The sequence below is a fragment of the Haliotis cracherodii genome, unplaced genomic scaffold (genome assembly GCF_022045235.1).
Source record: "Haliotis cracherodii isolate W230 unplaced genomic scaffold, xgHalCrac1.p SCAF_5, whole genome shotgun sequence".
Classification (NCBI taxonomy): Eukaryota; Metazoa; Mollusca; class Gastropoda; order Lepetellida; family Haliotidae; genus Haliotis; species Haliotis cracherodii.
In genome coordinates this window covers 30,131,962-30,204,050 of record NW_027266308.1, presented here as the reverse complement: position 1 = coordinate 30,204,050, position 72,089 = coordinate 30,131,962, and the positions used below count along the sequence as shown (strand labels likewise).

At 40.3% G+C, this 72,089-nt stretch overlaps 2 long non-coding RNA genes across 2 annotated transcripts in view; one reads left to right on the top strand and one right to left on the bottom strand.

The window, feature by feature from the left end:
• Window positions 1-20,224: 20,224 nt before the first annotated feature.
• Window positions 20,225-59,754, bottom strand: LOC139442776 (uncharacterized). The gene is made up of 3 exons (XR_011651701.1): window positions 58,528-59,754; window positions 31,418-31,520; window positions 20,225-24,125 (listed from the first exon to the last, which is right to left on the bottom strand). It is a non-coding gene; the product is annotated as an uncharacterized lncRNA (long non-coding RNA).
• Window positions 59,755-69,294: 9,540 nt separating this feature from the next.
• The window catches only part of LOC139443452 (uncharacterized), a 2,884-nt gene continuing 89 nt past the window's right edge, over window positions 69,295-72,089 (top strand). Inside the window, exons 1-3 of the long non-coding RNA XR_011651731.1 lie at window positions 69,295-69,376; window positions 70,334-70,530; window position 72,089. The exon at window position 72,089 is cut by the window's right edge and continues 89 nt beyond it. This is a non-coding gene — a long non-coding RNA (uncharacterized lncRNA). The remainder of the gene's footprint in view (window positions 69,377-70,333; window positions 70,531-72,088) is intronic.

Genomic DNA, 72,089 nt, shown 5'->3' with positions numbered 1-72,089 from the left:
GATGTATCTTCCATCCGTCCTTCATATCTATTCCTTCTCTGTATCACATATCTTCCATCTGTCCTTCACATATCTTACATCTGCCCTTCACATATCTTCCATCTGTTCTTCACATATCTTCCATCTGTCCTTCACTTATCTTCCATCTGTCCTTCACATATCTTCCATCTGTCCTTCATATCTATTCCTTCTCTGTATCACATATCTTACATATGTTCTTCACATATCTTCCATCTGTCCTTCATATATCTTACATCTGTCCTTCACATATCTTCCAGTTTTCTACGATGTATCTTCCATACGTCCTTCATATCTATTCCTTCTCTGTATCACATATCTTACATCTGTTCTTCACGTATCTTCCATCTGTCCTTCACATATCTTCCATCTGTCCTTCACATATCTTCCATCTGTCCTTCACATATCTTCCATTTTTCTACGATGTATCTTCCATCCGTCCTTCATATCTATTCCTTCTCTGTATCACATATCTTCCATCTGTCCTTCACTTATCTTCCATCTGTCCCACACACATCTTCCATCTGTCCTTCACATGTCTTCCATCTGTCCTGCACATATCTTCCATCTGTCCTTCACATATCTTACATCTGTCCTTCACATATCTTCCATCTGTCCTTCACATGTCTTCCATCTGTCCCACACACATCTTCCATCTGTCCTTCACATATCTTCCATCCGTCCTTCATATCTATTCCTTCTCTTTAGCACATATCTTCCATCTGCCCTTCACATATCTTCCATCTGCCCTTGACATATCTTCCATCTGTCCTGCACATATCTTCCATTTTTCTACGATGTATCTTCCATCCGTCCTTCATATCTATTCCTTCTCTGTATTCTTCTGTTCTTCACATATCTTACATTTGTTCTTCACATATCTTCCATCTGTCCATCACATATCTTACACCTGTTCTTCACATGTCTTCCATCTGTTCTTCATATATCTTACATCTGTCCTTCACATATCTTCCATCTGTCCTTCACATATCTTCCATTTTTTTACGATGTATCTTCTATCCGTCCTTCATATCTATTCCTTCTCTGTATCACATATCTTCCATCTGTCCTTCACATATCTTACATCTGTTCTTCACATATCTTCCATCTGTTCTTCACATATCTTACATCTGTTCTTCACATATCTTCCATCTGTCCTTCACATATCTTCCATCTGTCCCACACATATCTTCCATCTGTCCTTCACATATCTTCCATCCGCCCTTCATATCTATTTCTCCCCTATATCACATGTCTTCCATTTGTCCTTCACACATCTTCCATCTTTCTACGATGTATCTTCCATCCGTCCTTCATATCTATTCCTTCTCTGTATCGAATTTATTACATCTGTTCTTCACATATCTTACATCTGTCCTGCACATATCTTCCATTTTTCTACAATGTATATTCCATCTGTCCTTTATATCTATTCCTGTTCTGTATCACATATCTTCCATCTGTCCTTCACATATCTTCCATTTTTCTACGATGTATATTCCATCTGTCCTTTATATCTATTCCTGTTCTGTATCACATATCTTCCATCTGTCCTTCACATATCTTACATCTGCCCTTCACATATCTTCCATCTGTCCTTCCCACATCTTCCATTTTTTCTACGATATATCTTCCATCCGTCCTTCATATCTATTCCTTCTCTGTATCACATATCTTACATCTGTCCTTCACATATCTTCCATCTGTCCTGCACAGTTTTTTCTTCTTTCTATCACCTTCTTTCCTTCTTTTTATCACATTTCTTCCATCTCTTCTTCACATATCTTACATCTGTCCTTCACATATCTTCCATTTTTCTACGATGTATCTTCCATCCGTCCTTCATATCTATTCCTTCTCTGTATCACATATCTTACATCTATCCTTCACATATCTTCCATCTGTCCATCATATATCTTCCATCTGTCCTTCAGATATCTTACATCTGTCCCACACATATATTCCATCTGTCCTGCACAGTTTTTTCCTTCTTTCTATCACCTTTCTTCCTTCTTTTTATCACATTTCTTCCATCTCTTCTTCACATATCTTCCATCTGTTCTCCACATTTCTTTCTTCTGTCCTTCACATGTCTTTCATCTTTCTACAATGTATCTTCCATCCGTCCTTCATATCTATTCCTTCTTTGTATCATATATCTTCCATCTGTCCTTCACATATCTTCCATCTGTCCTTCACATATCTTCCATTTTTCTACGATGTATCTTCAATCCGTCCTTCACATCTTTCACTTCTCTGTCTCACATATCTTCCATCTGTCCTTCACATATCGTACATCTGCCCTTCACATATCTTCCATCTGTTCTTCACTTATCTTCCATCTGTCCTTCACATGTCTTCCATCTGTCCCACACATATCTTCCATCTGTCCTTCACATATCTTCCATCCGTCGTTCATATCTATTCCTTCTCTGTATCACATATCTTCCATCTGTCCTTCACATATTTTACATCTGCCCTTCACATATCTTCAATCTGTCCTTCACACATCTTCCATCTTTCTACGATGTATCTTCCATCCGTCCTTCATATCTATTCCTTCTCTGTATCACATATCTTCCATCTGTGCTTCACATAGCTTCCATCTGTCCTGCACACATCTTCCATCTTTCTACGATGTATCTTCCATCCGTCCTTCATATCTATTCCTTCTCTGTATCACATATCTTCCATCTCTTTTTCACATATCTTCCATCTGTCCTTCACATATCTTCCATCTGTCCTGCACACATCTTCCATTTTTCTACGATGTATCTTCCATCCGTCCTTCATATCTATTCCTTCTCTGTATCACATATCTTCCATCTGTCCTTCACATATCTTCCATCTGTTCTTCACATATCTTCTATTTTTCTACGATGTATCTTCCATCCGTCCTTCATATCTATTCCTTCTCTGTATAACATATCTTCCATCTGTCCTTCACATATCGTACATCTGCCCTTCACATATCTTCCATCTGTTCTTCACTTATCTTCCATCTGTCCTTCACATGTCTTCCATCTGTCCTTCACATATCTTACATCTGCCCTTCACATATCTTCCATCTGTCCTTCACACATCTTCCATCCGTCCTTCATATCTATTCCTTCTCTGTATCACATATCTTCCATCTGTCCTTCACATGTCTTCCATCTGTCCTTCACATATCTTCCATCTGTCCTGCACATATCTTCCATCTGCCCTTCACATATCTTCAATCTGTCCTTCACATATCTTCCATTTTTCTACGATGTATCTTCCATCCGTCCTTCATATCTATTCCTTCTCTGTAGCCCATATCTTCCATCTGTCCCACACATATCTTCCATCTGTCCTTCATATCTATTCCTTCTCTGTATCACATATCTTCCATCTGTACTTCATATGTCTTCCATGTGTCCCACACATATCTTCCATCTGTTCTTCACATGTCTTCCATCTGTCCTTCACATATCTTCCATTTTTCTACGATGTATCTTCCATCCGTCCTTCATATCTATTCCTTCTCTGTAGCCCATATCTTCCATCTGTCCCACACATATCTTCCATCCGTCCTTCATATCTATTCCTTCTCTGTATCACATATCTTCCATCTGTCCTTCACATATCTTACATCTGTCCTTCAGATATCTTCCATCTTTCTACGATGTATCTTCCATCCGTCCTTCATATCTATTCCTTCTCTGTATCACATATCTTACATCTGTCCTTCACATATCTTCCATTTTTCTACGATGTATCTTCCATCCGTCCTTCATATCTATTCCTTCTCTGTAGCCCATATCTTCCATCTGTCCCACACATATCTTCCATCTGTCCTTCATATCTATTCCTTCTCTGTATCACATATCTTCCATCTGTCCTTCACATATTTTACATCTGCCCTTCACATATCTTCAATCTGTCCTTCACACATCTTCCATCTTTCTACGATGTATCTTCCATCCGTCCTTCATATCTATTCCTTCTCTGTATCACATATCTTCCATCTGTGCTTCACATAGCTTCCATCTGTCCTGCACACATCTTCCATCTTTCTACGATGTATCTTCCATCCGTCCTTCATATCTATTCCTTCTCTGTATCACATATCTTCCATCTCTTTTTCACATATCTTCCATCTGTCCTTCACATATCTTCCATCTGTCCTGCACACATCTTCCATTTTTCTACGATGTATCTTCCATCCGTCCTTCATATCTATTCCTTCTCTGTATCACATATCTTCCATCTGTCCTTCACATATCTTCCATCTGTTCTTCACATATCTTCTATTTTTCTACGATGTATCTTCCATCCGTCCTTCATATCTATTCCTTCTCTGTATAACATATCTTCCATCTGTCCTTCACATATCTTACATCTGCCCTTCACATATCTTCCATCTGTCCTTCACACATCTTCCATCCGTCCTTCATATCTATTCCTTCTCTGTATCACATATCTTCCATCTGTCCTTCACATGTCTTCCATCTGTCCTTCACATATCTTCCATCTGTCCTGCACATATCTTCCATCTGCCCTTCACATATCTTCAATCTGTCCTTCACATATCTTCCATTTTTCTACGATGTATCTTCCATCCGTCCTTCATATCTATTCCTTCTCTGTAGCCCATATCTTCCATCTGTCCCACACATATCTTCCATCTGTCCTTCATATCTATTCCTTCTCTGTATCACATATCTTCCATCTGTACTTCATATGTCTTCCATGTGTCCCACACATATCTTCCATCTGTTCTTCACATGTCTTCCATCTGTCCTTCACATATCTTCCATTTTTCTACGATGTATCTTCCATCCGTCCTTCATATCTATTCCTTCTCTGTAGCCCATATCTTCCATCTGTCCCACACATATCTTCCATCCGTCCTTCATATCTATTCCTTCTCTGTATCACATATCTTCCATCTGTCCTTCACATATCTTACATCTGTCCTTCAGATATCTTCCATCTTTCTACGATGTATCTTCCATCCGTCCTTCATATCTATTCCTTCTCTGTATCACATATCTTACATCTGTCCTTCACATATCTTCCATTTTTCTACGATGTATCTTCCATCCGTCCTTCATATCTATTCCTTCTCTGTAGCCCATATCTTCCATCTGTCCCACACATATCTTCCATCTGTCCTTCATATCTATTCCTTCTCTGTATCACATATCTTCCATCTGTACTTCATATGTCTTCCATGTGTCCCACACATATCTTCCATCTGTTCTTCACATGTCTTCCATCTGTCCTTTACATATCTTCCATTTTTCTACGATGTATCTTCCATCCGTCCTTCATATCTATTCCTTCTCTGTAGCCCATATCTTCCATCTGTCCCACACATATCTTCCATCCGTCCTTCATATCTATTCCTTCTCTGTATCACATATCTTCCATCTGTCCTTCACATATCTTACATCTGTCCTTCAGATATCTTCCATCTTTCTACGATGTATCTTCCATCCGTCCTTCATATCTATTCCTTCTCTGTATCACATACCTTACATCTGACCTTCACATATCTTCCATCTGTCCTGCACATATCTTCCATTTTTCTACGATGTATCTTCCATCTTTCCTTCATATCTATTCCTTCTCTGTATCACATATCTTCCATCTGTCCTTCACATATCTTCCATCCGTCCTTCACACATCTTCCATCTTTCTACAATGTATCTTCCATCCGTCCTTCATATCTATTCCTTCTCTGTATCACATATCTTCCATCTGTACTTCACATGTCTTCCATGTGTCCCACACATATCTTCCATCTGTCCTTCACATATCTTCCATCCGTCCTTCATATCTATTCCTTCTCTGTATCACATATCTTCCATCTGTCCTTCACATATCTGACATCTGTCCTTCACACATCTTCCATCTTTCTACGATGTATCTTCCATCCGTCCTTCATATCTATTCCTTCTCTGTATTACATATCTTACATCTGTTCTTCACGTATCTTCCATCTGTCCTTCACATATCTTCCATCTGTCCTTCACATATCTTACATCTGCCCTTCACATATCTTCCATCTGTCTTGCACACATCTTCCATCTTTCTACGATGTATCTTCCATCCGTCCTTCATATCTATTCCTTCTCTGTATCACATATCTTACATCTGTCCTTCACATATATTACATCTGTTCTTCACATATCTTCCATCTGTCCTTCACATATCTTCCATTTTTCTACGATGTATCTTCCATCCGTCCTTCATATCTATTCCTTCTCTGTATAACATATCTTACATCTGTCCTTCACATATCTTCCATCTGCCCTTCACATATCTTCCATCTGTCCTTCACATATCTTCAATTTTTCTACGATGTATCTTCCATCCATCCTTCATATCTATTCCTTCTCTGTATCACATATCTTCCTTCTGTCCTTCACATATGTTCCATCTGTCCCACACACATCTTCCATCTGTCCTTCACATATCTTCCATCCGTCCTTCATATCTATTCCTTCTCTGTATCACATATCTTCCATCTGTCCTTCACATGTCTTCCATCTGTCCTTCACATATCTTCCATCTGTCCTGCACATATCTTCCATCTGCCCTTCACATATCTTCCATCTGTCCTTCACATGTTTTCAATCTGTCCTTCACATATCTTCCATTTTTCTACGATGTATCTTCCATCCGTCCTTCATATCTATTCCTTCTCTGTAGCCCATATCTTCCATCTCTCGCACACATATCTTCCATCTGTCCTTCATATCTATTCCTTCTCTGTATCACATATCTTCCATCTGTACTTCATATGTCTTCCATGTGTCCCACACATATCTTCCATCTGTTCTTCACATGTCTTCCATCTGTCCTTCACATATCTTCCATTTTTCTACGATGTATCTTCCATCCGTCCTTCATATCTATTCCTTCTCTGTAGCCCATATCTTCCATCTGTTCCACACATATCTTCCATCCGTCCTTCATATCTATTCCTTCTCTGTAACACATATCTTCCATCTGTCCTTCACATATCTTACATCTGTCCTTCAGATATCTTCCATCTTTCTACGATGTATCTTCCATCCTTCCTTCATATCTATTCCTTCTCTGTATCACATATCTTACATCTGTCCTTCACATATCTTCCATCTGTCCTGCACATATCTTCCATTTTTCTACGATGTATCTTCCATCTTTCCTTCATATCTATTCTTTCTCTGTATCACATATCTTCCATCTGTCCTTCACATATCTTCCATCCGTCCTTCACACATCTTCCATCTTTCTACAATGTATCTTCCATCCGTCCTTCATATCTATTCCTTCTCTGTATCACATATCTTCCATCTGTGCTTCACATGTCTTCCATGTGTCCCACACATATCTTCCATCTGTCCTTCACATATCTTCCATCCGTCCTTCATATCTATTCCTTCTCTGTATCACATATCTTCCATCTGTCCTTCACATATCTTACATCTGTCCTTCACACATCTTCCATCTTTCTACGATGTATCTTCCATCCGTCCTTCATATCTATTCCTTCTCTGTATCACATATCTTACATCTGTTCTTCACGTATCTTCCATCTGTCCTTCACATATCTTCCATCTGTCCTTCACATATCTTACATCTGCCCTTCACATATCTTCCATCTGTCTTGCACACATCTTCCATCTTTCTATGATGTATCTTCCATCCGTCCTTCATATCTATTCCTTCTCTGTATCACATATCTTACATCTGTCCTTCACATATATTACATCTGTTCTTCACATATCTTCCATCTGTCCTTCACGTATCTTCAATTTTTCTACGATGTATCTTCAATCCGTCCTTCATATCTATTCCTTCTCTGTATCACATATCTTCTATCTGTCCTTCACATATCTTCCATCTGTCCTTCACATATCTTCCATCTGTCCTTCACATATCTTCCATTTTTCTACGATGTATCTTCCATCTGTCCTTCATATCTATTCCTTCTCTGTATCAGATATCTTACATCTGTCCCTCACATATCTTCCATCCGTCCTTCACACATCTTCCATCTTTCTACAATGTATCTTCCATCCGTCCTTCATATCTATTCTTTCTCTGTATCACATATCTTCCAGCTGTCCTTCACATGTCTTCCATCTGTCCTGCACATATCTTCCATCTGTCCTGCACATATCTTACATCTGCCCTTCACATATCTTCCATCTGTCCTTCACATATCTTCCATCTGTCCTTCACATATCTTCCATTTTTCTACGATGTATCTTCCATCCGTCCTTCATATCGATTCCTTCTCTGTATCACATATCTTCCATCTGTCCTTCACATGTCTTCCATCCGTCCTTCACATATCTTCCATCTGTCCTTCACATATCTTCCATCCGTCGTTCATATCTATTCCTTCTCTGTATCACATATCTTCCATCTGTCCTTCACATATCTGCCATCTGTCCTTCACATATCTTCCATCTGTCCTTCACACATCTTACATCTTTCTACGATGTATCTTCCATCTGTCCTTCATATCTATTCCTTCTCTGTAACACATATCTTACATCTGTCCTTCACATATCTTACATCTGTCCTTCACATATCTTCCATCTGTCCTGCACACATCTTCCATCTTTCTACGATGTATCTTCCATCCGTCCTTCATATCTTTTCTTTCTCTGTATCACATATCTTCCATCCTTTTTTCACATATCTTACATCTGTTCTTCACATATCTTCCATTTGTCCTTCACATGTCTTCCATTTGTCCTTCACATATCTTCCATCTGTCCTTCACATATCTTCCATCTGTCCCACACATATCTTCCATCTGTCCTTCACATATCTTCCATCTGTCCTTTACATATCTTCCATCTGTCCTTCACATGTCTTCCATCTGTCCTTCACATATCTTCCATCTGTCCTTCACGTGTCTTCCATCTGTCCTTCACATATGTTTCATCTATCTTTCACATCTATTTTACCTCTGTATTACATGTCACCAATCTGTCCTTCACTCTCGACATGTGTGCGCCTCCTCTTTCGCATCTATTCTTATGTTTACTGTGTCCTTACCCGACCTTCTATCTTTTAAAAACACCCTTGTCCTTCTCTTCTCTTATATTTCTGGTGTCCCCCGCCGTGATATTGCTGGAATATTGCTAAAAGCGGTGTATAAACAAACTCACCCACTCACTGACTCTCTTCTCTTATAATTCGATCCCTGGTCGAATCATACCTAAAGACGTTAAAAGATGGTACTTGTTGTTACCCTGTCTGGCGCTCAGCATTAAGGGGCTAAAACAAGGACTTGTAGGCTGGGAGTCAGTATACTATGTCTGAGTGGGGTATTCATTTCACACTGCGGTTTGGTGTCTCAGTGAGCTAACACTATAAATCGGCATCAGACCGGACTAGTAGAAGCAGACACACGCACGCACGCACGCACGCACGCACGCACACACGTGCATGCGCGCCGCTACATAAGTGCAATAATCTTGGACGCGACGTTAAACCCCATTTCACCTCACCTCACCTACTCCTCTCTCAGTGTTCCTGTTCCTTTTCCGATTTTCCTTTTCACCTCTCATTCTTCTCTCTCTTTTCCTATTTCTTACTCTCAACACCTCTCTTCCCATTCTCCTACCATACAATCATCGGGCATTTCACGATGATGCCCGATATATTCTCATGTAAACATGTAAACTTTACTTATATAGGACATACAAGTAGGTAATCCTTAAGATGCAAATACAATATAGTAGCAGCGGTAGTTCATAGAAGGAAAAGGATGGATAAGCAATTGAGATTTTACAAATGTTTAGAAGTTTCTTCTTCACGAAATGGCATGTTAATCATCTAAGACCTGTTAGGGATCACACAGCAAACAAACAATGCTAATGCATATTTGTATGTGTTTGCGTAACGCAGTACTTTAAGAGCGGTTTACCAGGAGGTAGATTAAGGCATTTGAAATACTCGTTTAGCAATCTGAGTTTATGTTTGTAAACTTTGAGAGCATCAAAACTGCTCCCTAAAGTTCTCAAAGTTTGTTGAGATCACGATAAACGACTTCATCATAAGACTATGGCGTCACTAGTCCTCATTGCACATGCTCCCGTCACTATCAAACATGGAAATATTCCTGTACAAACATTGATGTAACGTTTCTGTGCTATAAGTATGCCCGTCTACTCCGGGAGACCCGAGCTCCGAGGGGGTCCGAGGTCGCTCTTTGATGATAACACGCCGAGTAAGTGCGGATTGAACACCTAACCATCTGCGTTAATTCGAACCGCAGTGCAAATTGAATCCGTTTTTTTTATAATCGTGTGATTAGAGTAAATAAACTTATTCATAATATTATAACATGCAAACAATTTATTTTCACAAATGTCATTCCCTGAGTAAGTTATTTTAAGCGGTTTAACATCATGGTGGCAAGGATGCACACGGACAGACTCGTTCACTGAGAATATGTCCGACTGGCATTTCTATACGCCCACGCAAATCTATAAAAGGCAAATGTGACATGTTCGTTTGATTCAGTAGTATGGTATAATGTCATTAAGCGAAACATATTAATATTTATACATGTAAAAAATGTGATAATGGATTATAATTTCATTTAATATAATATAATATAATACGGCCTTAAAAGAATACTCTGGTTGTGCAAAAAATGAGTAAACTGTTCTGTATACGTTATTTCAAGGTTCTGAAATAATAAAGATTTAAATGAGAACTATTCAACCTGTCTGTTGGTTATAACAGTAACAAATGCAGCTAAGTGTACATTGTGTGTTTTATTTTGTAACGCAGTTGACGGTCCTCTATAAGTGGTAAAAGTGTCGTGTAATCGGAGATGGTGGCAATGGCGAGTTTCCTTTCTGTCTTTCCAACTTGACTTTCCAACATCACCTTCCTGATAACCGAACATTCGGGGCTAACGAACGTCGTATAACCAACTGTGTCACAGGACTCTACACAGCTTGCTATCCGCGTGCTGTTTAGTGTGTGTAAAAAGCAGGTAAAACCGACCCGATACTCAGTAACAGTTGAAGAAAAGCACATTAAGTTGTATGTAGTGAAATCCAAATTGTCAGAAAACCATGCTTTTGTGTGCCTCTCCACAATGCTAACGCTACATTTTCTAGACGTCCAGAATTTATCAGTTCCATAATTTGAACCATTCTGAACGGTTCTGAATTAACAGGATCTCAATTGTTCCTCTCTATTTTCCACAATAGTTACATGAATTAACCACCGGAAAAAAATCTTGACCAGTTGAAAAAAATGATTTGATCACGAAAATACATTTACACCCTTACAGTGGGCGATGGAGTAGCCGAGTGGTTTCGCTCCTCACGCCGATGACTGGGTTCGTGTCCCCATATGAGTACAATTCTTGAAGCCCATTTCTGGTGTCCCCCGATGTGGTATTGCTGGAAAATCACTAAAAGCGGTTTAAAACCATCCTAACTCGCTCAATACATCCTTGTACATTTGCCGTACATTATGTTGTCTGTGAGAGGGCTGCGTGAAAAATGAGATTTTGCAGTACATGGTTAGATCCTACGCGCATTGACCGCCTCCGTGGTCTAGTGGTAGAGCGTCCGCCCGGAGAGCGGAAGATCCGGGGCTCGATCGCTATATAAGTGCAATAATCTTGGACGCGACGTTAAACCCCATTTCACCTCACCTCACCACCAACGCGCATTCCTTTCTGTGACAGTGTACTCATGTCCAGTCAGCCGTCTCCCATCTGTTATGTTGATTGCCAAGTGCACGTATAAAAAAAATGCAATAATTCAAGAATTCGAAATGTCATCTGAGCGCTTCTTCTCTGTAAGCTTACCATATGATATATCACAGCCGTGAAGCGAACACACCCGGCGCTAAAACCATGCCATATACACAACTAGCATTTATTCATGCTACGCATTTCAAACAATTTTGGATTTGTTTAAATACTTGTCTCCTTTACATGACATTGATACGGATCGGGTTGGCCGGCTAGTTGACCTGGTTGTGTGTCATCCTACCTCGACGGCGTGTGACATTTCTCATAATATCAATCGCTATTTGTCTGATTTTTCTCGATGCCGTCGTATAGTTGGAATATTTCTGAGTGGTGCAGTGGATAGAATAATATAATGCTAAATGCAAGTATGTAAAGACTTTAATAACTGATAATATTAGTGTGTGTACCAGTTTTCAAATGCAGGTGTTATTAAGTGAATAGATGAGTGAGTATTTCAGTCACCTCGCCATGGAACAGCTTGATGTGGGAGAAAGTGTGTTTGAGGAAAGAGCCGTTTACTACGAACAGGGGTATGATGTTTTCAAACAAAGAATCATAATCAGAGAGTTTCTTGGATTCTGGCGCGTCAAAGGGAGGCAACTGTGTAAGAGGAAGTTCGGCGTCAAAAACAACTGTCCCATCCGTGCCCCCAATCTTAATGTCTACAATTTGCCATATTATTGTGGATGTTTAGGTAGTGGTGACTACCAGCGTAAAACTTCTCTGACCTGCCGCCTGACTGAAGTAGTGTTTGATCGTACCCCAAATGCGTTGATTGCTGTTTAAACTATCAACCATTAGGTTGTCTACCAAGGTTGGAAAAACATCGGTGATAGTAAAACTGATAACGCTGACTTCAGCATCAGACCTCCTCTTCCCCCTCCCTATTCCTCTTCCTACTGGAGTCTCGACAAGTAGAATGCTATTTTCGATTTACCATAATATCAGCTTGAAAACGATATCACGCCTTCATCCTGCTGGATATTGATAACCGAGAAAAACCTTTTTCTAGAACATTAATTACAGAAATGGATTCTAAGAAACGGATGTTTTACACGCTTATCGGAAATAAATTGAAATTCCGTCGCTCTCAAATTAGTAACACCTTCAACGGGCTTAAAAATAACAATCGACACATATCAACAGGAGAATAAAATGGATAAGATCCAATGATTTTTTCAAAACTAGTTAAACAATGAATTTAACGTTACATTAATATATTCTACCAGTTATTCTTTTTACCTGTGTGCTCTTTACTTGGCGTTTTCTGAAACTACCCTAATTTAACAAATTTCCAATGATGAGGGTGTCGATGATTTTACACATAACAATTTCCATGCTTCTCGCTATTTACCGAGTGAGACCTGTGAAGATATGGGTAGGAATAGGTCTTCAGCAACCTATGCTTGTCGTAAGAGGCGACTAGCGGGATCGGGTGGTCAGGCTCGCTGACTTGGTTAATGCATGTAATCCCCATTGCGTATATCGATGCTCATGATATCAATCACTGAATTATCTGGTCCAGACTCGATTATTTACAGACCGCCGTCATATAGCTGGAATACGGCTGCTTAGTACACTAAACAAGTTTGAGGTATAAGGAAAGGCTAACATATAACGAGTCTGTGGTTGAACTGTTGTGGTTTAAACCATGTTACGGTGCTTTATAAAAATAGACAATACTGCTGTGGTTTTACGATATTTGACTGAACATCTTTTAACATGGTGCTCGAGCATTCGTGACCAACTCGTGTTATTTCGGGACAAGCCGAATAGTGACTCGGGCCCCTCTTGTGGCCATTTTTGCGACTGGGTTCCGTCTAAGCGCAAACGGGCATAGCTAAAAGAATTGTCAACTCGCTGCGTAATGATTCACGTATATTTCCCTAATTTCATATATATTCCAGTTACTATTTAAAACACATCGGGACTTACGGTATTTATACAGTATGATTCAACATATCTAACTGTATCTAGGATATATTTTTAGATGCAAGACATTTTTTTAAATCAAAATTATTCCTTAGGGATTCTTTGACCGTAGTACTTGAAGTCATACGCGCATTCTGATTGGTTTGTCGTATTTTCGCTTGTGACATTCGGCGATAGTGGGACCAGTCTTCTTGCAGGTTACGGAAAGGGGCGAGTGGTGACGAATGGGTGCTCGTGCGGGCCAGTCATCGCCACAAATTCGAGTTTTGACCCTATGATAGTTGGTTCGAATCCCAGATTCACTCTGATTATGTTTCTAGGTTTTTCAGCACCATACCCATGCTCCCGTGTTCCCTAACACACGGACCCGTGAAGATATGGGGTAGAATAGGTCTTCAGCAACCCATGCTTGCCGTAAAAGGCGACTATGCTTGTCGTAAAAGGCGACTAACGGGGTCGGGTGGTCAGGCTCGCTGACTTGGTTGATGCATGTCATCGATCCCAATTGCGTGGATCGATGCTCATGATATCAATCACTGGATTGTCTGGTCCAGACTCGATTATTTACAGACCGCCGTCATAAAGCTGGAATATTGCTGAGTGCGGCGTTAAACGACAAACAAACCAACCAACCCCTCACACACGTCTAGGACCTGCATTACTTCGTGATTTCCTCCCACATGAAGCTGTGATATAACTGATCAATAAGTGTTCAAAGCAGCGCTGGTGATGGTCTGTTATTATTGTCCACTAGGTTTTCCTGATTAAAACGGACAATAAAATATTTAGCGGTTATTTGTGCATATGCGTATTCATTGTATTGCGTTTATTAACTATCCATAGCCTCGCGTGGTACCAATGTAAACTATTAATGTTCCAATTGTTCATAGATGCCTGGACATCTCCCGGGGGTGATCGCAATGTGTCGATTTTTAGATCAATATGCTTCGTTGTACATATTTGTGTCATCAGAAACCTTTGCTAACAAAAAGGTGAGAATTAACGGGTTGTGTTGGCAAATAGGCTGGTCTTATCAGCAACCTGCTCAACACGAGAAAGTGCCTATCCCTATTTTAATTAAAAATGCAAAGCGATATTATAGATTGTTTTAACTCCTTTTCACTTGAAACCGTTAAGACATTTTAATGTATGAACAAGAATATTCATATTCTGTTTACTGATATGTCTCAACGCATAGGAATATAAATTTTCATTATTCTTTATGATTATTGTAGGCCGCCTGTTTTTTTATTACTTTGTGAGAAAAAAAATTAACAGTTCGTGTCACGGGTTCTTTTGCAGATGCTTATTTTAGCATGGTAAAAATAATATGAAAATCTGTTATTAAACACGAGATAACGAACTTGACACTCCCACTGCACGCGAGCACCTGTTGAAGAAGGCTTTTGTATGAAGCCATACATAGAAAAGGACATCTGTTCGGTGTATATATAGGTATTGCTTGTATTACAAACACCTGTCACTTTATCTGTTGTATGGTGTGATTGCATAGCAAACAGAGAGTTCCGGTAGAAATTAAGTCGTGAGTGAGTGAGCTAGTGAGCTGGATTTCCCGTCGCTTTAATAATTCATTAGTATAGCCCATCGTTAATCTGCTCAAACTAATTCTCGGTTAAATCCACCTGGATCGTTATGTCAGTAAGGATTTAGCCTGCCTTCGTTAGTCTGAATAATGTTAGTCTTACCCCGTATTACTTAGTCTGCATAAGGGTGGTGTTTATCAGGGATAGTCTCCCCTACGTTAGTCTTACTCCGTATTAATTAGTCTGCATAAGGGTGGTGTTTATCAGGGATAGTCTCCCCACCGTTAGTCTGAATAATGTTAGTCTTACCCCGTATTAATTAGTCTGCATAAGGATGGTGTTTATCAGGGATAGTCTCCCCACCGTTAGTCTGAATAATGTTAGTCTTACCCCGTATTAATTAGTCTGCATAAGGATGGTGTTTATCAGGGATAGTCTCCCCACCGTTAGTCTGAATAATGTTAGTCTTACCCCGTATTAATTAGTCTGCATAAGGATGGTGTTTATCAGGGATAGTCTCCCTTACGGTAGTCTTACCCCGTTTTAATTAGTCTGCATAAGGATGGTGTTTATCATGGATAGTCTCCCCAACGTTAATCTGAATAATGTTGGTTTTACCCCCGTTAGTCTGAATAGTGTTGGGTTTAGCCCCGTTAGTCTGAATAATGTTACTTTTCCAGTGTTTGTCTAACCCGTTAGTCTGATTCTTAGTCTACGTTCCGTTAGTCGTGATAGTGTTGGTCTGACCCCGTGTTCTGTGAGTACATGTGTATATATTAAAACAATATTTGAAAAATGCATTAGATTATCGCTTCTTTACATCTGTTGTAGCGCAATAGCTCTCACTTGTGTACATATCTGAACATCAATATATATTTATATATATATATATATTTATATATCTATCCTATATGTAAGGGGGCACGGGTGGCCCAGTCGTCTAAGGCGCCGCGATTCGCTCTGCAGAGTTGCGTCCCGTGGACACGCCAGAAACCTATGATTGTGGGTTCGAATCCCGGTTCGCCCCTATTATGTTTCTAGGTTTGTCAGCACCATACCCGTGCTCGTGGGTTTCACCGAAGTGATAAACGTCTGAGACCTGCATTACTTCGGACTTTCCTCCCACATTAAGCTGACACGCCGCGATATAACTGGAATACTGTTAAAAGCGGCGTTAAACACAACTCACTCACTCACTATTTATGTAAATACACGCACCATGCATTTGCTTCGAGAAATATCAGAGATATTGTAAATCTTCGACTGTAAATTCTGAGGAATAAAGAAATTAATCCCCATTCATAACGTTTTACCCCATTAATCTGAAACCGTCAGCCTTACCTCGTTCTTCACCAGTCGGTATAACAAACATCTTGCTTGAACCATATTACAGTGAAACTAAACACGACACAGTCGTATAAACGTCCAAAGAGAGAACGTACATCAAACAAAATGTATTAACGATTGTTAGCTAAAGTATTACATGTTCTGGGACTAAGCGGATTAGAGAACACGCTCTTGTGTCTATCATAACTTGTGAAATGTCTACCGCCATGAACATGACGATAAACACATCCTTGTTCCGGTCTTTTTTGGATTCAAAGTATGAGGTTCTTGGAACTGAATATTTACTGCGCTATTTAAATACATGTATACAAAACAAGGAAAACTTGTGCCACGATTCCGTGTTCTATCAAGTCTATAAACGTATTATTATTAAAAAAAAATTATTATTACAAATCTACTGCTGCAATGTTTGAGGCGAAAGAGATTAAACCAGGAACTATTTTCACAATCACATGGGGGCGGTCGGGTAGCCTAGTGGTTAAAGCGTTCGCTCGTCACGCCGAAGACCCGGGTTCGATTCCCGACATGGGTACAATGTCTGAAGCCCATTTCTGGTGTCCCCCGCCGTGACATTGCTGGAATATTGCTAAAAGCGGCGTAAAACCATACTCACTCACTCATCTTTCCGGAAAGAAGTCACACGCACGCATGCAACGCACGTCGCTACATAAGTGCAGTAATCTTGTACGTGACGTTAAACCCAATTTCGCCTCACCCCTTATGTCTTGAGCAATGAACTGGGGCGGTGGGTTAAAGAGTTTGATCGTCACAATGTCTGTAAAGCCCATATATAGTGTCCCCCGCCGTGATGTTGCTGGAATATTGCTAACAGCGGCGTAAACCATACTCACCCACCCTCATAAACTGAATAAAGACTTATGGATTTCAACTTATTTACTCTCTGATTCTAAAAAGAAAATGCTCATACCACAGCTTCTAATATACCCTTTAACATATTCTCCATGAACTACCAATTTCAAAATGCCTATCACAGACCTTTTCCCATACCAATGTAATATTGTCAACAACGTTGGTGCTTGCCAATACTTCCGCTTGATATGTTCCAGGGGTGGACACCGTCGCAACGCCCCCTTTTCCATGACACGACACATACACTATTACATACTTAACGTTTTTCTGATCATTAATTTACTCACTTCCTGAGCTCGCGTTCTACCCCCTGAGTCTTACACATTTCAGGAATCCTCGACATGTGAAACACTATCCCCATTTTAAGTGTTTATATACTAGCAACCCTAATCGTCAGTTCTCAACATAGCATGTTTGTTTGGGAAATAAAGCCACACATATTTTCCCTTCTCAGTTAAAACCGCCCGAGGTTTAGACGAGTGGTGCTCCAGCATATGCTTTGAGACGGGATCACTCGACTTTCGGAGGATAGATTTGCAAAAACAAGCTAAATTTGAGTCGCCCTGAATTTATTACGTCATACCAGGACGGACGTTGTTGTAGTGCTCATGGTGTTAGTGCTGATGTTGAATACATTCATCGTAAAATGGGTGTCCTCGTGAGGATGCGGGGCGGAAGAGGTCCCCCTACTCCAAGGATCGAAATGTGTCACTTTTCTGATTGTGGACCGCCGTGTCCCTATGGTGTGGGTTGTTGCTGATGTTATCGATCACTGGTTTGCCCTGTCTAGACACGATTATTTACCTTGGAGGCCGTCGTGCTCTCATGTTCAAATCGCATTTAAATAAATTATTGAAGATCGTAATGTATCTAGTTTCGTAAGGTGTTGATATTGTTCTGTCGTGTTGGAGGGCAATGGTGCTCTTTCACAACGTGAGGTCAGGTTTAATGAATGTTTCTGGGTTCATGTGTCGTGGCCTTGACATTCACTCACGACGGGTATACGTAGTTCCGGTTGGGCCAGTTAGCACTAGTTGTTATTCTTGTAAATTTACTGTTATTCGCGCGTCTAAGATTCAGTGAAACTGCCTGTTCCAATATATTTAAACTGGATTGTGTATGACTTTCAAGTAGAATTAGGACTAAGACATATTAATTTGGCAACCGAGAGGGAAAGGGGTAAAACTGGTAGCGTTAAGGTGATGAGGTTAAATGTGGTTATATGTGACATTGAAGATTATTGCACGTACACAGCAACGCGCATGCGTGTGTGTGTGTGTGTGTGTGTGTGTGTGCGTGCCTGCGTGCGTGCCTGCGTGCGTGTGTGTGTGTGTGTGTGTGTGTGTGTGTGTGTGTGTGTGTGTGTGTGTGTGGTGCTTGTACTAGTCAGGAATAATACCGGTTCCATATATAATGCTGGCCCATTGAGATACCAGTTTAACATGAATACCCACTCAGACACAGTATACTGACGCCCAGCCGACCAGTCCTTGTTTCAGCCCCTAAATGCCGAGCACCAAGCAAAGTTTTACAACATTTATGATCTTTTAACGTCTTTTGGGTCGCGGTCGGGGTTCGGACCCCGGACCCCCGAGGCAGCCGATACTGGTAGGAATACAGATATGCATATCTTCCTCTTTACATATTCACACATCGGCAAGTGGAATTATATGCATCCATAACTTCTGTATTAAAACATTAACAACGCGACCTAAGAAAATAAAATATCTTTACATCTCCGATATGGTTCCGCGTGGTGCACGAGCAATGCACTAATATCTTTTTTTCGTCTTTGACACTTTTCCTGACACGTTTTAATAGACGCACAGACCTTCCTGGTGTTCCACCCTCCCTTATAATTAACATTTTCCAACTCCACCCCCGCGTTATGGAACGTTGAAGATGACCTTGGAATGTAATGACGAACAAACCAGCAGCATGAACAGTTTTCAGGGCATGTTTTTTTTCAAATATTGAAATTTATGTAAGCCGTCTTGTTTCAGAAAACACGTCGTTTATCAGGCAGGGCTGACTCTCTTAATTATATTCTGTATTCATGCAGGGAGGGTTTTTGCCGTGTCGACTTAAAACGTTATAATAACACGCGCTGCTCCAGTTGAGTCTCGCCATGGGGTGCAACGCAGCCATAGATAAATTGCTTCATGCCACATTTGTAAAAGCATCTGTGCTATCTTCCAGTGAACAGTTAACGTACTGAGGGTTACAGATCTTTACATGCGAGTCTGAGGGTGAAATATATGTTCCGCCAAACACTGTCTTGTAAGCCGTAGCTGAATAGCCTAACATGCGTAACAATTTTGATTGCATGTTTGTGGGCTGTTGGCGAAGTGTAAACGTGGGAACATTGTCTGTAAATCAAAATCACCTGCAAGACATTTCTGATTTCGGATTTGGAACTTAATTGGGCCTAAATCAGCAGAAACACGGTGAACGCCCGTACTTCAGTTTGAATAGAATTTAACGTTTCAGATAGTCAAGGCACTCGTTGACACAGATCAGCTCTGGATCTGCTAGTGGTATTTTATCGCTTGTCATACAGCAGTTAAAAGGCCGAACATTTCATCATCATCATCAGCAGCAGCAGCAGCGGCAGCAGCATTATCATCGTTATCATGATCATCGTCATCATCATCATCGTCATCATCATCATCATCATCATCACGCGTCAGTGAGTAAAGAGTTATCTGATTTATCAAGGCGATTGCGAGAAAAGATAAAAAACAATGAGATAGAAAATTAACTGTCCTTTAATTTCCTTATAAGAAAGACTTTGTACATCCACATTAGCACGAGACACTCTGTCAATCTTCGTCATATAGAGTTTATAAGAAGTACAGAACGCAGTTATCTCCCCTTGAATGACTTCAGACTAAGTTGTCTTGAATATCGTATGAACAAAACAATACCATGATATGCGAGACAGCATTTTCTGCAGACAGATAAAAGCTATAGATTGTATATCTATGAGATATTTTGTAATATTATTGGACAACTGACAGTGAGCGCCGAAGGTCGTATCGAAGGGAGATAACTCGCACGACAGGTATATTTTCATTCACGAGTGAACAATTATATCAGTTTAAATCATCTTTTCCCTGCCTCTGATTAAAAGAAAAGCATCAGTATAGTTAAGCGGTCAGACAGTAGCACATATGTATGTCTGAATACACCATCTGTCAGATCCAGCATCAACAAAGATACATTTCTGTTGAAAGGTGTTAAAATTGACAGATGGTCGTATTGGAGTTTACAAATCCCTAAAGTAACCATGTAAGCAATAGGCACAACTGTTTTGATAAACCCAGAACCAAAGGTAGGCCTTAAACCTATGTATAAATTTATATTTTCCGTTTTGATAAAGTATACTCTGTGAACCGCAACCAATAGGAAATGTTGTTGGTAAAGAGAAACAGAAGCATTCGACTACAAACCGAGCGCTTTTACAATTCAAAACCCACAGCCCGCTTCCACTATCGGTAACGTCTCAGCAATATCATGGCAATTTTTGAGTGAGTGAGTTGGATTTTTCGCCGCTTTTAGCAATATTCCAGCAATATCCAGGCGGGGGACACCAGAAATGGGCTTCACACATTGTACCCATTTTGGGAATTAAACCCGGGTCTTCAGCGTGACGAGCGAACGCTTTAACCACTAGGCTAACACACCGCCCTGGCAATTTATTAACCTCTCCACAATGAAGAACCACACCCTAAACGACGGCAGGGTAATACATACACACCGTGAGTAGGTGATTTTGTATCAACCTTATCAATTAGTTATTAATTCGTTATCATTTTTTTCATATACAAAGATAGATTAGCATGGTATAAATTAAAAAAATGCGCTGGTATATTTCGAATGCATTTAATCTCTCATCCAATCAGCTGTGTCGTTACGCCTTTTTCTACAGTGGCACAGTGCTTCATTTTGACACCCATTCAGTAAAGCTACTTAATTACCTCTAAAATGTCAGTCCCATATCGTAATCATATATGAGCCTCAGCCAAAGTGTTAAGATGGCTTAAGAAAACGTATTCCGCGAAGTAAACGGCATATCAGTGTCGCAAAATCGCAAATGATATGCAACTAGTAAACAATTCGATCCGATTTCAATTTACGGCAAAGAAATGCAATGCCAGCTTTCACAATTTTGCCAATTTGGGTGGATAAAGCTATCGTTTCTCGCACGTGCCTCTGTAGTGTATTGCGCGAGATTTTGACACAAATTGCTTTATAGGGGAAGATGGATACACTGGACGTTACAAGAAGACGGGACACCATTTAACAAGCAAATTACGTCATAAAAAAATCAACTTCTTTTTGCTCAAGGCAAATAATCTGAATATATTAAAAAAAAACAATACACCAACAAATATAACATAGTACTTTTTACAGCCCAGGTACGAATACACTGTTGAAAAACAAACAAACGCCCTCTTGATCGCGACCAGGGCGCGAATATTTCGCGTCTCGGTCGCGAACGTGGAAACGTTTGTGTTTCTACTAGTAATCATTACAAATATCCCAAGTTGCGACCGAGGTGCGAAAGTGACGTGCCCCAGCCGCAAACGACAGGGTAGTATGTGCATGTTGATAACATATTTTTATAGTTGTAGGTCCCTTAATTCATCGTTGAGCTAATAATACGTGTGCATGGAGAAGGGAAGGGAAATTTAAAGAGGGGTGTCAATGTTATTAAAATCTACAAAAATAACTTTGAGGCATATAACTCACATTTGGTTCTCTTGTACTTCAGCCATTTTCAGTCCTCTACCCAGTCTATATATTGCCATTTGTAAATATTGTAGCGTAAATTATTATTTCACTAACTTTCACAACAATACATTACAATAACCCCTTAAGTGCCACAACCATCTTTTGCGAAACTATCCATCTTGTGCAGAGACTACAGGAAAGGAGCGCACGCGAACAAAACAAACTTTGCTTTTCACTTCAGTTTGCTTTTGATGACGTTAGACTGGAGGAAACTTGTGCGTGTTGAAATATATGTACTTTGAAGTTGCACATTGCTTAATACAAAAAGACGACTTTACATGGTACTTTCTTTTGCAAACTGAACATATTTTTATAATATCTGTTTATTCGTGGGCGCTCCGTTCCTTTGAAATGATTCTACTTAACAATGCGAGCGTATTCAGTTCAGATTGTTTCCGTCCCCTTGTCGTAATCATAATACTCAAGAACCAAATATACATACAAGTCGAAGGTCAAACCAGCACTAAAGCCTGAGGCAAATCTAGCTGTTGTCTCACCAAAGGTGAGAGGTCGTGTGATGAGAAAGGTATCGCTCAAAAAGTCACATTGACCCTAGAAGGTCATGTAAAAGAGTCCAGGTCAAGGTCAGGTCATTATGACAGTCAGCTTCACCTAAAGGTCGACATTTAGACCAGTGATGTAATTACATCATAAAGATCTGACATCATTAAGATAAAAGACGATGTAGGGTCTCGGCTTCCAAGAGCGAACCTCCTGATGCTGTCATGATTCTGTCTTTAAAAAGTAACAGATTTCAATAGTAACAATATGACCACTGTCTCTCATCCGTGAATACCAACAATGTCCCATGTTATGAAATCCTTAAAAAGACTACGGGACATTTTCTGATAGTCTTTAGACAAACCGAGTCACGTGTGCTCACAACCGTACCCGTTACCCGTAACCACGTGACAAACATCACGTGATAAATTGGGGCGGGTCAACATGTTAAATGGTCCGCCCAAGTTCATCCAGCAGGTGACGTCAAAGCACCCAATTATCAGCTCTCCGGGACGAGATTCACGCAGTGTGTCGGAGCTCGTTAAGGTCTCAAACAAACCGAAGTTGAATTGATGATTTTGCCCAACTTAGCACAATATATATACCACGTCAGTCTGAGGACACCATAGTTCGTTCTCCTTTCGACATCCTCCTTCTCTACACGTGTTCTCCGGGTATACATGCACGTGCAGATCGCGTCCCACATTCCACCATTGCAGAAACACTCCTTATCAGACATACAGAAATTATATGAAGACTGGTCCGTCAGTTTCTTGATTTACAGCAAATTAAATAAGACAGGATGCACGAAAATCACGTGGTTGGAAGAGCGAGGATCGGGAGGGAATCAGACGACACCATATCACGTGAGCCAAGTGGCGGGAAATTTATTGGTGAAAATATGGCTGCTTCTAGATTGAAAGGGGTTTTCACTCCAGTCAGACCACCGTTCCTCCCAAAACATGACCGTTTTGCAGCCTGAAGAATAAAGGGCGGGGATCGAGAAGGGAGAGACTTATATGAGGAAAATACTGTAACAGCAGCAAGCGTTCCCAAACCGTGGCGAGACTGAAGCTGCAATTACCATACTTCAAAGGAAGGCCCTCACATCCTTGATACGTCGCTTTAAAGATACCCATCACCAAGACGCTAAGAACGGAGTCCTGCTGGTGACGGCGCGCCACCTATCAGTTGTAGGTTTTAGCCGGAAGATGGCAGCCTGGTCTGGTCCAGCTGGTTGCCAGGGACAACAAGCCGGCTGGCAGAAGACAGCAAGGAGCGAGTGAGGCGAATGACAGGCTATGGCGCCACAATTGATGCCAACCAATAGTCGTCTGCGTTTTCCGTTCGGTCACCTGGAAAGAGATTCAAAACATATAACAGTCGAAAAGCTTTGAAGTCGTAAATGAGAGCTCGTTACTGGGCGTTTGCAAGAAGCGTGTGATTGGTTGGAACGTAAGGTAGCACCACATGGTGTATATTTCTGTATGAGCTTTGATTTGGGTACAAAGAACACCTAGCAATCAAAAGGGATACGTTCAGCTCGTAATCACGCTTTCAGACATTGTTTTGTCTACTTTAGGGGCAGCTTGACCACTAAATCCCAGATTGGAGCCATCAGAACCACGCCAATTTGTTTGTGTTCGTATCATGTATCCGGACTGAAACTTCTAAGGAGGTTCTTACAAAACCAGACGATAGCATAGAGCAAGCTCGGTGACCATAATTAAGCTAAGCGTTGTTTTTGAAACGAAATACAATGGCGAATTAGATGAATTGTTTCACCCCACCACGCCATGAGCCTAAACACGATTTAGATGAAACGCTGTTTTTATACAACTATATTCATTATGTAGATCTTTTAAACTCGACATGAAATTTTCCATTTGGGCATACACCCAAGGGATTCAAATTCCCAAATCAAACAGTTTGACTTTAGTTTAGAACAGCAAATTTCATCGGGTCTAGTAACGCATATGCAGCCAAAACAAAAACACAAAGACATAGGATACATCCGTGTCTCACACCACACCCTTGGCAAAGCGTACCCAGCCCCCTCTTAACAAATAACATTCGTTGTGCAACAGTGGTAAACGTATACAAAACCAAACATACGTAGTGACTCCCAATAACTAAAGCTACTTGCTAACTTGTTCAACACAGGGAACCTCCATGATTAGCAAGGTCATACCAGCTTTGGATACTGGGGTTAGCACGTGCATCACGTGGAAATAATTACAGGTGGATATCTAATTATCTAGGTCTGACGTCATCTTTAACTACCTGAGCTACACACAGGGATAAATAGCTAAAGAATAGGGACAACGTATGTATTCAAAGGCATAGAATAAAAAGTTAACAATATTTTTGTTTATTCTCAGGAATATTTTTCTGGATGACTGCCGTGGTTTATGGGTGTTGTAGTCGCACCAGTGTTTAGTGTGGTATTGTACATTCATGTACAATGACTTAGAAAATTAGAAATTAGTTGTTTGACGTTAATGAAGCAGATTATTTTAATCACCCTTTGCCGTGTATGAATGAATATCTCGGCCCGATTTGTTAGAACACATTTATGAGAACTCGGTTCTTTTCATGATCAAACTATATAGATACAAACAACATACGGTCAAACACAGTTGTGTCGAAGTTGACGCGACCTATGTAAATAATTCGAGTTATCCGAAATTCGATACAACCGTAAATGGTGAATAAAGAAAGAATACCAGGACCAAGCTTTTTCTTCGAGATAACCGTGAGTTGGACACAACGGTGAGTGACTGTATCAAAGAATCTAGCTATCTGACCGTCTCGTCGCCTTCTTGTAAAGACCCAGACAAGATGTACGGATATCATGACATCATGTTGTGTGATGTGACGTCACCTCCTAATGATAGATTTGCCATATGTTACATAATAAAGATATCATAAGTTACATGTGTTAATGGTAGGTTTACGAGATACATAAGCCGGATTTTCGTGTTCACAGCTCAATCTTCGGTATTGTGGTGCACAAACCCATTCAGATCCCGTTCTCTCCGTTACTGACACGTAACGAATACAGCTTCTTTCTATTCTTACATATCCAGGGCACACTACTTAATACATTACACATTGCATTGAATTATTAATAAGTGTGCTTACTGCAGTGGGTATAACAATAATGGTTGTTACGATAACATCAGTCGCGTCTGTGAATTATTTATATATATACTATAATCTACCTCCTACTGCTGTAGCTATAATAATAACTCGTACAGATATATTTAAATAAATGTCTTTATGAAAGTAGACGTCGCAAGTCAAAAGGTTATGTTCGTTACATTACGGGACCCATGAATATCCAGGTTAGAACTTGTCATCAACAGCCTTTGCTTGTCGTAAGAAGCGACTAACGGGATCGGGTGGTCAGGCGTAGATCGATGCTCATGATGTCAATCACTGGATTGTCTGGTCCAGACTCGAATGCCCTGTCGGTTTTTGTACCGATTATAAATTTCACAACTATGATAATCAAAGATTATTTTGGGCGTTTTATCCGCAAGGGGCAGATAAACTGAAGGCACGACGCTATATGTTCTGGTTATGATATCTATCAGAAACTTGCCTTATTTCTATTTTCCATCGTGTACCCAACGTGTCTCATTTTCAGTTACTGTATCATTAAGCAATTCAGACTCAAATTACAGCGGATAGGAAAAGGTGGAAGGATGATGACTTCATGAACGATATAAAAATACTTCGACTTTTACATACACTTCATGTCGGGTCTCCATCAACAAATCCGATCACCATTACTTCACATTCCCGCGCGTCTGGACAACTAGTTAACCATAGTGCCGATAGTCTAGACCCTCATTAATCCAGAGTCACTGTCATAAAATACAATTACATTTAACCAGTATCAAGTTTATACTCTATTGTGTAATATAAACGTCAACACCAGAGACTTATCAATCGAGACAGATTCTGTTGGGCGTAAAGGGCGAAATAGCGGTAACAATTATAAGAATAGATCGCTGAACCTTACAAATCCGGATTTCCTGCTATAAGGCACAGCATTTGTGGGCACAACGTGTTCAGAACCGACTCGATACTGTATCATCCTAGACATTGAAGAACCTCATTAATCCGGACAGGTTTATTATCTGATCCTCTGTGTTAACGATATCCCGGTTTAAATTCATTGAAAACACAACATGTTTCTGAACGCTGCAGTCAGCAATACACCAGCTATATGACGGCGGTCTGTAAATAATCGAGTCCCGACAAGACAATCCAGTGACTGGCATCATGAGCATCCATTTAGGGATGCGATGACATGCATCAATCAAGTCAGCAAGCCTGACCATCCGACCCCGTTAGTCGCCTCTGAGGACAAGCGAGGGTTGCTGAAGACCAATTCTAACCAGTATCTTCGCGGGGGATAACATACTATGGATACAGTTTACATACGAACTTAATATTACTTTCTTAACATCTAATCGTCCATGTTTAACACAGTAGCTTCGCGATAATCGAAAAAAAGTGAACATCAAAATAATTGAATTTGGAGGTCTTAAACCAGCGTTTCCTGAGCCCGCACGCCAGTCTGACCGCTACCTCCAACCAAGCTGTAATTTGGCTAAATAACTGCCGTCGCCCGGATGTCGCTGATTGCCCTCGACGGCGCTGACCGCTTTGTCTGTGGTCTTGCTGTTTATTTTTCGAGTGGAGATGTATTTCGCTATTACTTTGTAATGTTCCCCACATGCGGCACTGTTTGAAGTATCAAACATAAACGGAAAGCGGATATTTGCTCTGTTTGTGATCACTAAATCCAGACCAAACCAACCGCCACTACCGCCCACTATGGGTCATACCGATGTGTGTCCATGCGTTATTGCGGTAAACACAATTGATAAACACTCCATTTCCCCATTATCATAATTTACCAAAGTTTTTAGACTTTTCTTCAACGGCACTGTTGGCCTGTCGTTCGGCGTGTCGCATTTGTTCTCGAGTGAGGGAAGGTTTTCTGAGAAAACAGAAAAGCATTTGAGAGGCATTTGAGTCAGCAAGCTCAAAGTGCCGGAATGCGTTGATCAATTTAGAAACACACTCAAATATAGAGTCTTTAAGCCTCACGACACTAAAGCAACATTTGTTTTTAAATTGATTTCGTATGTTTGGCAAATGTCAGATGAGATGTGTATTGAGGAAACCATTTTTTCTGGAAATTATCACAGCCTCTGAAAAACTGGGCATTGATCAAAATATATAAATACTTACGTTTCATTTGGGGAAATAATAATCTTTAAAACATCAACTTATTTTGTGTCCTTCACAAAATGTGCACATTGCACTTAAAACCCGATAATCTACGTCTCGCATTTTTGAAAGCGAAGGCATTGTTTTCCAGCAAATCCTACAACAAAGACGGACAAAAGAAAATCATAAGTAGTGCCATTGCTCGCAGATTTAAAGTCTTTGGCTAGAAATTGCTGGACCCATTTAGCAAATTCAGTTTAAAAGGAAGTTTGTTTTCTGCGTAAACATGTGTAAAGTTTGGGAGCCACGTGCTTAAATAGCTGCTTTTCTCTGTGTTCTGTTTCATGGCACCAATGGCCTATATAAAACTATGTGCATGCACGACACCTAGCATGATATTGGAATGTCTGGCTGACTATTTCCATGTTGAACGCGTTGTGTGGACTTAGTTCTAATTCCTAATGATGTTTATCCTAACAGCGATTTTTTTATCTTGGGATTTAGGCTTTTGGTGTCAAAGCGTTCGCTCGTCATTGCGACATCCAACGTCCGATACACTTTGCGGATGAATAGATGTGCTTAAGGACATAAAAAGCACTGAACAGCTATTTCACGGTGGCCTCATAGCGGGCGTGCGGAGAATTCTATTGTGGGACCGTATATACAGACAAGTGAAGGTCTTGATGATCGGGCCCCGGTCCAAGAAGCGACTGTCATAAGTCAATGTTAAAGTATGGGACTTGCGAGCGTCTTAGCACTAAGATGCCTTAGCCGAGCGGGGCTACTCAATGGTTCTAGTACTATATACTAATCAATAAAACTAAGGGATCATGCATATTTTTGGGGATTGTTTTGTATAAGACTGAGCACGCAATTATATATACATATCCCACAAAATATTGATGACCCCTATATTTGCAGTATATTATGGAGAGTGAGGGAGCTCGCGAGGCGCATTACTGTGTTCGAATCTTAACAAGACTGTTTTGAGTGAACACAAGCTGTGATGCCCCGCCTACCTACGCTTTGATTCAAACCTGTATTAAGCTTACTCCCTTTAATACTGCGTTATGAAAACAGAGAACGCTACGCAACAGTTAACCATGACCTACCATTAAAAAATGAGATTTACAGGCGCCTGGTTTCACGACCCATGCATGTTTAAACTGGTTACATTGTTTGTATGCGACTCAATTATTGCGCATATTTTAAACCGGCGGACCCTCGCAAAACAACATTACTTACGTGCATATCCTCAATAATATAAACAAAACACAACAATTTCAAAATGTTTCCGATTCTAACCTTTTTCTTACAGCCATTAAAACATAGTTTTGCGTTGTAATTATTTATCGATAAATATACACGTACAAATGTGTGTGTTTAGGGCGCGAACTAACGTCCTCCAGACTCTATAGTCACCAAAGAATATTTGTGAAATTGTTTTAAGAATATTTGTTAAATTGTTTTATACGCCACATAGACGCGAAAGGGTTTAGTCTCGTCTTTCGCTATCCGGTGGCATTGTCCGAGGTTGTTTCTCTGCGATGGCCAAATTGTGTTGCTTTCTAGCACTTGTTTTCATACCCATTGCCACCAACGATGTAACAATACGTTGCGAATTTCCTTAGCCTTGATAGGAAGAGGCTGGTTCATACTGGAATCATCCCAGCGACGGGCCAAGGGAGGGGGATGTCGGGAAGGCCGGAGGGGGATGTCGGGAAGACCGGAGGGGGAGGGGGGAGTATTAGGAGCGGGAACTCACGGCGGACAGACAAAACACTGTAAACTAGCAACATGTGTAGACAAATAACGCCAATAGTTCCCAGGTGACGCGAACAGAGATGGTCATTAGTCGGTCAGCTGACAAAATGACAACATATGAACTTAATAAAAAACGTATGAAAAAAGGGGAAAAGAAAACGCGTTCACATATTTGACTGTTGTTAGATTTTACGTTTCAATAATTCAAGTTCTTAGGAAAACAAAAGGGACAATTGAATTCTGGACCGAATGCTCACATAATATGCAACTCGATCCAAGCTCCTTGGAATTGGCAAGTTTAGTTCTGATCGGGGTCCATTTCACAAACATTTTAACATCATCTTAATTCTCATAGAGTAACAAAGATTGTGTGCAACAAGGCCTTGATAGGTATAATGTTTGTTTGTTTGTTGTTTTACGTCGCACTCAGCAATATTCCAGCTATATGACAACGTAAATAATCGAGTTCGGACCAGACAATCCAGTGATTGACATCATGAGCATCGATCCACGCAATTGGGATCGATGACATGCATCAACCAAGTCGCCTTTTACGACAACCAAAGTCGCCTTTTACGACAACCATAGTCGCCTTTTACGGCAAGCATGGGTTGATGAAGACCGATTCTACCCCGGATCTTCACTTGTCGATCGGTACAATGAGGATCTGACGAGGCGTCGTCAAGTGTTACCCTTGGGATGTAGAAGTCGAATCCCCAAAACGTCCTTCTTTTTGTTGTAATTGGATCTCTGAACTATTGCCATCTCTTACTTGTCTTGAACCAAATGAACCACAGAAGCCATTACCAGCATCTCAGATATCAGTGCCTCCACGCTTCAATGAACTAAAAGGTCTCAATTTTATTGCGGTAGCTAGCATTTCTCATCCCGGAGTCAACGAACCTTAAACCTGAACGTACTTTGTAAGCAATTATGTGAAATAAATAGGCAGTCCGTGGTTCACGTCGCCGGGTTCAACTTTACTCAGATGTCTTCAAAGTACATTACATTTAGGCTACCTATGCCCTGTCGATACGTATTGGCAGCCATAACTATAGTATGAAATAGAAAGAATGAAGAATCAAAATATAATTTCAAACTCCCATCCCTGCTGTACACTCAAAGCCACCTTGGATGTTTTTTGTTTATCATTCTAATGAAAATACATTTGTCATAAGTAACTTTGTAATGATAACCGACGTGAGTGATCACAACGCGTGGAGCGATCTTAGCGCTAAGACGATTGTATCTTCCGAACTTTAACATAGATATAACGTCAACGGTAGGATCACTTTGTGGATCATCTTGCACAAAGTGATCTTAGTACTAAGACTACTCGATATATATTAAAGAATTACAATTGTCGTGACGATAATATCGCATTGTGGAACGTGGCCCCATTCAACACCTCAACTTGAGCACTACGACTACCATAAGTCCTGTGCTGTAACCAAGACTTACGATTGTCGTAGTACTAATATCGCATTGTGGAACGTGGCCCCCATTCAACATCTCAACTTGAGCACTACGACTAACATAATTCCTGTGCTGTAACCAAGACTTACGATTGTCGTAGTACTAATATCGCATTGTGGAACGAGGACCTGTTGTTTGAAGCCATGACGTCACTCACCCAAGTGTTGCTTCAGTCGAACATGATAGAATTGGTGAGAAGGCTGAGAATATACTCCTGGTCAATCATTTCACAGCGGAGACCCGTGTAGCCCATCGGGCACCTGTAACAGATTGCAGTATTATTAGGTTATTGCCATGTTTGATGTTACCCATCGGGCAACTGTAACAGAACTGTAACATTATCAGTTTATTGTCATACTTGAACGTTACCTATCGGCCACCTGTAACAGATTGTAACATTATCAGTTCACTAGCATATTTGAATATTTTCCATCGGGCACCTGTAACAGAATTGTAACAATATCATATGTTTAAATGTGACCCATCGGGCACCTGTAACAGAATTGTAACAATATCATATGTTTAAATGTGACCAATCGGGCACCTGTAACAGAATTGAAACATTTTTAGTTTATTGCCATATTTGAATGTTACTTATCGGCCACTTATAACCGATTGCATTAGTTTATTGTCGCATGTATTAATATCTACATTAATACCTACAATTTATACCTATATTAATATCTACAATCGGACAATTGTAACAAAACGCAACATCACCAGCTATTCATCAATTTTATGTGATTCGAACAATTCAGAATGGCACAAATAACAGAAGTTGCATTTTCATATTTATGTTACAGCAATCGGGTATCAGTAAGTGTGAGTGAGTGAGTGAGTGTGGTTTTACGCCGCTTTTAGCAATATTCCGGAAATATCACGGCGGGGGAAACCATAAATGGGCTTCACACATTGTACCCATGTCGGGAATCGAACCCAGGTCTTCGGCGTGAAGAGCGAACGCTTTAACCACTCGGCTACCCGACCACCCACCAGTAAGTGGAGTCGTGCTATTACCTAAATCAATATTACGTTACCGATGTTACACCTGTAACAGGCTGTCCTCATATTTGTATGCTGCACACCAGATCGTTGCTCACAATATCAACCACCGGATTGTCTGGTCCAGACTCGATTATTTACAGACTGATGTCATATAGCTGGAATTGTCCTGAGTGCGTTGTTAAACAACAAACAAACAATCAATACAAATATTCGCGTAAGTAACCTTTCCCTGTTAGAGTTCATTATGCATGATTTGAAGACGTTACTGAGAGTGAACATTATCATTTATTCCCTTACATTTGAATGTAAGGATTGCAGAACTGCGCCAGGACAATCATTTCACTGAAACTAAAGTACTTGGCAAAAGAAGACATACAACGATGTATGAAGGTGGCTAAAGAACAAACAAGAAATGATTATTCGACAGTGATGTATTTGATACAGGTATCGTCGCTGTGTTTTTACCTTAAATGAGCCGTGTTTCTGCAACTGTTTTCAACCTACTTTTGTGATTTTTTGATCAAATCCAATTTTTAAGTGTATACGTTCATTTGCTTCGTAGTTTATTACGTGGATATGCGTGACTAGAAATACCATTGTTAACCTACTGCATTATTGAATTTCATATGCATATGTGTAACCAACCTGGTTCCTATAAGAGAATGCATGGTTATAGCGTTGTAGTGTCGTTCGATTGTTCTTCGTAGTAAGAGTAATAATGCGTAACGTCATATGTAATCTGATCTTTAGACACATCATAAAATATTGACGTGATAACCCGTAGGTCAACGGTACCATTATGTAGGAGACATTTATTTATATAGCTATCAATGGAACTTCGGGTCGATCATCGCAGAGAACAATACTGAAAGAACTTCAATTAGAACTACGAGCTCAGCTCTTGTCAACACAGCAGTCATTCATTAGTCAAATCGACTGCCTCACTAGTATAGTGTTAGAGCGTCCGCCCGGAGAGCGGAAGGTCCGGGGTTCGATCCCTGGGCGCGTTATACCAAAAGACGTTAAAAGATGGCATTAAGGGCTTAAACAAGGACCAGTCGGCTCGGTATACTGTGTCTGAGTGGGTGTTTCATGTTAGACTGCGGCATGGTATCTCAGTGGGTGCATAAATCGGCATCAGTCCGGACTAGTACAAGTAGCCAGGAACATACACGTGGGGTCTCAACGTCTTAACTGATGTAGGTCGCCGACGTTTACCACTTTGGAGAACATCTAGCCATCGTGCCCTTACTTAACAAAGAAAGATTGAAACAAAAACACACTGCATTAACATTCAAAGGCACATCCACACGGTTACCACAATACTCCGTCACTTCTAAGGCAGAAACGTACGTTTCCTTAAAAGTTGTTTCAAGAGCGATAAGTGTATCATATTCCTTATGTGCTTAAGAGCATGGTTATTTTCGTTTATCTGAAATTCATTTCTTTTATGTTTGTCTTGAAGACAGAGGTTATCTCGAATAACTGATAATGTTTATCGACCAAGTCAGTGATACTGGAAATATTTCATTTGTGGTATTAACTATTAAGTACCTAATGCTGAACAAATGCTCCTGATAATACATTCAGTGGAATCGGTCCGGACTCTGTTAATATGGAACCCTTGCCTTCCAGACCAATATTGCTGTTAATTGTACACACAAACAAAGCGCATCACGTCGTGTACATGTTTCGCTATTTTTGTTTCAACCGGACAAGTTCACGTGAATTCTAACTGTTCGGATTAATCGAGTTTCGTTGTACACGGAACCGGATCAGGGGTTGAAGTATCTCCTGAAAGTTTTACAGATCTTAAAATCTGAATAACATCAAGAATAATCATATCACGTGGATGGATTTTTATAAATCCAGCTTTTGCAGGGAGACATACTGATCTATAGGATTGTGTGAGTGAGTGTGTTGTTTTGATAGTCGATCCTAACAATCTCAGCCTTACACAGGAGGAACGTCACAACTGATGCAGGTCGCCGACGTTCACCACTTTGGGGGAATTTGTCATCGTGGGAATCGTGTCGACAGACAAAGAATTTAACTCCAAACCCTGCGGTGCTTCAAATTTCAGATTTTCAAATAAATATAAAGCGACGAAATCATTTCCATAATAGTATATAATCTTTACACTGTGCGATTCCGACTGTATCATTAGCATGTTTTTGAATCGCTATCAACTATTGAGGACAACAGGTGTTCGCGAAAAGGTGAGGCGGCACACGTCACAAACACAAGCAAAGGCAAATCAAATGTTATCATGAAACAAACACGAGTAATATGGTACAAGACAAAATAAGGGATTGCATCGGACATCTTTTCATGTAAGTAATATCAGTAATTAAAGTACATAGTACTAAATGCAAGGGCTTACAGTTGGTGTGCTGACTATTTGGGTAGATATGAATGTATTGGAAGCTCATATGTATTTATTAACATAAATAAAGACATGATCATGGTCTCCATGGCGTTATGATATTTGTTGACTGGTGAATAAAGAACTCTGCCCAAACCGAGGATCGTGAATTTATGGATTTGTCCGTCAATACATTCACATCAATACGCGCAAAGTGCAGATATCGAGACATGTAGAAGGGAGTGCTCGAGTTGGAAGATCTGACAACCCTTAAGCACTGAAGGTAATATTATTTATTGAGGAACATCAATGTATTGTAGTAACTTTAACACAGCATCTTAGGCGACATGATGGTGCAGCTCGATCATTATATACCTGTCTTCGCCATGCCTGTGGTTTTGACACAGAGGTCCATCCACGGTACGACCCGGAATATGTAGAGGGCGACATGGAAAATGATCAATGCAAAAATCTTTGGAATAGGCCCGCTTACAGACTCAGACGTATCCAGGCCACTAAACCTTATCTTGTCCTTTTTGATAAATCACATGAAATCATTTATATCATTGAATTTTCTCTCCCTTCTGACACTAACGTGATTGGCAAGATTGAGGAAAAACATGGTAAACATGCGGACCTCGTTTTCGAAATGCATCCAAAGTTCCAAGTTGTCCGACTCCCCATTGTTCTCGGTGCCCTTGGGTTTGGTGCCTCCCAATCTGTTGACTGATTGGGAGAGTACCCGGGTTTTCTACCAGGAATACCGTCCTTCTGACAATCTGGGTAATGCAGAAGGCTGCAGTATGGGGGAGTCTTCACATTCTCCGAAAAGTTCTGGATGAGTTCGACTAGGCAGCGCTTCCTGGGAGAAGTCCCATTTGCTGTCTGGGCTGCGTGTAGAGGGGCCAAGGGCCCTGAGCTGATGATGAGCCTAACCAGCCTAACTGTGCCTGGATCACCCAAACCGTCTTTGCTGCATTTTAAATTTTAATCTGTAAATCCTGAAAAACGATTGACTCCCAAATTAGTAAATATTTGATTGGATGTAACGGCGATGCTGATGAACAAATAACTACTTGTAGCGAGTTGCTTCTGTGGATTAAAACATGGTCCACTAGAACACGTGTCCAGTCAGAAAGACTGTATCACCTCACACACATTAAACAGACGTACTGACTCACTGTTTTAAGTTGTTTAACATCGCACTCATCAATATTCCAAATGTTTGACTCCAGTCTGAACATAATCGAGTCTAGACCAGACAATTCAGTGATTGACATCGTGAGCTGACGAACTACACAATTCGGACACGAGGACAAGCACCAACCAAGTCACCTAGCCATCCCCTTTGTTGCCTCTGAAGACAAGAATTGGTTGCCGAAGACCCTGACCCTGACCCTCTTGAGTAGGGAGCTCATTGAGAGGGAGGTCAGTAATGCATTGAGTTGAGGTAGGTGAGCAGGTGCAGGTGAAGAAAGATGGGTAAACTGCATGTGCTTATGGAAACATAGATGACATTCGTCTCCAAAATATATTCATTATCTCAGTAGAGCAGTCAGCAGTCGGGTTCTTAGCAGGAATAGGCCGGAGAACCGACATGAAAGATTGATTGATATTCCATCATCCGATACTCTTAAGATACGTCAAAGCTTATATCCTAATATTCAAAACAGCAAAGTGCATATGTCCCCACAATCGCGACCGGGACGCGAACATTTCGCATCAACGACGCGGCAGTCGGAACGTGTGGTTTAAATTGTAGTGAAATGATTTTCGCGATCGAGGGAAAATTGTTTTTCACGGCAGTGTATTGTACATGTTTTTTAAATATGGTGATAATTTAACAACATGTTCCCGTGTTCTGTGGTAGACCAAGCCATGTTCAAATTGCGTTACAGCAACTCCTGTACAAATACACGCTTATCATGCCACCATCACCGCGTCGTTGACCCTCCAAGACCCCTGTTTCAAGATCCTTGAAATTGCCATTATTGGTTTGTTTTCCCATGCGAAAGTTCCACAATTCTACATTGAAAATTGCAAGCATTCTCTACATCTTCATATTGTCCAAAAAACATATCCTGAACCACGAGGTGCAGTGCATGTAGTTGAAACTGCAATGCATGTAACCCATCCCGAGTTCTTGGAAAAAACAACAACTGTCGACCATTTTTTTAAGATGCACCCTCCAAGTCGATTATTCCCCATCCTTACATCGTTTGTCTCCATCCTCCATGTTTTTCTTCTCAGCATGCTTAACCTCTTTCACCCTTTAGAACCCCATTAACCTCCCATCATCACGTCTGAACCCCATCTCAACCACACCAGTCAGCCACATATTTCTCCCAATGTAAGCTATTCCAATAATGACTTATCTTGCAGAATGACTACTTTGCTGAGCAAACATCATTTCAATAATTCACCAGAATGGAAGCAGAAGGTATGTGTCTTCTGTGAAGGACTGTAACAGACTAGGGCGATAATATAATGCAACACGAAGGGGTAGTGGTCTAGGTATGCCAGCCTGCCTCGCCACGCTATGCGACTGGCTTGTTTAGATCACAACAACATGTAAAGAAAGGTAAAGCATTTATCATAATTATTGGCAAATATTTCCCAGGAAATAACAAAAGCAACTACTGCTGGACACGCTAGATTTGGGTTATCATTTCCCCCACTAGAGGGCGCTCGAGCAGTGGGAGATAGAGAATGTAATGCGAAGTCCGGACTGTGAGAAATGCTGAGGTTCTCTCTACAAATGTTACTCCGCACGGCGCTACATGTGACATCGTTCAACCTCGTTGTAAAGACTTTCGGATGTCAAGCCAGCTCCAGCTTTTGGATTTCTATTACAAAACAGGAGCTCATGAAGGAATTTAGCAGGAATTTGTTAAGGAACTCACTACAGCAGAATTAATGTCCCTTGACAAACTAAAAGCTCTGTCCTGTTGTCAGATGGGGTTTCTGTAGAGATGAATATCTACATCTATGTTGTTCTCAAGGCCCGAGGCGGGTCTATAAATCAGGACTCTTTGTCAGTGATTTCAATTTTCTTTGTTAGAAACATATTTGAAAGTCTTTAATAAATTTGGCATATTTTCCTACTGTTTATGAAGCAATTTTCGGCCGTCAAATAACAGTTATGTCGCGGCGGTTTTTTTGCAATTCTACATATGAATTTTGAACTCATTGTAGCAGTGTTGAAATGCATTCTTTGAAAGCCGATTGGTAATGAACTTGCCATTAATATTTGTGCTGTTTTTGTTGACGGAGAAAAGCGATGCATGGGACCTGTCTTGGAGGAAAATGAAGCATTCAAGCTGCATTTAATAATCGTTAGTTTACAGTGAATTCGGAAGTCCCCAACACTACAGTTGTCAATATGAAAACGGTGAGAACAATTATCCAAACATTAAACCACAGTAATCACGCTATGGTCTTGGTTGTGCAATGTTTCTGCATGCACTATAACACATAGCACAGTTTTGCCTTGAACTATGATTGAACACTATCACACAATACCACAGATCTAATGACATGTCACGTGGTGACATCGCGCACTGACGTAACAACACACTTAAATCACCATGACGGTGACGTCTATTCAAGACAGCCGAATTGGAACTGACGTATAATCAACAAGAGAGCATGATCGACTTGTAATTCCACACCTCAGAGACGACCCTGGATTACGGGTACCCTGGTGGATACACGCAATTCAGAATGCGAGACAGACGAAGTTTCGTATTTATAATTCATTCAAACGTTAAGCTGTGTCTTCCGTTTCTCAGATAGGAAAACGCTTTTAAGCATAACCATCTGCACATCACGTAATGATATATTCACGCCAGTAGCTAGTGACATTAGCTTTAACGGTTGAGGAACAAATACAACACATGTACTAGACATAACTGATCAATGGTTTGAAACGGGTAAACCCAGCGACATTCAAGGATGATAATGATGAACATTTTAACGAGATATGACCTTGTCATAAATCAATGACCAAGATCGAGGACGCGTTTATCGATCTTGGAATCTGTCACCGATCGGATGGCAATTCTCTGGTGACCACATAATACTTGTGCATAATACGTGCATAACATGTCGGATGCTGTCATTTTGGTAGTATGTGTTATAAAATGTCATGTGTCGAACCGAGACATTGTTTGTACACTATTAGGACACCCTGAAACTGTTAATAGTAATATACTGGACCTTTGAGTTTGCAAACAAAGGCAAATAGGATCGTCCTTATTTAAAATTGCTTTGACCGCCAAATGGCCCGAGTATATTCCCCTCTAAAAGGGAATCGATTGCATATGTAGTCCAAAGTATCCTCGTGTGTTGAGTAACATATCCTGGTCAATAAAAAGGTAAACATTATTATAACATAATTTATTTAACATACGGCTTAACGAGCGTTCTTGGGGAACGTTCTCGACAAGTTACATGCTTGTACGTATTAAAGATTTAAAGCCGCGTGTGATTTAAGTTGTGGAACAGGTTACCAGAAACACGAGGTGGCCGAATATGGAATCCGGGAGCGGGGGTGGCACAGTCGTCTAAGGCGCCGCAATTTGCTGTTCATAGATGCGTTTCTTGGGCATTTAAGAAACCTCGTGGGTTCGAATCCCGGTTCGCCCGATTAGATTTCTTGGTTTGTCAGCACCATACCCATGCTCGTTCGTTTCCTCAAAGTGGTAAATACCCGCATCACTTTTGCCCTTTCTCCCACATTATGCTGCCACGAGGTGATGTAACCGGAATACTGTCACAACCAACTCACTCACTCACTGCGTTGAATCCAATAAATCCTCAAAAGGACAGGGATTAACGTTTCGGACTTTAACATGTATACCGGGATACCTGTATTCAGTAAAACCCACTGGCGTATCTTCGTGCACATTATCCTTTCGACATCAGTTGCAACGAGCCATGATGTTTAGTCAACCCTTCCTTTTTGACCTAAGTGAGTAGGCAAGGTCTAAACCGTGTTTTAAAGTTTATGATCACGACTTTCGGATCCTGGCTCGGCTAAGGGATATGAACATCTAGCCTTCGTTCCATTACTTAAAGGGGAAGTGTACACGCAAAAATCACTTTCTTTCTTTTTCTAAACAAAACTCAATTTTAGAATTAGTTAGTATCTGTGTTTGAAAATATACACTCATTTTTTTTCACAGTGAAAGTAGGAAGCTCACAACAGTACGAAAGTGATATGCCGTTATGAGGCCTTCGTTTTACGAGCAAAATAGGCCTGAGTTATCCCCCTTGGATTATGACGTAATTGGTGCCAATTCAACTGGGTGCCTGTCTATTCTCAACGCAAAAGATATCAAGGACCAGTTTGCGGTAAAACAACATGGTCTACGACACACTCCGGCGCAGTGGTGACTCAGCATAACACAATTCTGGCTGGCATCTGAGATGCTAGAATCACAAAACTGTACCTACACCACGTGAAGCGGCTCTAACAAAGCATGATGACGTCATAATGTTTATCAATTGGCACCAATGACGTCATATTGCAAGGGACATAAGCCATGGTGTTTTTGTTATGGAAATAGAACACTTGGTAAATGTGAAAAATATAAATCGTTTTAGTGCAATAAATATGTTAATTAAATATGATGTTTTTATATTTTTGTCTATGACACTTCTATGTTAACACTTTTAATGTGGAAAAAGTACAAGAAAAAATGGTTCATTTCCGTGTGAACTTGCCCTTTAACAAAGAAAGAATTGAAATAAAAACACACTGCATTACATCCAAAGACATCCACAAGGCTAACACAGTACACCGTCACTTCTGAAGCAGAAACGTACGTTTCCTTAAAGGTTGTTTCAAGAACGATGCGTGTATCATATTCCTTATGTGCTTAAGAGCATGGTTATCTCAATTATCTGAAATTCATATCTTTTATGTTTGTCTTGAAGACAGAGGTTATCTCCAATAACTGATAATGTTTATCGACCAAGTCAGTGATACTGGAAAATTCATTTGTCGTATCAGAGACCATATAATAGATAATAATAATTATCTATTATATGGTCTCTGCTCGTATTAATTATTAAGTTCCTAATGCTCCTGATAATACATTCAGTTAAATCGGTCCGGACCCTGTTAATATGGAACCCTTGCCGTCCAGACCAATATTGCTGTTAATTGTACACACAATCAAAGCGCATCATGTCGTGTACATGTTTCGCTATTTTTGTTTCAACCGGACAAGTTCACGTGTAAATGTACTGTCCGGACTAAACGAGTTTCTTTGTACACGGAACAGGATCAAGGTTGAAATATCTCCTGAAAGTATTACAGATCTTAAAACCTGAATAACATCAAGAATAATAATATCAGGTGGAGAATTATTTGGTAAATTCAGCCTTTGCATGTGAGTGAGTGTATTGGGTTGATCGTCGATCTCACGTAACAAGGATATGCCTCCCTGTGATCGAGTGAGTGAGTATGGTTTTTTGTCGATTTTACCAATATTCCAGCAATATCACGACATGATCGATATTTCATATACGAATACGACACCATCCTTGGATTCTTGGCCAGAACAAGCCCCTACCAACTACCTGTAGTAAGAGATGACTAAATGAATGGAGTGGCCAGGCTCGGTGACTTGGGGGATTACCTGTCATCATACCCCGACACCGTGTATCTTTTATGATAATGTCAGTCACTGGATTGTCTGCTCCAAACTCAATTATGCACCGGCTGCCGTCATATTTGTTTAATTCATAGACGACAACAAATAAAGCCTAAAAACGTAAAATAATCAATCTCATTAAAATCAGACCTTAGGGCTCGCTACCGCTAAACAAAGATACCAGTAGAGGTCACGTCAGAACGACCTTTCATCCGACCAATCTGAGCGTCGCTTACCAGATCATGAAAGTGACAGTCGGAATGTGATTTCTAATCATGCATCCTCGAAAACTTTAACACGGGGTATTCCGAAACGATAGTTACGGGTTTAACGACTGAATCCATACAATCTAGACCATCTATTAGCCATTCCAGAATGTTCTTTTGTTCAGGTTTCAAATTTTTAATCGAGAATTTGTCAAAATATGTTTCGATGCGTTGACGCCAATTTCAAAATAGTGCCCTAAAGCACGAGAAAGCTCGGTCAAAGTTCGCGCAAGGTCGGTCTGACGTGACCCGCAATGGGATGTCCACAGATCTTTGTTTAGCGGCAGCGAGAACTAAGATCTGATTTTAATGAGATTTGTAAAATAATGGACCGTTTTTTTTGTGGTCGTGGCGAACTTATTTTCCTGAAAGTGTGCGAATTATAGAGACCGAGAGCGACTCTACTAAACTTTTCTGTTCCGGTGAAATTTTACCACGTATGTAAAGCTTCAATGGGATAAGAAGTTCCGTTACGTACAATCTCGGAATAAAAACATATCTCAAGAATGTTTGTGCCAGTCTCTAGTTCTTCTAATATACAAACAAGTACAATCAGCAAGGTGGAATCAACACCTTGTTTTTCTCAAATGTTTTTTCAAACATAGTTCTGTATTTCCTCCACACGGACGCTAACTGAACAGAGATAATGCTGGCATACCTTATACTTTGCTAATCATATACAAAGATAGCGTCGGGCGCAAAGATGACATTAATAAACATATCTGTAAAAACATCTATATGTTCACGCTCTCGTAAACACGTGGGCTGAAGTGTACAAAGTTGTTAATTATATGTACATTTTAATGCCCGTGCAATAAACATGTGTTCACAAAACATCCGCTCTTGTCATCAAACACGATAGCTGTGTAGATAAGAAGTAATGAACGGATTTTAGCATGTTTTACAGAATTTTTAAAACGTCTTTCGTTTCAATAATTGACAGCTATGCTATGTACATTTCATTCAGTCCATCGTCCCATGTCACGCATCTTCCCGAGGTAAGGGAGTTAACTGACTATACATCCAGTTTCCAACCTTGCCGAACTATGCTGGAATTTTATGGCTCGATCGTAGCGCAACCAATGGCTATTTACGAGTTACGTCCCTTCTATGTCCCTCCTATTGACCAATAAGATTCCACCTCTCATATCACATGCATTTGCTTTAAAAATGGCGTCGCCAAGGAAAGACGATCTGATCGATAATCAATACTGGTACCTATATTGTAATATAATGGGTCTTACTTCGCGAAGTGCGTCAAATCACGTGAGCACCTTTATTACAAATATGGAAAGTGTTGGAAAATATCTGTTGACGCTAAGTACACATGCTTTACGAACCGGATGAAGATGCATGTCACGCAGTTAACGATCAATTATTGATACCGTTGTTCCAATGAAAACCTGCTACTATCACATGAGCAACTAATAAACAGCCGGGGAAAAACAAAATATACATTTACGTTTGATGGTGTCTTAAATGAAATAAACACCATGGTTATTAGATGATAACGTATTTAATACGGGTATCATTGCTGGGTTTTGGACCTTCAGTTTCCAGTGTTTTGGCGACTGTTTTCTGCCTAGTTATGTTTTGATAACGTTTGTATATCTTTCAGGTCAGATTCAAATTTCAAGTGTACACTTTCTTTTGTCCGGCAGTTTGCAATACTTCGTATGATCTACTGCTGCTTCTACAACTACTGCTACAGTTACTACAAGTACCACTATTACTGCTACAGTTACTACAAGTATTGCTACTGCTACAGTTACTACAAGTACTACTACTGCTACAGTTACTACAAGTACTACTACTGATGCAGTTACTACAATTACTACTGCTACAGTTACTACAAGTACTCCTACTGCTACAGTTACTACAAGTACTACTACTGCTGCAGTTACTACATGTACTACTACTGCAGTTACTACAAGTACTACTACTGCTACAGTTACTACAAGTACTACTACTGCTGCAGTTACTACAAGTACTACTATTGGTGTTACTACCTGTACTACTACTGTTACAGTTACTACAGGTACTATTACTGCTGCAGTTACTACATGTACTACTACTACTACTGCTACAGTTACTACAAGTACTACTACTGCTACAGTTACTGCAAGCACTACTGCTACAGTTACTTCAAGTTCTACTACTAATGCTACAGTTACTACAAGTACTCCTACTGCTACAGTTACTACAAGTACTACTACTGCTACAGTTACTACAAATAATATTACTGCTGCAGTTACTACAAGTACTACTATTGCTACAGTTACTATAATTACTACTACTGCTACAGTTACTACAAGTACTACTGCTACTACTGCTGCAGTTACTACAGGTACTGCTACTGCTGCTACTATCACTACTACTACCGCTGCTACTACAACTTCTACTACTACTCGCTGTATGGCTAGAATAATGCCGATGCGACGTTTAATTGTAATTAACTAACTCTACTACTACTGCTACAGTTACTACAAGTACTACTACTACTACTACTGTTGTTGTTATTACAACTTCTACTGCTACTGCAGTTACTACAAGTACTACTACTGCTGCTGTTCCTACAAGCACTACTACTTCTGCAGTTACTCCAAGTAACACTACTGCTGCTACAGTTTCTACAAGAACTACTACTACTGCTGCTGCTACTACTACTGTTGCTGCTGCTACCGCTACGTCTACTACAGTTACTACAAGTACTAATACCACTACTGCTGCTACTATTACTATGGAGCCATGGCTGCTGCCACTGCTACCATTGTTCCAGAACGATCTACCTTTAGAAAGAAGATACTATTATTCATGGCCTTTGGAGTACAGTAAACCGTACCGATACCAGCATGGATTAGAAAATAGTTTACGGCAAATTACGACACTATTGCGAGACTTAAGGGAATATGTATGACATAAACACAGCCCGAGATATCGACCACCCAGGTAGTAAATGAAATCTGAGACACACAAAGTTAATACATACTGAATCTAAGGAAACAGACCAGCGAGACTCAATATGTTTATCATAGATTTTGAAACAGGACAATGACCTATTTGATATGATCTCACGTAAGCCATGTTTGTAGTAGGATATTAAGAAAATTGGCTTTGATCACACGAGTGAAAATATTTTACAGCTAATTACGAAAGAGCGTCGCTACTCCCCAAACAGAAGATGAAAGACACTTAATCTGTGTTTGCCATGCCGGTTGTGGCCTCCATTATGCATACACGAATATATCCTTAATTTATTTACCGCGTTAGAATTGTATCATATTTTAGAGTCCGGTTTTAGAATGCTTTTATAAACTCAATATCCGTATGATTTTCCATGAAACGTATTTAACGCTCCGACACTCTTAACATTGTTAGTACGACTTCCAGATCCAATGAATCAGACTGCTCATGTAAATAATCGAGTCTGAACCAGCTAATCAAGTGATTGATATCATGAGCACTGATCTACCCATTTGCGATACGATGACATGCATCAACCAACAGACCAATCCCTGTTAGTCGCCTCTTAAGATAAGCACATGGGTTGCTGAAAACATATTGAGCCCGGATCTGCACGGGTGCACAATAAGTTAATGGGGAGTGTTTTAAGTCAATGTATTGATTGTTGTGTGGAAATAAGAAGTAATAGAATAAATAATTTATTTTTTTATAAATCGCGAATTTGAATCAAGCAACATGAACAAAAGGCTTCCATTGCATAGTTTATAGATTTGATTAGAATACTTAAACATTTAAAACTAAGGGAATAGATCATAGCGTGTTCAATGAAAAAACAAGCCCTTTAATTTGCAAAGGTTATAACAGAACGATCTAAGTGCTTCTCTAATATTGAGCTATTTTAACATAGTCGTAGAGGTAGGATTACTTTCAAAAGGACCAGTATGATCGAGGCATTTGCAGATTTGCACTGTTACCTGGAATGAGGGAATGCACAGGAGCTGCAAATCAGTCATGATGAACAATAACATATCAGCACTTGCTGAGTGCACTATGAGTGCATCACAATGCACCAAGGAGCATGTTTCGCACCGGTATTACTTTGTGTCTCGGAAACATATTGCGTCCTAAGTAACCCCGCGTAGTAATACATGATACACGCTATATTGAGGCTCTTACCAACGAGCGAAATGATCCGCGATTAATGTGAAACTTGATATTAATAGACCTCCTAAAACCCACCATCCTGTAAGTAATCCTGCCGATTATTGGACACAGAAACACACCGTCTATCTGATGTATTAACGACATATCACCATGAAAGCATGCTGCATCCTTGTCGTTCTAATATGAGACTGGGACTGGGTCTTGTTCTTAATATAGCAACTCATTTGTCCATGTGTTAGGAAACACATACTTTATTCTATTTGTCCATGTGTTAGGAAACACATACTTCATCCCGTTTGTCCATGTGTTAGCAAACACATGCTTCATTCCGTTTGTCCATGTGTTAGGAAACACATGCTTCATCCCGTTTGTCCATAGGTTAGGAAACACATGCTTCATCCCGTTTGTCCATGTGTTAGGAAACACATGCTTCATTCCGTTTGTCCATGTGTTAGGAAACACATGCTTCATTCCGTTTGTCCATGTGTTAGCAAACACATGCTTCATCCCGTTTGTCCATGTGTTAGGAAACACATACTTTATTCTATTTGTCCATGTGTTAGGAAACACATACTTCATCCCGTTTGTCCATATGTTAGGAAACACATGCTTCATCCCGTTTGTCCATGTGTTAGGAAACACATGCTTCATTCCGTCTGTCCATGTGTTAGGAAACACATGCTTCATCCCGTTTGTCCATGTGTTAGCAAACACATGCTTCATTCCGTTTGTCCATGTGTTAGGAAACACATACTTCATCCCGTTTGTCCATGTGTTAGGAAACACATACTTCATCCCGTTTGTCCATGTGTTAGGAAACACATACTTCATCCCGTTTGTCCATGTGTTAGCAAACACATGCTTCATTCCGTTTGTCCATGTGTTAGGAAACACATGCTTCATCCCGTTTGTCCATAGGTTAGGAAACACATACTTCATTCGGTTTGTCCTTGTATTTGGAACACATCTTTCATTCCATTTGTCCACGTGTTAGTAAACACAGTCTTCATTTTTGGGTCCATGTGTTAGGAAACACATTTTTCTTCCCATCTGTTCATGTGTTGGGAGGCCCGTGAAGATACAGGGTAGATACCTATAATCACCTTCATCGCTATCTATAATCGACTTCATCTATACCTGTGATCGACTTCATCGCTACCTAGTGCATTTATGCATTGATGGGATGTATGATGTGGTGTTGTGGTGCATTTATACATGGATGTGATGTGTGATGTGGTTTTATGTAGTTGCGGATGGGTGAGATGTACGAGTTTGGTGGCTGGCTGGTTTTGTGTTGTGTTGTGGTGTGGTGTTGTTATCACGGCTATTATGTTGTGCATGGATTTGGATGGATGGCGGCATGGCAATGCATGTGAAATCTCAATATGAAGCAAATTCCCGCATTCTTCGGTGACGTTCAGCCGGGGTGGCCCAGCGTTCAGCACTCCGTGTCGTGACACACACAACGTCACCACGACACCACCCACAGCTGTCGAGGACATATGTTGTCATACAGTCTTGGTGTACATATGGTTATCACAAGCGATTAGCTCAACGAGTCATCACTTCGTACCGCATGTTTGTGACGTAAACACAATAAACGGACCCCATTTGTAGATAATTAACATCAAGAACAAAACTGGGTCAACCTGGAAAAACGTTGTTGAGTTTCGATGTTGAAATCAGCCTTCACTCCAACAACCAAAACTTTCAATGTTTGCAATATTTGGCCACATTCGTTGAAACATTTACATCACATTCTCAGAATGCAACGAATGAAGAGTGTTGTCATGACCTATTGAGCGGGTGTGTGACGAAGATAGTTTTTGTCATCTAATGCCTCTGAAAATAAACATCTTCCCAAGGCAAGGGAGTTGCCTCGCCGAACTAGGCTGGAATTTCTGGACTCGATCGTCGTGCCACTAATGATTATTATCCCTTTTATATCCCATCTATGTAGAGTTATGTCCCTTCTATGTCTCATGTATTGACTAATCAGATTCCAACTACCATATAACTTGCATTTGCTTCAAATACAAGTTGTTCAAGCCAGAACATGAACCAATATTAACCAGAACTAACATTCATTCCAGCATTTTCGCGAACACCTGGTATCATCACTGTTTGACAGTGATTCACAAACACATGCTTATGATCTAGTCTGAATCATACACTTCTTATGATTATGGAACTATTTTTTCGCTTTTATCTATAAATACATTTTAAACTAATTTCTACTCAAGGCAAGTATAAAATTGTACCTATTCATACACGCGACGCTATGCAACGGATATTGGTTGCCATAATTAAAGTGAAAGATAAGGAGTGTTGTTTGGATTAAGGCCGATTTATTCACCATAAAGATTCCCATCGATGCTCCTCCAATCTCCTGTCACATCAGAATCAGAATGAAAGAAAATATATGTTGGTGCCATGTTGCTCCAAAGACATTGTTTCTTGAATACGTTAGCGTGACGCTGTTTGAAGATTGTTAATGAGATTTCTCAGGCATACAATACATTACAACAGGAATAACCCGACCTTGGCATCGTGTCTAATGTTCTCTCTTAAACTTCAAAGTTGTCATGTCTGCTGTTGAAGACGTCGCGATTCGCTCTGCACAGTTGAATCAGTCGTGCTGATACGTTTATCTGATGCGTCCCGATAATGATCCTTGGGCTCGCCAGTACCATGTCTGTGCTCGTGGGTTTCATCAACACGGTAGACGACCTGCATCACTTCGGGCTTTCCTCCCAAACCCAGCTGACACGACGATAGAAACGGTATATTGTTCAAGGTGGCGTTAAACCCAACTCATTAACCGGATAACAGATCAACGCATTCCAAATCCCCCCCCCCCCCCCCCCCCCCACACACACACATTCAGGAAAGCTACATCCATTTCTTTCCAACATCTTGACTCTAATACTAAAGCATCACATTACAAGAATTGTCAGCGAACATTTGCCCTTCCGTTGCCACATTAATTATACATATCAAAACATATTTCTTTTACAACATGCTATCTCGATGAGCTGACGAACACGATAATGTGACCCTATTTTGCATCTGTCTGCGAACCTCCAAACAAAATGGCATATGACAACATTTTACAGTGACACTTCGTGTATCAGGGTTAATAAACGATCACATCTATTACAAACCTCCCTTTTATTTTGAATATTATGACTCAACTTTCCATTGCATCTTGCTGCGATTCTATTGCATCTCTCTGACACTTATTACTAAATTGGGCTCATGTATATATTTATAGCCGTCGGTGCCTAGAAATTCGACCAAACTGCTTTCCTGCGCAATGGATCAACAACTACGACAAGCAGTAAGCATGAATACTCCACCCCCGCAAAGTTCATGTTTAACCAGAAACACAAACATCACTGTCTCCATTGCCTTTAATGCATCATACCTTCAGCTCGTCTTCTTTAAGACGAAAGCTTTTCATAAGTTCAGATTAACATTAACATTAGGCCTTGACGGAAACTTAACGGCCCGCGAAACTTAATGCATTTATTGTTAAGAGTATGGCAGACAATTTAAATAATTGATCTAAAAGAGGTATCATTTATTAAGTCCTCGTAGCCATGGCAACACCTGAAGAATAATATCAAGGGTGTCATATGAAAGAATTCCTGGAACTGTTTTTATGAAAACATGCCAACATGAAATTAAATTATTGCTGTTCCGTTCAAATGGTTGCTTCGTCGAATAGTTTGAAGAAACAATGAAAATAAATGTATATAGATTATATCTGGAACTGATCAATGTATATACCACGAGGTGGCCTTATCAAATCTAAAAGAAACGCATGGCATCGGAAGATATTCGATTTTATGATATCAAGATACCGTATATCTATTCATTTATAACAACTGTTATAACGTCTGCCAAAATATGATTATTATAACTGAGCAATTCAGTGTGTTTTATGATACTAAAAAGATATGTAAAAATGGTTCATTCATAGATTCCTTGCCAAAAGGTCTTAAACGACTTTAACTTGAATCGATTTTGAATATGATGTTACTTTAATACCATTTCTCTTTTATGTACAATCACCTTCATCATTATTCTTGTATCTATTGTTCACAAAGGTTCCATTTTAGCAACTAACACGTCATTGTTCACAATAGAACACCATCTCACTGGGTGTTGTTTGTGGAAGTCTCTGAAATCGACTCCAAACTATCACAGGTGTCAATGTGCTTTCTTTAATCAGCTGTTAATTATCACTTAAGTCAATTCCCATTGGCCTATAGTCCCAAGAGGACATTTCAACAGTGACAATAGGCAATTAAATACTAGAAACGATAGCCTCTTGGTATTTGGACCCACCGGAATGTGACAATATCTGAGTTTCGCGGTGTTCGGCTGCCATCGAGATGACGTCATTCAGGATGGTCAAGAAAGGTTACACTGGCATTTTCTGGAAGTCGTGCCAAGAAATAGACGAGCACAGTGATTTCATACACCTATATTTCTTGCATATCGCTGCCACCGAGGTAGACTGACGTCAAAAGGTCTGATCGATAAAATAATAATTGCTGACTTGTTTCAATTGTACAACTATGATATAGGACGAGCCAGAGGATTATTGCCTTTTACGCTTGGCACATTATTACAATTGACTTATTTTTAGAACATATCTAACATTCCAATATGACTGACTGACTGACTGACTGAGTATGGTTTTACGCCGCTTTTAGCAATATTCCAGCAATATCACGGCGGGGGACACCAGAAATGGGCTTCACACATTGTACCCATGTCGGGAACATTCCAATATGAGCATATATAAATATATATTTAAATTAGATGTTGTAAAATCAAACAGCTGTCATCTTCTTAAACTAAACCGTACATAATCGCTCTAATGTACCTGTAATCCTGCGAGTATTTTGCAACATGGACAACATATGAAGATTGGCAGTTATTTTACGGGAAATATGTCTCTTTGTGACAATGTAGCATATGATTGGAATCGAGTGTGGACGTGTTGTTTTGCTAATGGTATTCTGCATAGATTTGCATGTTAATTAATAGGCAACATAGAGACAATGATAATATTTCATATGCAAGTAAGAAAAAGATGCGTTCTTATTTTGAATAATGTCATGCAAAACATTATTATTATTAGTAGTAGTATTATTAGTATTATAATTAAGTTCCTCTAAGTTACCAACATCTTCCCACAACGATTTTTTTTTAAACAAACAAACAAACAAACACATAAACAAAAAAATATCAATTGCTTATGGGACAATATAACACAAATACTTCATGTTAGAAACAAACACTTTCTGTTATTCTTTATGGAGTGCGTGAAGTTAAAACTTAATTTCACCTCTTACATACACATCAAAAGAATCCTTGAAATATGTAACACGGGACATTGCTGTAGAAATTTTTACATCAATGCAGCGAGGAATAACCAAATCACATTTGTACATTTTTATGGCAAAATTCAACTACTTTGTAAACGTCTAGAGAAGAGGTCAGGAGTACACCATGTCACGGATGGTCATAACAAAACTCCACATTCCGGATCAGATGTGGGGGGCTTTTTGTTCATTGACATAGAGTAACGATAATATTGTTCTTAGTGTGTTTCTAACCATATGCTGTCAGAAGCGCGATATGGCCAGCAGATTGGGACTTTGGAATGGAAGCGAAGTTAGCATGCTATACACGTTGAAAGCTGTGATATCTGTGGATGTTTGTAATTATTTCGTGATCAAATAAAGCATCGTGACAAATACATGAAAGGTTATTTTGCATATGAAGGGGTGAAAACATAATTGTATAACTTCTAATTTCGAATTTTGGAAAGTGTGTGAACTGCATGTTCAAAAATCAGTAATTACAAACACAAGAGACAGGCGACTCATCAACATCAACAACAACAACACATTTGACTCCTCAACCCTGTCACACACATCTTCCTGAGGCAAGAGAGTTAACACCCTTGCCGAACTAGGCTGGAATTCCTGGGCTCGATCGTAGCGCCACCAGTGGCTATTACAAGTTATGTCCCTTCTAAGCCTCTCCTGTGGACCAATCAGATTCCACCTCTCGTATCACTTTTGTTTGCTTCACACAAAATGGTGGCGCCGAGTCAGGACGATCTGATCGATAATCAAGATCTATATTGTGATAAAACGGGTCTTACATCGCGAGATTCATCAAATCACATGAGCACCTTGAATAAAAACATTAAAAGATTTGGAAAATATCTGCTGACGAGTTGGCGGTGCACATGCACGACAGTTTACGAACCGGATTTCGATTTCGGTGCGCGATTTTGATTGGACTATGCATAGACTCGTTAGTCCAGCCAAAATGTAACTCCATAATACCAGCCTAGTTCGGCAAGGGTGGAAACTGGACTTGTATAGTCAGCTAACTCTCTTGCCTCGGGAAGATGCGTCACACACGACTACCCTCGCCACATGTCAATTTATCCATCAATTACAATGCAGCCTTTGTCTCTGTATCTTGCCCTATTAATATTTCAGAAGTCTACGCTGTCGTATCCAGAAGAACACGTTCTCTGAAGATGAAATGGTCTTTCCCTGGGGAACAATTTGTTGCAGTAAAATATATTAATTAGCACAACAATACGATGTACATGTGCAATAATGGGACTGCTTTCCGGCAGTAATTCCAGTTTGCATAAACAATTTTGATCTATTAGTGAAGTGTTGTAAAACACGAAAGGCAGGTGTCGAGGGACATCCCGAAGAATCAGTGCTTTTACGTATATTAAACAACGCGTCGCATCAATTATCAGCGAACAGCAGGTGCTCATGACGTATGTGGTCACAAAATGTGTGACCGTAGGATTGGAGCCACACAGTTCAAATGCACAGCCATGAAAGCTGTGAATACAGAAGCGATGTCCACGGAAGAGTGGCCAGTCGTTATGCCTGAAGCTGGGAATGCAGAACCGATGGAAGGCCCGTTTGCACAACCGCTGAGGCTGGAACCGCTGAAGTTGTGAATACAAATCTCATGGCAACACTTTCACACGAACAAGCGCTAAGTGCAAAATTGACGGCGACATTGCAACAAGTCCACATGCACAACCTCCAAAGCTGTGAAAGCAAAACCGATGGCAACATGTTCTCATGCACAGCGAAATATCGTAAATGTTGGAAAATATGAACTTCTATGATAACCATCTGATTCTAATTTCCCGATCGGTTTCTGCACGAGCTCCACAATCTGTGAGCTGTCGTCTTGAAAACGTCGCTGTGTTATCGGTGCAAATAATTTACAACCTCGAAATTGTCAAATAGCCTTGTGGCGGTAATTCATTGCCTCCTTGTTCGCATTCCACGATACACTTGGGAGAAGAAGATTGCCTAGAAATACATAACCACGCGCTATCTGGAGACAACGGTTTGATAGACGTAGTCTCAAGGCCGCAGTTTTAAGTGTCACGATGCTTGTGAAACAACTTGCATCATTGTGTCAACAGTATGTACGAATCAGAATGTAACAAACTATAATACAAAATATATATCTGTAAGCAACATAAATAACCAACATTATGGTGGAAAGTACGAAATGTAGGCTGTATAAACGACAATTATACTTTTAAAATCTAAAAAAGAAACCTTTAAATTTTCAAAGACCAATCCTGGAATTTCTGTGATCGTGCAATCTTATAGTAGTAGGGCCCGAGACAATGTTTCTTGTATCTTGAATCACTGTATTTGTGAGGTACTGTTTGATTTCCTCCCCACGCCCAAATCTCTGAGTGATGACAAGACCCAGAGAACTTGTCTAACAAATCCACAAGAATTGACAGTGACGGCCGCCGTGAAGATCTGAACACATGCCTCTCCTAAGAGAGCTCGTTGATTTGGTTCATGCACGTCATCGTTTCCCAATTACGTGTAACGATGCTCATGATGTCAATCACTAGATTGTCTGGTCCAGACTCGATTATTCAGGCTGCTATCACATAGCTGGAACATTGCATCGTGTGGCGTTAAACAACACACCAACAAAAAACAATATGATAGTGATGGAGATACAACATATTTTCGTATGTAACGTCAGTCAATACACTTCTGATTTCAGTCAGAATACTTTCAGACAGACAGTCTTGTTTGAAGACTTACTGGAAATATTTTTATGTTTCATATACAGTCATAAGTGATGGAGGGGTACGGGTGGCCCAGTCGTTTAAGGTACCGCAATCCGCTGTTCAGAGCTATCTCCCTAGGCACACCAGAAACCTATGATTGTGGGTTCGAATCCCAGTTCGCCCTGTTATGTTTCTAGATTTGCCAGCACCATACCAGTGCTCGTGGGTTTCACCAAAGTGTAAAAGGCCTACATCATGTCCGATTTTCCTCCCACACCGTGATATAACCGACGTACTGTTGTTCAAACTAGTGTTAAACCCACTCGTACGCTGGGGTACAACCCTGAACACGTATGCTAAGCGTATTGGGTCTAGTACCAATGGTCCTGTTAATGCAGAACTCAAACTCTAAGAGTACAGATAGGAAATGACATGCTAATAATGTCAACAATTATTTCATGTTAAAATAAACTTGATAAAATTTCATACGTTATGAATAATTCACTTCCATAAGCTCTTTATCGAGATACCTCTTCCTGAAGCCAGGTTAAGTTACAATTAAGTGCCTTTTAAAACGTTCTTAACCTTCAGGAAAATCGTCCATAACATTTCGAGTAGTGATGTCACGTGGATATACTGGCTCACGATTAGGCCAAACACAGCAGGCAGTATTGGATAGACTAGAAATAGAAATTTGGGCAGTAATGCACATAAACAATGTTTTAATTTTAAATTCTAAATTTAAATTTTAAACTAACCCAAGAGTCCATATGAATTAAGTACAGTTTCAGACAAGCTACCAATCATATTTTACGAGTCATATTAAGTATTAAGGCTTATGTATTGTTAAAGACAATTTCAAACAACATTTTGATATATATATTTGTTTACCATGAATTATGTGATCCAATGGGATATTTTAACCAAATGTCTGCTCTGTTTAACCAACGGGACAGCATTTAGGGGCTAAAGGTTTCGGTTCGTGTCATAGTGTCAGAAAATCTCTTTATTGACATTTTCGAAGTTGTATCAGTTTATGGCATTTTTTCATACTTAAACATGAAAGTGAACTAATACCATCTTCCCAGATCCAGTGCAGCTACGTCAGATACAACTGTAGATTGGTAAATAAAAAATTATCATGTCGTGAACGGAATGTTTCGATACTGAATGACGCACGCCAAGATTCCTGAACTATAGTGACATACATAATGTATCCTCACCATTGACACAGTAAGCAGTAGATGGAAGGTCGCTGTCTTACGTATGTGCGACCAATGTATATCAAGTACACAATCATGGTATTCAATATATATTGTGAATAATACCGTACGTAATATGGTCTTATGAGGACACTGCATGATTCTAGTGACCTGTCACCCACACTCTCACTAAAACGTAAATAGCCTTGTGAAAACCTACCTTTTCCGTTTCCGCTTCCGGTGTAGGACCGCAGTTACATTTTTTAAAGTGTATTTCTGGTCGTGTTAATCTATTCGGTACCGAATACGTTTTTACTCGTAAACATGTCAGCGTTTCTGGCACCAACTAGAAAGATAGAATACCGCATATTAGGCGACTTTTTCCAGCTGGGATGAAAACAAAGTTTTCAAGTATTAATGCCCTGTGATGTCACATGATGCGTCTTACAAATCGTTTTTAGCGCTATGACAATCGCAGCAATTACATAATTGTACAAAATGTTTTGTAGCATGTGTTAGAGATCACTATGATCCGTTTCGAAAGGTGTGCTCCTATCCAAAGACCGCCTCCGTGGTCTAACGGTAGAGCGTCCGCCCGGAGAGCGGAAGATCCGGGGTTCGACCCCCGGCCGCGTCATAGCAAAAGACGTTAAAAGATGGTACTTGTTGTTATCCTGTCCGGCGCTCGGAATTAAGGGGCTGAAACAGACTTTTCGGCTCGGAGTCAGTATACTGTGTCTGAGTGGGGTATTCATGTTAAACTGCGACATGGTATCTCAGTGAGCTAGCACTTTAAACCGGCATAAGTCCGGACTAGTACAAGCAGCCACACAAACACATACACGTACATGCACGTCGCTATATAAGTGCAATAATCTTGGACGCGACGTTAGACCCCATTTCACCTTACCTCCTGTCCCAACCCACTATCCTCGCCCTCAAACCTTCCATACCTTCCATAAATCGTGTGCGCCAAACGGGTAATGAGCCTGCCAAGGGTTGGCTAGCCCCCACCCGATCCACCCGATAAACTGACTTACTTTCCTGCATCGCTTGTCTGTATTAAATTTATTCCCCGTGAAGATTCGGGTTAGAATTGGTCTTAAGTAACCCATGCTTGTAAGAGGCAACCAAGGTGATCGGGTAGTCATATTCGCCGACTTGGTTGATGTATGTCATCATATGCCAATATTGTGTAGATGGATGCTCATGCTGTCAAACACTGGATTTTCTGGTCCAGGATCCAATATTTACAGACCGCCGTCGCATAGCTGGAATATTGCTTAGTGTGGCGTTAAACAACAAACAAACAAACAAACAAACAAACATTAACTTGATCTTTAAGGACACATAGGCCATCACGTCCGCAGGTATCCGCTTTAATATCGAGCCAATCCTCTTCCCGTCGGGGCGACGCTTATTCACACGATACCTAATATATTGCCATCACCCGCTCGCATGGGATCTTAATCCGATTTTATCACGGCTACACTCTGAATCTCTTCTTTCCTTCCGCGTGTACCCAATTTTTCAACCGAGTCAAACCGATATCTAATCGAATTCTTTTCTGATCAAACTTACCATTATCCACCCGATTCTCGAGAACCACACACACGCACGAAACACGCATGCACGTACACACACACACACACACACGCACACGCACGAACACACATAATTTCACCATCCCTGCCCATTGAAGACAACCATCTCACAATGACCCCGAGACCAAAACAATTCTTTGGTACATACTTATGAGTTTATTGTTTGCTCATTTGCCATGAGTTAGCCACCTCCACATATTATTCCCACATGATAATGTCATCACTGCTCCACCTCTGTCCCGTGAAGCACCACCTTTATTAGCAAGAGCAGTTATAATGATCCTAGGTTACCAATTAAACCGAGCAATACCTCGGCCTCCGAAGTGAACCCGGCCCGTCACTTGCAGCGAGGAGAGTTGACGCGTCGGTAGAGCGCACGTCATGACGCTCTCGCGAGACGTTACGTAAGGTAGAGGAGACATCCGAAATATTTTATGAACATAAACCACAAATAGGAATTCGATGCTAATGACGCGGTGTCAATAGATGATACATGTACGACTCTTATCATAATTCAGGCACGATCCACATTTTTTTCTTTATGTGTAGCCTTTTGTATATACATGTAAAATCTTCATCATATGACGAGGCATGGTTAAGACTAAATTGAAATTGACTTGAAAACGTCACATTTAAGAGTAAATAAATCATACGAGTTCTACAAACAGCATGACTGTTAACTATATGTACTGTAATATAGGTATGATGAAACAAGATATAATGTAATATAATGAAACTGATGACGTTGAATAAGAGTAGCGTATATTAAAATTAACTCGGCAAGGCCAGGTCCACTATGTCATCGTCAACTCAACGACAGCGATAATTCGACAAGTAGGTTGTTCCCGTCAAATCGATCAATGAGCCTTCTGTAATATACGTGCGCTTCTTATTTTTCCTCATGTCATCGGAATCCTCTTTTTTTGTCAGCCGAGAAGTACAGATATTCCACAATCTACCCTAAAAGGCTATCAATCACCGAAGGATATATTTTACGAGTTCTGGGACGAATTACACTGTAACCAGCCTCAAGGGTAATAGCTTGGAAACATTTTTGAAATGCCCGTATCTTTAGCTGAAATCACGACCGAGTCCTTACATATCAATTTCACCAACGTATAACCCTGAAAAGAAATTATGAAAATCATCCTTTTTGATGACATAGTATTGTTAATTATTGAGCAAGTATATGGACACAAAAAGATCCATACAGAAAATTTGGTAAATGGAGATTCACCAGCTTCCTCCAATCGTTTTTGAATGATGCACCCGGATATATATATATTTCATACACGCGGTGAAATGTACCTAAAATCAATACACAAAGTCGTTGGGAGAATAGTTTCTCGGTATATATATATTCAAATGGCATCATTGGGGTTAACAATAACTCGAGAGACATGTGCGTCAGTTGCTACACGCAGAGATATGATTACAGGGATTCTGCAGAAAAATATGCACCCCAAAGGAACACCTGCGTGTATATCTTTGAATGAATAGACGAATGAGACGTGGAACTAGCGTTCCTGAACACCGTCTTGCGAGGAGTAGAGTCAATTAACACTAAACGTATCATGTAACGCTTCTCCGTATACTGATGAAACAGACTGGCAAGGTTTGTGGGACATTCAACCCCGGGACTAATTGATCGGGTATGAACAGTAGGCTTGACCCTATTCCCAAGCACATATGTTTGGTATTCAAGCAAAACTAAGGATCGCATTTCACGTCAGCACGTATGTGTTGCGGGTTTCTTACGAAACCCAACTTCTAATGTTTAGTGCATTTTAACGCTACTCGTTTTCAAACATAAGGTTGCTCCAATGGTTGGTAAAATGCGTTAAGGTTAGACATGGTACTAAATAATGTGTTCTTAGAACTTGTGTGCAAAGTTTATGTGCATACAACATCAACGGTCTCACCTGCAGGTTTTTAAGTCCAGCGCTCCCACAAACACACATGTTCCTCCGTTAAGACAGTAGTACCGATCGGCATACACGCACGGCACAACATGGGTGTATGTAATGTCAATTGGGCCACCAGAGAGGTACGGGGATATCCTATTGTCCAGATACGATCGTCCATAGCTCCTCTTTGACCGATGTCCAGCCCTGGTCGGCTCAACAACCACTGTCATGTTACTACTTTTAGACTTGTCCAAACTCGGGCTCTCGGGACCTGGGTTTTTCGCCTCTAATGTGATTTCTTTTGACTTAAGAGAGTCACTTACAGATATGGAATCCCCTCCCCGAGGGGAAGGAATATTATTCCTTAAATTATTTTCCTGAGAATTCAAACTTTGGTCCCCTTCAAGAATATTTCGGGTCCTTGAGTTCAAAAATTCTTTTACATCCTCTTGGAGACCTTTCGGCAATTGTTTAAAATAGTCCGAATTCTCGAATCTTTGGATCCAAAGTTTCTCCATGCTTTGAATGACTGCCCTCGTGGCATCTGCAGTGAATGGTACGGGCAATGCATTGGTGACGGGGTACTGAGATGTGATACCCGGGGTGGTCCCTTCCGTAGGGATGGGGAGACACTCGCTGAGAGCAAGAAGTGTAATTATCAGCTGTAACAGTTGTAGAGTGAATGTACTGCCCATGGTCGGTATGGGTGCATCTTGTGATGTACGCTTTGTAAAGCTATATCGATATCCGTGTTGTGTTCTAGCCGGCAACGCGTTTGTGTGTGAGGGGGCCATGTTGGCCCATTTCCGTCCACGTATCCCCGCCTCCTTGCTGTCACTCCGGCGCCGATTTCCAAACTCCCTTGGAGTATTAACGTCGCTCAACGTGGAAATCTCGCACGCCTCTCAGGGCTGCTCCGGTAGTGTAAACCGTCCCGCTCACGGAGGGAAGCGCGATTCTTTCAAACGCTGACGAACAATCCGATAGAACTGGTCATTTTATTCCGGGTACCAATTAAGACAAGGCTAGCACGTTTGGAACGCATGCATGCATGAGCTGGATCGTTAGTTAAGTAATTACTTAAGTCCTATACATGTAGTCCCGTATTCAGGGTGATGTCCCACGAGCGAGAGACAGGCCTGTTCCTGTGTATGTGGTTCAAAGACAGATTAAGAAGTATCTTGCTCCGTTGGCCAAGGACTCGTTATCTCAAAGACTCCCGTGCTATATGTCACCTGCATATGAGAGAGCTGGCACTTTTATAGCGAGCTTCACATATCGCCCACTCACCATAGTTTCCACGATGCTTTAGTCAGTCATGAGGTTTGAATACATGTACTCCCACTGTACTAAAAAATAGTGCAACAATTGTTCATAACACTGACTGTAACTCTCACACATTATTTTCGCATAGATTAATTTTTTTTTTAGTGTGTAAAGGTGGGAATTATTCAACAAACTGTTAACACCTACCGCGTCTGCGTATGTTATCATAAAGTACTACTTTATCACATGCATATTATCCAAACTTTATGAGAACATGCGAAAGGAACATTATTTGATTGACATGCTGTAAAGTTTCGCCCCGCCCTCTCCAACATAACTCCATTGGTGCTCATGTGAAGTGTAAACAAGCGAGTGGTACCGATAGAGCTTGCATTCTCCACCGACAACAGTTATAGTGACACTGCCGGTCGATAGAGGGCGGTGCGGGAGACAGCTACCGTTCAGCCGGTGAAATGTACATGTGTCTATTTCAGTGAAATGTACATTTCAGTGAAATACACACTCATGCCTGTTTTCGTTCTTTCCACGTATTTGGCAACAGTTTGTACAGTGAAATGATTATGTATACATGTATAAAGACGCTCGAACACTTCGCTAAACACGTTTTATCGATTAGCGATGGCTGCACTGAAACGTGGCATGTAGTTATAGACATCTGGGCAATTAGCACAACACTGCTCTTCCAACCCAGGTCTTGTCTGATCTCGCTTCCTCATATAACGGGAAGGACAGGCCAATGAATTAGTCATCTACGAATTTGTTTCACAGGGAATGAGATCACCCGAAGGACTTATCCCGACATGCCATTAAAATTATTATATTGGGACATGTTTACCTGTTACAATTGAACCATACATATGTATTCACTGAGATCAGAGATTATCGTTACGATGACACACTGCATACACCAGGGGTTAACACTAAACAGTTCCATATTCAGTTAGGCCTCGTTAACTGGAAACGATTGGCGCTATTGAAATTCCAATTAACAATTGTGGGGGGAATCTTGATTTCAAATTATATTATTGTTTCGATTAGGGATCACGACAAGTCTGGGATATGTGTATATTTCACATTTGCTTTCGTAATATCTCATGAACACCAAACAGAGTGGTTACGGGTGGCCAAGTCGTCTAAGGCGCCGCGATTCACTGTACAGAGGTGCGTCCATTGGGCACGCCAGAAACCTATGATTGTGGGTTCGAATCCCGGTTCGCCCCGATTATGTTTCTGGGTTTGTCAGAAGTTTCACCGAAGTGGTAAACGTCTGAGACCTGCATCACTTCGGGCTTTCCTCCCACATTAAGCTGACACGCCGCGATATAACTGGGAAATAAAGCGGCGTTAAACCCAACTCACTCACTAATGTGAGAGGAAAAGTCAGAAGTGATGCAGGTCTCCGACGGGATTCGAACCCACGAGTACAGGTGTTTGTCCAAGGGAGGATATTGCCGAATGAATGAATGAATGAATGAATTACAGCTTAAAACAATGTAAGTCTAGAAATGGTCTACTGCACAGGGCTGTCACCCATGTCGTAATGGACCAACCCGTTATCTATTTATAGCCAGGAACTATAACAAATTAAACTTCTTAAAAATATATTTATTTTCATTCATCATTTTTTTTCATGAACTAAAAGAGCTAATTGCCATTGAGTATTAAATAAACTGAGGGGTAAAAGAGTTTGTTTTTCTTTAATTGAAAATTGAAAGCACTGCTGTTAAATTTGGTTATGCTTATTTAACCATCACCCATTCTTGCAACAGTTTGTAAAAAAATAATCTGTGGCTGGGTGATTTTGTGTAAAAAGAAATTGGTTTAATGAAGACAGCGCTAAGAAATGAATTTGCAACCACATGACCCCTACCATGTTGTAAATTTGTGCCGAGAAAGACCATTTTTTTTATTTTCAAAGATAACATATCTAATATACCCATCAGTAGTTGTGTATTATGCGATATTTTTAATAATATAAAATCAAAGTTTTAAATCAAATTATATTTTTATCAATAAAACCACGTAGAAGTATTCTTTGAGTGCTGACTGAGCACCAGTGCTGTTAGTTTTTTAAATATAATATCGCTAACTTTTGGGATATTTTTATTTGAAAATCAAATGACAGTGTCATAAAATGCTAATCTCGTATCAAATAAATAAAAACGACTTAACCCTTTTTCCATGTTCATGAGAAATCTCTGCCAAAAGCATCAAAGTGGCAGATATGCGAGTAAGACAACTTTCTGCTTCATGGCGGGGTATAAGAATCTCCCGAGATATAATTGGTGGCACACGCTTATATTTTTAGGGATAATTTAACATTGACATATATTTTGCAATAAGACGAATTATTGAAAGTTGTAAACTTTTTCAAGACTTATTTAAATGCATATAAGCATGGCACACATTTTATCCATTTTCTCTCAACTCAAAATGAGTTCAAGCCTATTAATTTTTTGGGGTGTTCTCAATCGTTTAATTTATAAACAATTATACTTTCTGAAACTACTGTTACGTACTTGTAAGTAAATATTTTCTAGTTGATGTTCAATTTAATCCATATCGCCGTACGTTACCCCAGCATTAGCGCTCAGATCTCTTCTCGTTAAGTGCTGTACCAAGGGACATAACTCCAGCAAGGAGTTGACCTGGACGCAGTTCGACTGAAGCGACCGCCATAGTTGTATGAGGTGCAAGCGCATTTCATCTGTGAAACCAGTGTAGAACAATACTCCACATGTGTTAACTATGTGTGATTGAGTCGGTATGGTTTTACGCCGCTTTTAGCAATACTCCAGAAATGGGTTTCACACATTATATCCATGTGGGGCATCGAACCCGGGTCTTAAACGTGACGAGCGAACGCTTCACCACAGGGCTACCTCATCGTCCCTAACTTTGTGTGAATTGTTCATTGATGTTCAAGTTTGGACATTAACAAATGGGTGGTCGTTGCCTCACGGGAATATCAATTCTTTTTACGGTCAGCGTGTGAATAAGATTTTACGCCGCTTTCAAGGCTAATCAAGCACCATCACGGCGGGGAACACCTAGAGTGGGGTTCACATATGCCACCCATGATGCGAATCGAACCTGGGAATTCGGTGTGATTACTAAACTATTTAACCACAAGCCTCTGTCAGCAAAACAAACTGCTGCAAGGCTTGAATATTGGTACCTAATGCAGGGGTCACGGGTGGCCCAGTCGTCTAAGGTGCCGCGATTCGCTGTGAGGAGTTGCGTCCCTTGGGCACGCCAGAAACCTATGATTGAGGGTTCGAATCTCGGTTCGCCATGATGATGTTTCTAGGTTTGTCAGCACCATACCCGTGCTCGTGGGTTTCGCCGAAGTGGTAAACGTCTGAGACCTGCATCACTTCGGGCTTTCCTCCCACATTAAGCTGACACGCCGTGATATAACTGGAATACTGTTAAAAGCGGCGTTAGACCCAACTCACTCACTCACTCACTGGTACCTAATACGGAGAAGTTGCATGATCCACGCGACTGGATTAATGCGTGAGTTGGCTTTTAAATCTCTTTAAACATTCACGTAACAGTAATAATGTGAAACACGGGGCTAACATCGTCCAACGTGATAAAGACCGGGGGTCAGTTTGACATTACTTAAAAAAGAAACCCCATCAAAACAACCCATAGATGGTAGCACTATTTCCATTGCATTGCAACATGGAGATGAAGTCTTACAGGTTCCTTTTGACTGATGAAGTGTCACAAAACGATGAATCTGAAGAATCAGTGACAAGGCAGTTCTACAATGCTCAAAGCAGGTGGACACAATATCGGCAACATGGCACTTCTTGAGACCGCCCAAGATCAGGGGCCAGATCCGCAAGACGATCTTTGGCGACGACTGCCGTAAGTCCATGTTAAACTGTGTGGGCGTCATTGTACTTCAGCGAAATGGACTTCAGCGGCTGCAGTAGTATCGATTACATCATCAGTGGCTCCCCCAGCGTTGGTGCAATGGGCGGAAGACAGATCTCGTTCATACCCAGCAGTTGTGCGCTATCATGACGAAATATTACATCCTCAGGTTGTCCCGGCTCTGCAAGCACCAGGTGTCATTTCAAAGCATGACAATGCCCGTCCCCACAAAGGTCTGAACCGATTTCCCGAGAGCTCACATCATGATCGTACTGCCGTGACCGTCACGGTCACTTGATCCAACTGAGCATCTGTGGGATGAGCTAGACAGTCGTAATTACACCAAGCTGTTCGGAAAGAATGGGCTGCCATTCCACAAGGTGTAATACGTAGGCTTTTTAGTTCAGAGGTATTTAGATGGTCTCCAGGTTTTACGATTGCCGTGCTTACGACAGTGACGTAACCGGCACATGCAAAGACTTCTCCGATGAACTCTATTTCACGTTGTAGTCTTGCACACACACGTCCCGCGTATCGCTTTTACAGAATGAATCTCTTCAAAACTACATGTGCGTTTCTTTTTGGGGGTGAGTAAAATATATTTTTATAATGAACAACGCATAAATCAAGTGGATGGTAAACCCCAAACATTGAAAGCTGTCTTGTTGTTACATCAAATTTTGTTCGACGCTCGGTATGTTTTCGTGTTAAAACTGGTAACAGCATTCGCAAGATCGCCAAGTTCTAAATACGGCATGAAACGCAGGATCGGCAAGTACGGCATGAAAACGGTCGCCGTGTTATCTCACTCTCTATATTAAGGGGTGCGATGTCTTGTGCTGCAGTGGTATCAGTTGTTTGTTCAGGAGCTTGATCTGCCAGAACACGATTTCGTTTGCTGTGAGCGGACTGCACTGTATCTATGGGATGAAACGCATTCTAGATCACATTGCTTGAGTTCTGAAGTGTTCTTCATCGTTTAAGTAACGCGTCAGTTGATGATGTGTGAAGATGACAACTATCTATATCATAAAATTCATTTATAGCTGCAGATAAAGTAACAGTGGACAGTGGGGTAGGTAACATGGCGGCCAAATTGATATTGCTAGAGGTTGAAAGATATGACGGTCATTGCACCAGTAGGGGGCACGAGTGGCCCTGTCGTTTAAGGCGCTGCAATTCGCTTAGAAGTTACGTCCCTCGGACAGAAACCTATGATCGTGTGTTCGAATCTCGGTTCGCCATGAGTATGTTTCTAGGTTTGTCAGCACAGTATCCATGCTCGTGGGTTTTACCAAAGCCGTAAATGTCTGAGACCTGCATCACTTAGGGCTTTCCTCCCACATTAAGCTGACACTACGTGATATACCTGGAATACTTTCAAGGCGGTAATACATTGGTCAGTTCCTTATAAGTGTGTTCGTTACTGTATTTGAGTTTTTGGAGTTCATTTCGTTGACATTTACACATACATTGTTTCTTGAGTTATTGTGTCAGCTGACAGTGTTTCTTGGTGTAAGTGACAGTGTTTCTTGGTGTAAGTGAAAGTGTTTCTTGGTGTAGGTATCAGTGTTTCTTGGTGAAAGTGACAGTGTTTCTTGGTGAAAGTGACAGTGTTTCTTGGTGTAAGTAACAGTGTTTCTTGGTGTCAGTGACAGTGTTTCTTGGTGTAAGTGAAAGTGTTTCTTGGTGTAAGTGAAAGTGTTTCTTGATGTAGGTATCAGTGTTTCTTGGTGAAAGTGACAGTGTTTCTTGGTGAAAGCGACAGTGTTTCTTGGTGTAGGTATCAGTGTTTCTTGGTGAAAGTGACAGTGTTTCTTGGTGAAAGTGAAAGTGTTTCTTGGTGTAAGTGAAAGTGTTTCTTGGTGAAAGTGACAGTGTTTCTTGGTGAAAGTGACAGTGTTTCTTGGTGTCAGTAACAGTGTTTCTTGGTGTCAGTGGCAGTGTTTCTTGGTGTAGGTGACAGTGTTTCTTGGTGTAAGTGGCAGTGTTTCTTGGTGTAAGTGACAGTGTTTCTTGGTGTAAGCGACAGTGTTTCTTGGTGTAAGCGACAGTGTTTCTAGGTGTTAGTAACAGTGTTTCTTGGTGTAAGTGACAGTGTTTCTTGGGGTAAGTGATAGTGTTTCTTGGTGTAAGTGACAGTGTTTCTTGGGGTAAGTGACAGTGTTTCTTGGTGTAAGTGACAGTGTTTCTTGGTGTAAGCGACAGTGTTTCTTGGTGTAAGTGACAGTGTTTCTTGGTGTAAGTGATAGTGTTTCTTGGTGTAAGTGACAGTGTTTCTTGGTGTAAGTGACAGTGTTTCTTGGTGTAAGCGACAGTGTTTCTTGGTGTAAGTGACAGTGTTTCTTGGTGTAAGTGATAGTGTTTCTTGGTGTAAGTGACAGTGTTTCTTGGTGTAAGCGACAGTGTTTCTAGGTGTTAGTAACAGTGTTTCTTGGTGTAAGTGACAGTGTTTCTTGGGGTAAGTGATAGTGTTTCTTGGTGTAAGTGACAGTGTTTCTTGGTGTCAGTAACAGTGTTTCTTGGTGTAAGTGACAGTGTTTCTTGGTGTAAGTGGCAGTGTTTCTTGGTGTAAGTGGCAGTGTTTCTTGGTGAAAGTGACAGTTTTTCTAGGTGTGAGTGAAAGTGTTTCTTGGTGAAAGTGACAGTGTTTCTTGGTGTCAGTAACAGTGTTTCTTGGTGTAAGTGACAGTGTTTCTTGGTGTAAGTGGCAGTGTTTCTTGGTGTAAGTGGCAGTGTTTCTTGGTGAAAGTGACAGTTTTTCTAGGTGTGAGTGAAAGTGTTTCTTGGTGAAAGTGAAAGTGTTTCTTGGTGTAGGTGACAGTGTTTCTTGGTGTAAGTGATAGTGTTTCTAGGTGTTAGTGACAGTGCTTCTTGGTGTAAGTGACAGTGTTTCTAGGTGTTAGTGAGAGTGTTTCTTGGTGTAAGTGACAGTGTTTCTTGGTGTAGGTGACAGTGTTTCTTGGTGTAAGTGATAGTGTTTCTAGGTGTTAGTGACAGTGCTTCTTGGTGTAAGTGACAGTGTTTCTAGGTGTTAGTGACAGTGTTTATTAATGAAAGTGACAGTGTTTCTAGGTGTAAGTGAAAGTGTTTCTTGTTGAAAGTGACAGTGTTTTTAGGTGTAAGTGAAAGTGTTTCTTGGTGAAAGTGACAGTGTTTCTTGGTGAAAGTGATAGTGTTTCTTATTGTCAGTAACAGTGTTTCTTGGTGAAAGTGGCAGTGTTTCTAGGTGTTAGTAACAGTGTTTCTTGGTGTAGGTGACAGTGTTTCTAGGTGTAGGTGACAGTGTTTCTTGGTGTAGGTGACAGTGTTTCTAGGTGTTAGTAACAGTGTTTCTTGGTGTAAGTGGCAGTGTTTCTTGGTGTAAGTGGCAGTGTTTCTTGGGGTAAGTGACAGTGTTTCTTGGTGTAAGCGACAGTGTTTCTAGGTGTTAGTAACAGTGTTTCTTGGTGTAAGTGACAGTGTTTCTTGGTATAAGTGACAGTGTTTCTTGGTGAAAGTGAAAGTGTTTCTTGGTGTCAGTAACAGTGTTTCTTGGTGTAAGTGGCAGTTTTTCTAGGTGTGAGTGAAAGTGTTTCTTGGTGAAAGTGAAAGTGTTTCTTGGTGAAAGTGATATTGTTTCTTGGTGTAGGTGACAGTGTTTCTTGGTGTAAGTGACAGTGTTTCTTGGTGTAAGTGACAGTGTTTCTAGGTGTTAGTGACAGTGTTTCTTGGGGTAAGTGACAGTGTTTCTTGGTGTAAGCGACAGTGTTTCTAGGTGTTAGTAACAGTGTTTCTAGGTGTTAGTGACAGTGTTTCTTGGTGAAAGTGACAGTGTTTTTTCTAGGTGTTAGTAACAGTGTTTCTTGGTGAAAGTGACAGTGTTTCTTGGTGTTAGTGACAGTGTTTCTTGGTGAAAGTGACAGTGTTTCTAGGTGTAAGTGAAAGTGTTTCTTTGTGAAAGTGACAGTGTTTCTAGGTGTAAGTGAAAGTGTTTCTTGGTGTAAGTGACAGTGTTTCTTGGTGAAAGTGATAGTGTTTCTTGGTGTCAGTAACAGTGTTTCTTGGTGAAAGTGACAGTGTTTCTTGGTGTTAGTGACAGTGTTTCTTGGTGTAAGTGACAGTGTTTCTAGGTGTAAGTGACAGTGTTTCTTTGTGAAAGTGACAGTGTTTCTAGGTGTTAGTGACAGTGTTTCTTTGTGAAAGTGACAGTGTTTCTTGGTGTAGGTGACAGTGTTTCTTGGTGTAAGTGACAGTGTTTCTTGGTGAAAGTGACAGTGTTTCTTGGTGTCAGTGGCAGTGTTTCTTGGTGAAATAGACAGTGTTTCTTGGTGTAAGGAACAGTGTTTCTTGGTGAAAGTGACAGTGTTTCTTGGTGTCAATGGCAGTGTTTCTTGGTGTGAGTGAAAGTGTTTCTTAGTGAAAGTGAAAGTGTTTCTTGGTGAAAGTGACAGTGTTTCTTGGTGTAGGTGATAGTGTTTCTTGGTGTAAGTGACAGTGTTTCTTGATGAAAGTGACAGTGTTTCTAGGTGTAAGTGACAGTGTTTCTTGGTGTCAGTGGCAGTGTTTCTTGGTGTTAGTGATATTGTTTCTTTGTGTAAGTTCACATTTGTAGCAGGTTTGGGTATCATTTGTATGACAATTATGGGGTACAGGGATCTTAAGACTTTCATATGTTGTTAAACTCTTGATGCAAGATTTCATTGGCAATCGATTCCATCGATAAATTGACTACAGAGATGGCGGATAGAATTTAAAGAAATAAAAAAAACACCTGTTTACATAACAAGCTAAATATAGGGCCATGGCATTGTAGCTCACTAGATATGAAGTCAACAGTTGATAAAAAAAATATTTAAAAAAGACACTCACTTCAGAAACTTTAACGTTGCTGTCAGTATAACTTTTCAAATATTTTCTCACTAAACACTAGGGGATGGGCAATATGATTTCTTGGAGGAGGGGGGTTAAAATAAAAACACTCGGCCTGTATAAATGTTTCTTGGTGTAGGTGACAATGTTTCTTGGTGTAAGTGACATTGTTTCTTGGTAACTAACAGTGATTACTGAGATGTAACTAACAGCGATTATTGAGATGTAACCGTGTTACTGCTGTAACTGTCAGTGTTTATCACTGTAACTAACAGTGTTTATTACTGTAAGTAATTGTTTATTGTTGTAACTGACAGTGTTGAAACTAACATTGTTTATCGACATGAAACAAACCGTGTATAATGCTGTAACTGACATTTTTCATTGGTGTAACTGACAGTGGTGATTGATGGCGTTTATTGAGAAGGATAATTACTGTTTTTGACAATTTTCATTGATTGCTCTAATTAACAGAGTTTATTGATTGTGTAATTCACAGTGTAAATTACTGTAACTGACAATGTTTATTGATAGCTGTAACTGACAATGTTTATTACTGTAACTGAGAATGTTTATTGCTGTAACTGACACTTTTTATTGCTGAAACGGACAATGTTTATTACTGCAAATGACAGTGTTTATTGATTGCTGTAACTGATCAAAATGCTTCAATGTAGTTGGTGAATTGCATTTGACACCGTGTTCCAGTCATATCACGGCGTTTCAGCTTAATGGTTCTACTACACCAAATCAGTACCAGTTTGGAGAGTGCGGTTTTCGTAGGGAGCCTTCAGTGCAGATCGAGAGATATCTGCAGGCTGTGATTGGAGGATATTCTGTAAGATTTTTATGTCTTTCAAATGTACATCCATCCAGTTATTAAAACTGACCATGTTTTTCTATATTTAGTACTGTCTTTTTCAACATGATGACTTATGCTGAATGTGACCACAGCTATTTTCAAGTAGGTGACATTTGGTGCGAAACTGGGGGTGGTGTGTTTAGCTTCCGGTACTCGGAAAAGGAGCTGACTAAGCTAGTCATTTTTATTTTTTTTATTGCTGCTCTAAGGCCAAACTGTGCACACACGTACAGGTAATAGCTGTTGAATGCTTAGTTATTTAAAAAAAAATCATAACGTTACTATAGAAGTCTATGGGAAAACATTTGGTTGTGTGTAACCTGTAGGGTGAGTGCACATTTCAGTAATTCATACTTTACATGCTTTTCTGTTTATATTTCACCATGGACACACCATGGAGGCAAATTTAAAAATAATGACAGTGAAGTTGGGGACATTTTGGGTTGAATGGAGCATTTGGATGGGCTGGAAATGAATGTTGCTTCGTATTGTGGTCGAACTCAGCACGAACCCCCCAGGGTACCTCTGTCCAACAAACCCTCCTCCTGCCTTCTGAATTTGTTGTAACTGATGAATTTGACAACAAATTAGGATAAAGTCACCACTGCCACAACAATTTCTGCCTTGTGTCAATCGCTTGCCAGTCAAGTTACGCGATGCCGTTATCTTGAATATGAAGCATGTACACTGCTGACAGCAGAATATGTCAAACATCCCCTTATTTATAGTAAACAATGTAGCATACCAATATGTCTTTCTGTTAGGTGCTCTTGTGTGAATGAATGATGCTATTTTTCTATTAAGTTTCTTAAAACAGACTTATTTTTCACTCATATAACTTTCAAATAATTATTTTGTCCCCTCAAGAACTGACTCCTGGCTGTCATATCCAAACTGGTTTGCCATTTGATATTGTCTGAACACTTTTTTCAGCTTTTCACATGCCTGATGTTGACTGGGGAGGTATATGTGCACTCACGCAGAAGAAGTAGGAGTTTCGACATCGTATTTGGCATTTGGAGAAGCTGATCCGAAGTCCGGTGTTGGCAGTGTGTGATCGACAACCCTTGTTTTGCCTCGCTGCGCTTTATTACCTTGTAGAAGTTGTGGAACTTGGACATGTAGGTACAGTAAGTACATTTAAGAACCCCAGTCCACTTGAGGCCCCTCTGTTGCTCACTATCAAGTGCCATAATAAGATCACCCTCATGCACTAGACATTTCTGACAGTGCTCCCTTAATGCCTCACTGTGCAGTTTTTAAGTTTGCAAACATGAAGTAAGGGCTATACACCAGTCCCAGAACCTGCTTAGATGAAAATAATATCCACTGGCTCTTTTGGAATGTAACATTATGGTTCTGAAATCATCTGTAAAGAATGTGATAGTGTTCGACAAAACTAAATTATCTCCCCTGTTCAGTAAAATGCATTGTATCTTTCATTCCCCTATAAACCCATAAATTATTGGAGAGAAACACTATTTTAAGCTGGTATTGCATGACACTGTTAATTGTGAATAAAAAGAATTACATTTATGTCAGGATAAGCTGTACATTTTCAAAACTATATGGAATTTTAACTTTGTTTCATTGAAACTGGCAAATAACTGAAATAAGCAAGTTTAGCCACCTTGAAACATTAAACAGTAAGAATGTTTGATGTCCTGTGAGTATTTTAAAGTCTTAACTAAATAAATCAATAGAGTTAAGTGTAATTTCCTTCCATGTTGTGGTTTCAACAAGCTTTTTTCTACTTGAGGGTCCATTTCAATTTCTCGGGTTTAATAGGCGGTATGGTTCACTGGTCAGTGTTTGAGATTGCTGTTAACAATGCACCCCTTTACTTCCTATTTTCTGGTAAAGTTCATTATCCAGCCTTACATATATGATGACTTTAAAGCTGCTTAATGTGTCCCTTGCTTATTGTTGGCCTGAATTCCATGCTCTCTGTCCAATTTTGAGATTTTTTTCTGATTCCTTTCCATGTGTACTTATGTCATCAGCCTATATCATAGAGGATTATACTTTTGATTTTTGGAGTATATGAAAGCACAAACATTTGTGATAGCCCCTCCATAGATGATTTACCAAATGCTGACAGCCATTTGAGTGTTTAATTATATAAACAATGGATGGTGTAAGTTCGAGCAATCTCAAACAATATCAATCGCATCATGTCATGAGTGTCAAAACCATATTCCATGAATGTAGCAGACTCTGCTATGTTCTGATGATGTCAGCAAAGGAAGGCAAACAACAGACCACTACTCATTTTTAAATATGTATTGTAACTGGTTTTGAGGTTTAAAGATTTTTTCAATTTTTTTAGTCGAAAAAATATTTTTGGGTGATATGATCTATGCAGCCTCAATCATTTATAGAATTGACCCCTGACCACCATCTTTTATGAAATATAAATGAACTTCCATGGTCAGTGCATGAAGGTAAAAACTTCTTTATTAATACAGAAATACCTTTTGTAAAACATTGATGAAGTGTACATCATTAAACTCTCACAACTCTTTCTGTGCATCAAAACTATGTATTCTGGTGCCATATAGACATGCTGGATAGGAACAAGTAGTGAAGTTTAATCCAATTTCCATTTTTTTTCTGAGAAGCTACATATATATACAATATATAAATCCCAGATTTGACAAGTGCAAATATATTCTGATTTGTCTACAGG